Here is a 72,089-nt window from a genome sequence, read left to right on the forward strand (position 1 = left end):
ACTTTCAATTTCAAACATTCCTTTTTTAAATTGCGCAAATGTAAGTTTATATTCATATCCAATTTGCAGTAAAAAATAAGGAAGAATTTAAATCCTATCTGTATTTTATTGCAGGATGTCTTTAACAGACAATCTTGTAGAAATAGTTCAAACAGTTTCTGTAACACTTGTGGTCATTATGTCACTAAAAGTTCAAACAAAGTTCTCTCGAATCATTTCTGAGGCAAAGGTTAAAGAAGGTGTGTAAGATGGGCCTCAAATAATAAAGCTCCTAAAAGATAGGAAATTTGAGTAAACTCTTACACCAGCTGAATGCAATGCTTGGCAGTCATTTAAAGCCGTGGTTTTTTACTTCCTGGGAGATAACAGAGCAGATGATTTCAAGAATCTGGTATAAAGTCATGTGAAGCATTATTAAGAACATGGTTGTCGAATGGTGAAAGGTTTCATCAAGAGATTCGGACCATGGAGAAGAGGTATCAAGGCGAATGGAATGAAGCTATGATAGCCGATTCTTATCGGTTTTTAAAAAGAGACACTCAAGAGATTCATAAACGACACTCCAAGCTCACTCATCATTTCTAAACACTTGTAACCATATCTTATTCATGTCATGTTTTATATTTCTTTATACGAAAAGTAGCATTTACGCTAAAAGTATTTTTTGAATATTCCTAGAAATTGGGACATATAGGATAAAAACTAATGCAATTTCTGGATTCAGCATGTTTGAATTAACTAGAGAGACATAATTATATCAGCTGAAAAAAAAATTTAGTTGACCAGGTTTATTTATTTCAGTAAAACTGTAATTTTTGACTTTCCAATGAGGTTTTTCCTATATAAATATTTGAAATTTCTTTATTAATACCTTTTGTTTTTTTTGTTTTGTTATTGTTCCCACTCTTATTAAACGGCTGAGATATGACTAAAACACTTACTTGTTCATAAATATCTATTTGAGATAAAAAGGTTTTAGTAAAAAATACACAGTTATCAAAATGTGTTCTGTTTATTAATGCAAATAAATAGTTTATAAAGTAAACCCAAGAAGTAACGTCAAAAGCTGCATAACGTAAAAGTAATAAAACGTCTATGAGTATTATAATTAATAGATAATCAAGATTTAGATAATTTAAAAACAGCGAAAACAAATATTAGATAATATCAAATATAAGAATTTTGTTTTTCGGCAGTTTTTATTTGCAGATGAAAAAATTCGTTATGAGTTGTGCAATTATCGGTTGTGTTCGATTAGTTTAATTTTTAATTTGTTCTTTGTAATTTTAATTCTATTTAAAACTCTTATCTGTTTGTATTTAAATCTTAATTTTTCTCTCTTATTTAAAATAAAGTTAAAACAAAAGGTTTTTTTTAAGGCAAAACTTTTCTGTTAAAGAAAGTAAAAATTAGATAAAAATAATCGCTGTTTACTCAAAAGCTTTTATTTACCAAAACAATTTTTGTGAAAAAAAAAAAGGTTTGCAAAATCCACCGTTATTATTGAACAGGATTTTGAATGGTTGTCATCTGAACTATTGTTTTTTAACTACTAATAATGATTCAAATAATTGTATTTTTTATTAGTGTTTTATTCTCAAAAAAATATTTTGTGCTCATTTCTAGTTGCTCAAAATCAAACAAATGCAACAGAGCAATAGTAATGATCTTTGAAACAGAGGATGCTCATTGGTTTTCAAAATTTTTCGTGGAATTAGAAAGGCCTTGCAATAACTAATATCTATTGATCCATCCTAGTATAAGGTTTGTCAAAAATTGTTTGAAAATTATTTATTGCTATCCTCCTTGATTTATTCTACTGCCCAAGAAATAGTTTTACAATTAATGGTAGGAGATTTCAAGAGGTTAGAGGTTTCAACAAAGTCTTAATCATTTTACAAGTATGGTTATTTTAACAAAGTTAGACAAAATTTCAACTCAGTTTATTATAGATATTACATCTTTTTATCAAAATATTGTTCATAACGACGTCAATTATAGAAATTGTAACCTATTTTATCCCGAAAATCATTTCAACTGTACTATCATCCTCTTTCAAAGGACTACTTTGATATTGTTGCTGAACATTTTAAACTAAATGATCTCGTTTATATTAGAATAACCACCGACAATGAAAGTGATAAACATTTCGATTTCCAAAAAGCAATTAAAAAACACCCAGACTTATGCCTGGTTGAATATACCGTAAACAAAGCGAATACTACTCTTGTGGTGTCTGTAGCAAAAGAACTTGCCTTACGTGGAAAAATTAATAATGTTTTTATATTAATAAACGGAATACCTGAAGATAAGTATTCTACTTTCGACATGATTTTGCAATCTTTTGATATTGCAAATTTTAACTATGGAACCGTTTATATTGAGTTGATGAACCTTAGAAAGTTTTATCCTTGCAACACACATATATACTTTATCATGCCTAAAATAATAAATTATAAGTTTACAAATATGCTTCTGTACGTAAATAGCTTTAATTCAAATCAATTTGTAATGTTTTGTGTTAGCTATGTACTATGTATATTTTATGGAATCCACTATTATTGATTTACAAATATCATGCTTGATAAAAATCATATTAATCAAAATCGGTTTATATGCTCATTGTCTGATCACCTTTTGAATAATGGAATCTCAACTGGATTACATATATACTTAGAAGAAATCAAAATAAAAGAGAATGGAAAAAGCAATGATGGTAAATGCTTACTTATTAGTTGTCCTGTGGGTTTTGAACAAAAATTATCAAAAAGTTTTCTTTCTAAAATAAACAGTACATCAAAGAACTTGCACTCCGTGTAATGAAAATTACTATAAAAGAAACTTTGGCCAAGAAGAATGTACAAAATGCTAGGATAATTTTCTTTCCAATAAAAATAAACCAATATGTTATGATAATTTTACGAACTATCCTGTAGACATTAATTTTTATGATTATATTACTATTTTAATTGCAGCCGTTTCTTTCCTAAGTGGTGTTTTAGTTGCTTCAACTTTTACAATTAAAAGAAACACTGTTGCCATAAAAACATCTTACTTTACTCTCTCTTTAGCTCAGATTTTTTTTCATTTATCAGTTTCAATTTGTATTCCATTGATGTATTTATCTCATATGACATATTTATTATGTAATTATCGTCATATAGCTGTTGGTTTTTTGTTTACAATTTTGTCATTTATGTCAAATCATCAGTTATTTTTGTAAGAACCAGTAAATATGTAAAAATTTAAAAAATAACTTATTGTCTTTCACCTCGAGAGAAACTGGCTGCAGCACTAATAGATCTTAATACAATCATATTTTTGTTGCTAATTCAAGTTCTCTTGTGAACCATTTTCTTGATCAAATCACCGCCATCTATTTTAGTAAACCTGAATTATGAAAATATGACTCGCAATCTATATTGTTCTGTTGATTATCAACTTGGTGTTCAAGTTTTATATATTGCTTTTGTTTTTTTTTATGTTCAACTAAAAGTTTTCAAGCAAGAAATCTTCCATCTTACTTTAATGAAACGACCACAATTACTGTAGGGATATCTTGCATCTTAAAATGGGGATATCTTGCATCTTTTTACAGTGCTACTTTCCACTATACTATGGAAATGATAACAAAAAAACTCAAACCACAGCAGTTTCTATTTTACTTGTAATAATTAACTTTATAATATTGGAACTTATGTTTTTACCTAAAGTTTTTACCATATATTTTCGACCAGAAAAAAATACAACGCAGAACCTTCGAACTATAATAAACTTATACTCAAAATCAACTTTAGTTGTTTCCGAATTACAATAAAAACATTATTTAATACTAAAAGATTATCATAGTAACAATTCTCTCTTTTTATATGGTTTTTCAGTCATTTTTCCCCCACCACTTGTTTAAAACACTGCAAGAAACAAACTTGCTTGTTTAGTCGGCGCCTTTTTTAAAACAAACACTTTTTTAGATTTTGCATAGGAACGAAGTCACATTCATGTTCTATTTTCTAAAAAACAAGTAGTATACAAATTGTTTTGTTTACAATGCTTAAAAAATGTCTTTTGTTGATAAAAGCAAAGTCATATTACTTCACAACTATGCTAAATGCTTTGACTACAATGATAAATGTATTATTGTTGTCATAGCATTGAACCTTGATAATTTGACATGTGTAAACACATGTCAAACTTTCAAGGACCAGTAGCCCAACTAGATATAATAGGTTCTATTAACCATTGTAAGGTTTTTTCTTAACAGGAATCATCTTTAATTATAAATATAAATGAAAAATAAAACAACAACCATAGCAATTGTATTCGTTGTACTGGTAACTACTGGCTTGCATAGTTTAAAGTATAAACAAAAACGGGAGTTTGTAGTAATCAATATTTACAGTTACACCAGAAAAGGAAGAAAATTGTGACTAGATATAACAAACTTTCAGATTATACACATCTATTTCATAGTTAACTTCTAAACACATTGTATACAGTGTTTTTGGAAGTTAACTATCGAGGTCAAACATCAAACATTTGGAAAACATTTGAAACATCAAACTTTTGGAAGTTAACTATTGATTAACAAGTTAAACTAAATTATTTAAAAAAAAAACAAAAAACTTGTAATGAGCTAAATTGATTTCGAAATTTTGCAGCAAAACTTGCGAAAAATAAAGTGAATTTTTGAAAACTAGGATTTTATTTGATAAATAAAACTAAAAAGCAATAACTATGTATATATATATATATATATATATATATATATATATATATATATATATATATATATATATATATATATATATATACATATACATATACATATATATATATATATATATATATATATATATATATATATATATATATATATATATATATATATATATATATATATATATATATAAGTGGCTATATTTAGATTACGTTTTACCAGATTACTAAATTGTTTCAATTATTATTTCATCGTTAACTATTTTCTCTATTATTCCACCATTCTCTTTTTTCTCAATTACCTGAATAAAACTTTAAATTCATATTGTAGCTGTTCCTATGGTAAGTCAGTTATATCTTTCATGTAAAAGCATTATATAACAAAGTTTAGCATGAAACTAAATAAAATAAATAAATTCGTTTATCTTTTTTATCTCAACCAATTTTTGAGGCATAATTAGGGCAATTATTTATAAATGATTTAATATGCTGACGTGCATAGTTTATCTCACAACATTAAAACAGTGAAACTGTTTACTGCATTAGTCTCTTTATTATTATTATTCCTAAAAATAATTATAAAACTTTATCAGTTATATATATATATATATATATATATATATATATATATATATATATATATATATATATATATATATATATATATATATATACAATACACTTGGTTAAACGATAATAACATAAGATCAGTTTAAAGGAAAAAAATAAATAATAGAAAGAATATAGAATAAGATAACGAACGTCTTGAATATCATGGAGAGAGTATTTTTTTTAGTATGTTGTTGATATTCTAAAGATTCATTAAGTAAACTCAAAAAATTTTAGTTTACAAGAACTTTCAGTTTTCAGTTTACAGGAACAGTTTGAAATAAAAATAAAAATGCGAAACTCTTAATTTTGTCGACCGATCACGAATCGGAGCAAAGCAGATGACTTTTTTTTGTCCACAACTGATTTAAATTTTAGAAATTATCAACAACTTTAGCGAAAATATTTCTAATTCGAAATGCGTTGCAAAACGTGTAGTGTAATTCTTTTAGTTCCGTCTTTAGAGTTGGTACTAATATTTCTTAACGAAGTTTCTGTTACAAATTTCACGCATTATTCTACTGCTTAGATGTACTGCATGAAAAGTTATCAAAGATCAACTCAGCCACTAGTTAACTTGATTGGATTTTAGACTAAATATCATTATCGGGAACTCAATGCTAATTCGGTGGCAAAAGCGCAGTAAAGTTTTAGTCAATAACCTTCGCGTAGTCTACAGCAAGGAAACTAATTTAAGGTGCTTGAAATAAAATTTCTTTAAGAAATATGCTTCTTACTTTTTTAATTTTTCTAACACCTGATTTCATGATATGAACCCGTTTGTTATTAAAAGTCAAATTATTAAAAGTCTAACTCGCTTAGGGATGGAAGCTGAGGGAGGCCACGTGCCAAAACAGTGCGCGCCTTCGCGTGAGTCTGAACCCTATAAAAGTTGTAGTAATAAAAATTAAAGCAGCCGTGGCGCAGTGGTAGCGCACTTGCCTAGAAACAAAGGACTCGTGGTTCACACCCCGTCTCTGGGCAAGTTTTACGACATCGGTTAGGAAGGAGGCGTGAACTTCCAATTAAATGCTCATCCGCAGTGCTCTGTGATAAGGCCGTAAGGACGTCTAAATAAATAAATTAAAATAAAAAATTACTGTAAAAAGCAAGCTTCATATATTTGCAAAAAAAGAGTTTTTCTCAATTACTAGGTTTCTTATTTTTAACAAAGTAATTGCTAGGTCCCTTACTTTTAACAAAGTAATGGGCACGAATCTTAACAACTTTATCACTTTAAATACATATTTGTGAATATCTTCTTTTTTCTATCCATCTTTATTTAAAAATAAAATAAATTCCACTGACCATATTTTTAGCACACAAAAAAGGGGTAAAATATGACATGTGAACAAAACCAAGTTTTTGTAAAATTGAGTAACGATCCTTATTTAATGGTTTGTCGAAACCGTTTTGGTTTAAGTTTCTTAACCACTAGAATTTTTTCCTTTTTCCCATTCACATTTAAAAATTTTTGAATGAGCAGACGAGAAAATAAATTGAACTTACTTTATGTCTTGATGATATAACAATCAAGTTTAAGGATCAAAGAAAAAAGTTAAATGTCTTAATGTAAAATCCTTATTATATTTGAAAATATTACTTAAAATTGAAGTATTGATTTTAACATACTTGTGGATGAAAGAATTTCTTAAACTCCCCTTACACAATTTTCTGTCAAATCAAATATGCACACACAGATTGGTTTGTATATAAAATCTCTAAAAATGTTTAGATTGCACTTATATGAATAACTATGGAGTTAAGATTGCTCTGTTTTTAATTTTCTGCTTGGTCTATAATAAAAATAAGGAAAGAAATGTCCAAACCCTGCTGAAATTACCATACGCATTTGTTATAGAAATGATATTATAGTACTTTATTACAAGTTTGCTTTCTAAATTGATCAACCAATTATTAAGTTTGAATGAAATAAAGAACTTTGCCATTTACTAAAATTTGACTACATAACCTTGCTTCCTATTGGAGTTGAATTAACATGCGTTGATTGCAGACATTCTAAACAAAAGAAACTTTCCAAATTTAAAATAATGGTTAAAAAAAAAAAAAAAAAAAAAAGATTAAGAATTTTTCTTTTTTTTACAAAAGATGTGTGAAAAATTAAAAACAGTAAAAAGAATCTTACGTTTATACAAAATTTTGTGGATTAAAACTTTCGATTTTTTAAAATTCAATTAAGTTAAAAAATCAATGTTGAACAATCAAGTTTAAACAATCAAAGTTGAATAATCAAGGTTGAAATATCAAGATTGAAATATCAAGATTGAAATATCAAGTTTGAAATATCAAGGTTGAACAATCAAGGTTGAATTATCAAGGTTAAACAAATGTTTTCATTTAAAAAAAAGTATTTATAAAAGTTATTAAAAATATTTATTTTAATAAAAGTCATTAAAATGTTCATACGCCATTGGATTTTGAAACAAACTGATATCAACTAATGCACTAAAATTCTATACAATATCCATAAAATTATCTAACTTACAAAAGTTTATAAAAAGTTTATACTTTTTTGAATTAAATAACTTGAATTAAAGTCTACAAAATGAAAACTTTTTTAACACAAACATTAAATAAAATCAAGGTTAAGAATGTGTAAACAAATTCGAATGCCATAATAAAGTTTTATTTAGACACGTTTTCCGATAAAAATAAAACAAACTGCAAATGAAAATACAATTCTCAGTGTGCTATTTTTAGTGCTACCACGCATTATTTTTTATTTTCAAATATAATCAGAAAACACAGAGTCTTGGAAAATTTCACACGAACAAGAATGTCCCAAAGATATACTTACATCCTTTGAATTATAGACTACCGTTATCGACAACAAGTTAGTAGCACACCTTCCTTTACTTGAAAAACAAGCGTCGTAGTGGTCGGGATCTTGACAGGTGATGTGAAAAAGTTGTCGTGGAGTGCAACTAAAAGTTAATTTTTAACACAATTTTTAAATGATGTAAAATTTTGAAAGAGTAGTTCAAGTAAGTAATCAGACTTAAAAAAGCTTATTAAGAAATAAATTATTTAAATACAGTTATACATCGCTAAGAATAAAAAATAAAATGCTGCTTAAACATAATTATTTTTTTAATGTTTTACTTACGTACACCAATTTGAACAACTAATTAAAAAAAATTAGTTTAACTCAGGAACCAATGACTTGTACGACTGGTCAGAGTATGTTTGATTTAAATGATATGAGTTGTTGAAAAAATTTTATAATAAGAAAGGTTTATCTTTCTAATTCTCTCTAATTCTATAAGATCTGGTTTGTTTATCGAGGATTAATTCTTAAAGTTATTCTGTCTAATGTTATTTTGCCTAAACAGACAGTGTAGATGTTGTCAAGAAAAGGTCTTTAAATACATAACCATTTCAGTTCTGCTCCTCATATTTTTAGAGCTATGTTAGGATGTTTAAAAATTTCAAAATTATTTAGTTCTTTTTTAGAACTTGTTGCGAGAACTATACTAGATAAAATAGTGTTTCAGTTGTTTATTGTGACAATTATTTTTGAAGCTATTTTATTTTACATTTTTTTTCGTTATGTGAAATTTAAAGAAAGATTTATTTGTTAAAAGAGCTGTTAACAATTATACTGATTGGTCTAAATATAATTTTTGATGATAGTTTTAAGACTTTTGTGGCAATGGATTAAAGTCAAAGCTTTCTTAGTATTCATTGCTAAGACAATCGAGTTCTCCAGTTGATACCGATGTAACAAACAATCACTAAGTTTACCTGTAGAAGGTTCAAATTTTTTTTGAAAATTTAAATGTTTATAAAAATTTATATTTTTCATATTCAAGTAATCATTAGAACAGCTGTTACTTTATGATTGGTAATTAAATTAATAAGAATTTAATTACTAATTAAGTTTAACTGAGAATTTTTTATTCAAGTGGAGTTAAGTTGTTAAGAACTTAATTTTTTGAATTTTTTGAAATGCAGTTGTTAATATTTAATATTTAGTTTTTTTTTTCTGATTTTATCTATGGTATTTCGCAGTAGTTTTATTTTTTAATATAGATAACAAATAAGCAAAAAACGTTTTGTTTTAAGTTGAATATGAGTAAAGATTCCTTTAAAAGTTTAAAAAATTTCTTTGGAAGTTTAATGATTTCTTTTTACTATTTGGGATTTTACAACCTTTAATGCATTGTGATTGCTTTTTTTTTGAATGAGCTTTTAGTGGGGTATGTTTTTTTAAAATAGTTGTGAAGTTTTGTATGAGTAATTTTACTGATTGATTGGGATTATCATACATATAACATTAGCTAAATACAAACTCCATATAGACTCAATTTTAGATAATGTTTGTATGCTGTTGCAAGTACATAGTGCATCTATATTTTTGCTTAAAGAGCTGTAGCGACATTTTTTATCAAGGCAAACAATAAATGTAATACTTTCAACTGAAATGTATCGAATAGCTTTATTTGAGAAAGTAAACCAGAAGCTTTTTTGGCAAACTCATTTGGTCCTGCTTCAAATACTATCTCTTCTATTGTATCAAAGATTGCAGTGTAGTTCTCGTGGACAGATTTATTGACAAAGTATGCACTGCTCAACGTGAATGACATATGGACATTAGTTGCTGTATTGAATAATTTTCTACAACACTAGTTTATATTTTAAAATTATATCAAAAGAAACAATGTCGACGAAAGTAATACAAAGTTATATTTCGAGGAACTTAAAGGATTTCTAATAAACTTAAAAGATGTGGTAGGTGGTAATACTATGAAAATATAGATAAGCTTCATGAAAAAATAGTATAAAATATTGTTCAACAAATATAGCAACCTTTACCTCAATCACACACCAATCACAATTCAATCATCAAAATCAATCACAATTATCACTAAAATAATTGTTCCTTAAATAGTTTATTTCTAACAATTAATATTGAGTAGAAATACATTATGCATGCAAGATTTGTATATTTTTTAAAGTTTGCTACATTAAAAAGAAGTATATTAATTTATATTATTGCAGAAATTTTTCTTTTCGTTGTCATTTAAAAAATCTTATCTTGTAGTCATTTATTAATGTTAAAGTTTATATTTTGAGGCTTGTTGATTTGTAAAATTAAAATGACTACTTTCTTAAAAGTTATTTTTAACAAACTGTTACTTAAGGTTTGAGTAAAAGCAATTTAGTACTTGATTAAGCTAATTTTGAAGTCTACAATTTATTTCCACAATATCCGCCTTAAGTTAATTATTATTATCATCAGTTTTTTGTTTTTTTTGTATGCGCCTTCCAGACATGTTATAAAGTTAGACGCGATCTGTTAACAATGGTTTCTTAAATCGAATGGTTTCTTAAAAATCAAGAAATGCTCTGTAATTTTTTTAAATGGTGTAATTTTCTCATAATAAATTACCATCCATTAGGTTGAGCTTACTTGGTCTATATTAAAACTAAAAGAACGTTGGTAGCATTTTAATTTTAAAGTTTTACAGAGCTTGGTGACAGTGCAACCTGGTCCACATGTCCACACTTTTGCCATAAAAGCAATCTTCATATTTTAAAGAAGTTGCAAAAGTGCTTTCTAAAGCAAAGTATGTTAGGGAACTGAGGTTGCAACCCTAAAAAAAATTCAGTGGTATTACTCTTCGATTAAAATTTAACAAATGGTTTAAAAATTAGATTTTTTTATTTTTTGAAATAATTTTGAAGGATATTGAAATACTGTTGTTAATTAACTGTAGATGTATGAAATAAAATTTCAATCGGATTGGGATACTGGTTAAGGATTTATGGCAGTTTTAGTCTATATTTTGTTAGTTTTTTGCTAGTTAGATCTCAAAACGTTACCGATTACTGCGATATTCGATCACTATTTTCAAAATAAAGGTTACCTGAGCGTTCTACTAAGTAACATCAATAATTTTTATTAATATTTTTTTATTGCTACATATAGCCTTTTCTCTCTATAGAGAAAAATATTGATTTGCTATTTGAATCGTGGTTTGAATTGGCTTATGCATAGCGTACATATCTCCAGGGGCGCCCAAAGCATTTTTTGGTCTTTGAGATAGCTAACTTCCTGACATGGAGCAAACTCCAAACATTAATATGTTTATACTTATGTCAAATAAGGATGCTTTGCAATAAATTGCGATGATCGGAGCTTGAGAACAAAAAAGCCCCAAAATTTTGGCCCCCCTGCCCCAAGCGTGAGAGCAACAAGTTGATGAAAATTTTTTTGTACTATTTTCAACTAGACTTATATTTATCGATAAATTTTAAATTTCATAGTAAAATATTTTAGTTTTCAAAAATTTTGACAATATAAAACTTGCAACCCCATCAAAAACTTTATATTGTCATAATTTTTGAACACTAAAATATTTTACTATGAAATTTAAAATTTATTGATGAATATAAGTCTAGTTGAAAATAGTATAAAAAAATTTTCATCAACTTGTTGCTCTCACGTTTGGGGCAGGGGGGCCAAAGTTTTGGGGCTTTTATGTTCCCAAGCTCTAATCATCACAATTTTTTGCAAAGCATCCTTATTTGACATAGGTAAAACATATTAATGTTTGGAGTTTGCTCCATGTTTGGAAGTTTGCTATCTCAAAGACCAAACAATGCTCTGGGCGCCCCTGCATATCTCCACATTTCCTAAAGTATGCCAAAATGCAAAAGCCAAAATGCAAAAAAAAAAGGTGCTAAAATAGTGAAAAACCTGGAAAAAGGGCTAGTTGGTAAAACAAAACTAAAAACGTTTCTGTTAAAAAAACTATTGTTTGCCCTTGAAACCTTCTTAAATACATTGACTTTCAAAATGAAGTGAAAAAATAACTATATAAACACTATTTTTTACATTATATTACCTTCAAATAGCCTCTGATTAAATTGTAAGATATGATCTTTGCTTATAGGGCCCCAAGGGGAATCCTTTGCAACTGATGATATCTTTGATGTGGTAGAAGACGGTGTGAATTTTGGGTGTTATGATTGCCCCGTTATCATTAAATAACATCTTTTGAAATTTTTAATTATTTCTAAAAAATCCGGCTGAAGGATAAATCTAAAGCAAGCCTTTACAACTAACTTAAAACTTTTAAATGCGTTAATTATGCAAAGAATGTTGGGAACCGAGTTTATATCATCAAGTTGTTGGAGAACATCCACATTTTTATGAAGGTTCCTGCATTCATTTCCTTTGAACTGGCTCCCGTGATATGAGTTCAGTTGAGTGTGGAGGGCAGCTGGACACTTAACAACTTCTACCTGAGCAATTTTAAGCATTATGAAAAAATGATTGACAACTCCGATAAGGAGATGCAATTCAATTGATGGAATTATTTCCAAAATCAGAACGTTGTAGGCCCACTGATTATTGGTTTTGAATGACATTGCCAAACAACTTTGAACAAGCAACAACCCTGCCAAATTGCTTAAAAGATTCAAAGCTAGGTTTGATTGAAATTTTTTTTAAACAATTTTTAATAAGATATATTGGGGACCTCAAAAATATTTGAATTAAATTTAAAAAAAAAATATACTCAATATATATATATATATATATATATATATATATATATATATATATATATATATATATATATATATATATATATATATATATATATATATATATATATATATATATAAGAGTGTCCCAAAAATATTTTTTTCGGAAAATGTTAGGTCTAACCCTCCTGAAAGTTTTGTTATGGTCACATGATATCACCTGAAAAATTTTATAAAATTTGGATAATGTTTAGAGGTCTAGCAAGGTCCTTGAAATTATTAACTGTTGGCGCAAATAGAGTGCAATGCGTTAATTTTTTCAACTTATCTTGGTGTGTTTAGTATCATTAAAAAGATCTCAATGTGTAGATTCTACACATATAATGTTTTACTGCATCAGGTGGTAGGGTTCAACACAGTGATTTAGACAAAATCATAAAAAGATGTGTAATAACTAATACTCAGTTGCAGAACTTTTTCTGCATATTTACAATCTTACTTGCTTTTTGAATAATATAAATGCCTACATATCTACAAGATTATCACACTTGCAATGTTGTCATTTCTGTGTTTTTCAACCACTTGCAGCAGATACTGTTTTTGTTCCTCATTCTTGGTAACTGATTCAATGAATGTCTGGATAAGCGTTACTCCGCGCTCTGCATAATCATTGACACGCACTAACTTCTTTACAACTGGTTTTGCAATCTTGAATTATGCAATATTCGACCAGCTTTCTACATCCATTACAAGGAAACTGTCGTTAATACCAACAGTTTGTATGAAGCTGTGAGACATTGATAGTTCTGATCAGCTGCTTGGCAATGATGTGAGTAAACGCTTGCCACGTACTGTTTTCATTTTCAGAACATGATGTGCTTTCTCGAGTGGAGACAGACGCTTCGAAAAGACAACAAGTGTTACTTCCTCCTGACCTAGATACCAGAAATGACGCTTCATCATCTTCAGTCCAATTGTCTGCAAAGCCACATCATCATATTCATTCAGTCATTGTATAATAATTGATTGGCACATCAATAGCAATTCTGCTGGTGAACCATGATTGGAGATATACAAAGGCAATGAATCTATTAAATCGCTGGATACCCTGGAGTTCTTGTGCCGTTAGCTTGAGAATATCTTCATTGTTGTCAAACAGAAGTTCCATCTTAAGAGAGTAGTTGACCTTCAGGGTTTCAGATGGCCATCCAGCGTGCTCGGTGCACTTCCCCAGGCTTCCATATTGTGCTGTTGGTCTGCATACCAAGCATTGCACCAGCAAGGCAAAGAAGCTCAAAATAGTCATGTCTTGAATGACTTTCAAGATTTAACTATCTTTCAATAAAATTCTTTAGGTCATCATGATCATTAATCAAAGGAGCTTGGCAATCTATTGGAATGTGATGAATGACAGACCACTTATCAAGAAACCTCTTGAAGATGAGTATATCAGGCCCGGTTGATGGTATAAAACACATGTCAAATGAAACTGAGAGTAGAACTTCATGCATTTGGTGTCTACATGCTAATTATAGCAGATTATGTCCAACAGCAACCTCCAACGGTGTGCAAGCTCCTTTGTGTTTGCCTGTATTTGACACAGTCATATCACATACCAATAATAAGATTTTCATATTTCCATGACACCAACAGTTCATAAACTGCGTCTGCTGCAGTCTGACTAGAGCCAGAGACCAGTTTTGGCACTCCTAAGAGCTTGATACTGCTATCAACAAGGGACAAGATCAAAATAGGCAAGCGGTACACCTGATTAGTACCATCACCAGTTAAATCAGACATCAACTTCAATCAACATCGACATCAATGTACTACTGACTTGCAAGGAATGAAGTCATTCTTAAATTTTTGAGCAGCCTCACAGAGAAAATATTGACGCTTCCGATGAACTGTGCTGTTTGACAAAACTGCAGATGATGTTAAAAATCCTACTTCATTCACCATGGAAGCTAGAATCATGGTTGATGATTGAATGCTGAGGTTCGTCCTATCAAGAACTGCAGCCACCTTTGGTGAAAGAACATCTTGATGTTTTATTTTCTTAGCAGTACCGCTCCTGCTTGGCGTTGTAGCTACAAAGTTGTCACTGTCATCTTCCGACAAGCTGTTTTCAGTGTCTAACAATGCTGCACAATCCATCGTCTGACTTAATGTGGCTGCTGGTGCCGCTGATACAACTTGCTTGGCAAACTGTTCCTTTTGCAGAGCGCTTTTCTCGACTCAAGAACTTTTTTGTCAACTGGTCCAATACAACCAGTTCTAGATTCTTGTTGAAATTTCAAAAACATTCTATCTTCCTCATTACTGATTAGCTGAGTTGCATTCGCATGGCTGATATCATACAGGTTATCACGGTTTTCATTGTACTGTTTTTGATTCTGTTTATCTTTCTCATTACTTCTGACCCAAGAGCTCATCAAACGTTGTTGCTCACAATACAGATTTTTGATTTTCTGAATGATGTGTTGCTTCTGGCAAACGGGTAGCCGCAACTTATGTACTTGGCGTGCACTGTCTGCAACAGGCAACTTCTTTACACAGTGAAAAAAAATTAAATTCTGCATAACATCTCATCCATCTGTAAGATGTGGCCCTGTGTCTCAGAAGATGCTCTATTAACAAAATACTGTCTTTGCTTCGTGTCGCTCTAGTCTTTGGCATCTTTACATAAATTACATAAATTGATTTTTAACTGGTTCAATTTTAAAGACACTCCACATATATATTTAAATATATATTTTTTCTGAATGTTATAGATAACGTGACTAGTCAGGTGAGTGTCTGTAAAATGGTCTCTACGGTAAAGTCCTTTTGATAAAAAGCTCAAGAAAATATATCGGTAAAGAAAGTTTTTAGTCCAAAGAGTGTTTGGATAATCAAGCTGAAACCTGAACTGTAACAAAAGTTTTTAAAAAATTGAACAGACAAGATAACAAAAAGTCCTGCAGTATAACCAAGATTATTTAGGATCAAAACAAAACAATAAGAATAAAAAAGAACTCAAAAACATTTTCTAAAGTCCGCTAAAATTTGTGATAAACCTCCTGAAAAAACTGGAAACCTCAAAACTTAAAAAATCTGATGATTTTTCAAAATGCAATGGCACCTTCAATGACACTCGTTAAATGGGTATTTAAAGCATTCAAAGTATTAATGCCAAACACACAGAGTTACAATAGGACTTCTGATGCCAGACCAAATGATTTACTACAAATCTTAGAACAAACAAAGAACACATTTCATAAGCTTTTATTTAAGGAGCCGCATTTGAAACCATTACACACACATATCTTTAAACAAATTGGTTTAAAGAGTTTAAAGGGTCTATTGTTTCCAGCTTGGTTACCTTATTACGTTCTCGTATCGTACGCATCCACGATACTTAATTGAGTATGAGCTAAACTTTAATCCATATTTTGGAACAACGAATTTGTTTCTCGAGAATCTTGTAGTGAATTTATGACAGATTTCACTAAAAAAGGATTCAAATCTTTTTGGAGACAATACTAACTTAGTTCTATATATAAAGACTAAAATTTGATATAAATTGATCATATCTCATAAGTGAGACTCTTCTACAGCTTGTGGCCTGGATAACATACCTGTCTTTTTTTTTAATTATTATTATCAATTCATTTTGCCGTGTTTTAAAAATTCCAAAAAAAGATATTACATTAATGGGAAATCCTGGCCAGAGCAAGAAGAAGACAAGTTGTCTTATCATCAAGCCCCGTTTCATTAGTGCTCTAAAACGTGTTTAAAGTTTACACACGTAATAAATGATAAATAACACAGTATAAATACATACAATTTCAGCAATAAAATAATTTTTTGCTAACAATATTCAGCGAAATAATTTAAAAAATAAAAAAGTGCAAACAAGAAAAAATCATGAAAGTTATCAATCCACAAAAAATCATTTTGTATAAAAATGCATAACATATAAACAAGAGTTATGTTTTATTAAAAATAATGCAATAAAAATAAGAATTTGGGCTGATTAATAAATATCAATAAAAACGTTATATCGTTTTTTACTAATGGTTTGTAAACCATTAGTAACAAAAGAAAATGCAAAAGTTTAACTGATTATTTTAAGTGATTTAAATCAAACGTTTTTAAATTGTCAAAAAAGATATTAAGAAAAGATATTTGAAATCTAATATATCAAAGTCCATGTTTTGCAAATGCCATTTTAAATTCACCTTAAAATTTTTTAAAGTGCAATTTAAAACGAAGTTTTGTTTTTCATTAAAAATTGTATAAAAATTTTTCCAAACAAAAGGTCCCCGATATTGAATTTGGTGTGAACTTAATTTAAGATGTATTATTGGAACGACAAAGATATTCTTTGAAAATTTGGTTGGATGTTTATGAGAGATTTCATTAAAATAGGATTGAAATGTTACTGGAGATAACCCACGTTTTGCTTTAAACATAAATAGTAAAACTTGATGAGTATTAAGCTTATAAATATTTAAAGCTCCAAGCTGACGTAAGAGAGGTTGACATTGTGCATTTCTGGTTGCCCCAAATATTATCCTGCAAGCATGTTTTTCTTTGTTATATATATTCTTTATTGTAGTGTGATTAGTGCTACCCCAGATATCTGTGTGTAAATGAAAAATAAAGATTTTTTTAAGACTCATTATTAAGAAAAGGTTTTGTTCGATATAAAATGGAAAGATTTTTTGAGATTTTACCTTCAATATATTTAATATGAAATTTCCATGACAATTTTTCATCTAAAAGCACTTCCAGAAAGTTTGTAGTCAATAACCTTTTAATTATTATGTTATTGATTAATTTATGAGATAATTTATGAGGAATATTCACGGCTTTACTAGGCTTATGGAATAGGTTAAATTTTGTTTTCTCTGCATTTAATGAAAGACGGTTACTTATAAACCACTCATTGATCTCATCTAATTCTTCATTTACTATTCTAAAAAAACATCAATATCTTTGTGAGAATAAAATAAATTAGTGTCATCTGCAAATAAAATAGTATTGAATATTTTTGATGCTAAATATAAGTCATTCACATAAAGTAAAAATAATAAAGGTCCTAAAATAGAAGCTTGGGTTTAGATAAATCAATAAAAACCCTATTATATAGCAATTACTATTAAACCCATTTGATATATGCTTCACCACTTCAATTATTGCATAGTCAGTGGAATTGTTTTTTTTTAAACTGTATTGATTAAAGTATAAAATCTTATTTTCAGTTAAATATTTATAAATATTTAGTCTGTTATACATAATGCGTTCAATTAGTTCCAAAAAGCAGGGCAAGACTGAAATTTGTCTGTAGTTTGAAACATTAGTCTTATCACCAGATTTGAAAATTGGTGTTATTTTTGCAATTTTTAATTTATCTGGAATATGACCTGATTTAGGTGAGAGATTAAAAATATGAAATAACGAGGGTTCGATAATATCAAAAACAGATTTTATTACATTAATATTAATTTGATCTATGCCTGCACTTTTATTTTTTTTCAGACTATTAATAGCATTATGCAGTTCACGTTTGTTTAAAATCGGTTCGTCCATAATTATATCAGTCTTAGTAAGATATGAATCAAATTTTTTTTGTCTAAATGGAATTTTTGCTGCTAAGTTTGGACCAATATCAAGGAAAAAACTGTTTAATTTCTCTATAATAATTTCTTTATGATAAACTAGTTTTCCATCAATAATAAGTTTTTGGGGTAAGTTGTTTTTTGCATTTTTTTTCTTCCCATATAAATTTCTAATAACGCTTTTCGAGCGCTCCCTTTGTTGTTTTTTTCTTGTAATTTATGATAATTAACTTTTGATCGTTTTTTAGTTTTTTCAAATAAGTTTTTATAATTTTTGTAATTAATTTTGTTTTTATAAGTTTTATTTTTTAAATATTTATCATACAATTTCTGTTTTCTTTTTGATGATTTTAGAAGGCCTTTGGTCATCCACGGGGATATAAATGACTTTGAATCTATTACTTTTGCTTTTAAAGGAAATGCCTTTTCATACATTTTTCATAAGTGGTTTAGAAATAAATTATAAGCATTAATAACATTGTGGGATTGCTGTATAAGATTCCAATCGCCGAGGCGCAGTGGTTAGAGTGCTTGTTTCATAAGCAGGAGATTCGGGTTCAAAACGAGTTTTGGACATATTTTTGCGTCATGGTAAGGAAGGAGGCGTGAACTTCCTGGTTAAATGCACTTTAATGGTCTTAAATGCACACCTAACGCATTTGATGAACTGATGCATAGTTTGTTAACTCAAAATTAGAATTTTTTTCATCTCTTTTAAGCCAAGTTTCAGTGAAACAAATTATTTTACAATCATGATTAAGTTCCTCCAATAAACATTTAAAATTCTCAAAGTTTATATTCATTCTTCAAATATTAATATGCAAAACTGAAAATCTAATCTTATTCTCACAGAGATATTGAGTAGATTCAGATATTGAACAGTACTCACTTTTGAATATGTTTTTAATATAATTGTCAGAGTTATTATTACTAAAGATGATATTTTCAGCGTTAATATTATAAGAGAGATTGTTCTCCATATCTAAAGGTTAAAAAAATAAAGTATTATAAATAAGATAAAAAAAGATGAAAAAAAGTACCGTTATAAACTAAATGGAATATAAAATATTTACGTTGCTTTTGGTGACCATTCGCGAAGGATCAACTGGTCGTATGAAATGTAAGCAAACTTCCCAGCTTCTAGTGCTTTTTTTATGCCCACTCGTAATTCTTTTCTTATAAGTGTTGTCTCCGCGCAATATTCCTCAAATATATATATATTTTCCTCTTTTAATTTCCAAGAGTTTTTTAGAACTTTTCTTTATCTTTATAATTTTTATTTATTTATTATTATTTATTATTTTTTTCAGTTTCACAACAATAGATCTGACTATTTTATTGTCTCTTGTACCAGTTCTATGAGCCCTTTCTATTTTTATTTAAGTTAACCCAAGAGTTTCTTCAAATAATTTTAATACTTTTGATTCACTTTCACTCTAACTTTTATTCTTGCTTTCTTTCAACCCATCGATTCTCAGATTGTTTCTTCTAAACCTACCTTCAATTTCTCTGAGCTTACTTTTCACTTTTAATATCTCACTGTTGTCTTTTAGCTATGAACTTATCTCCTTTGTTTTAGATTTTACAAGTTCAAATTTTTTGGTAGCAATATCATCATGGGTTTGTATAAATTTCTTAATTTTTCAATAAATCATTCTCCAAAATGATAACTTTTTTATTTGTTTGTTCTAAATCGCTTTCAAATTTATTTATTTTAATTAGGTTATTTGTTTTTTCTTTTTCGTACTTGTCAAGTCTCTCAGAGAACATTTTCAAGTTTGCTGCTGTTAACGATGCAAAGCTTTTTTCTTGTTTTTTTTTAAAGTTTTCTGGTTTCATCTAAATTTACATTACTTTGTTTGTCGAGTATATCCGCAACAAATTTCTTAATGCTTTTAAAATCCATATTATTATAATAAAATCTTATTAAAATTAAAATATTTAAAATATTAAAATAATTTTTTGAAGTTCCAAAATAAACTCACGCTAGAAACACACACCCATTCGCTTTAGATGTTGAGCATGTTATGAATGCAGAAGTGTTCTCCGGAGTAGTCATCTTTACTTTCAAAAATTATGTCACAAGTGCTTATCAGAGTCTTGTTTTCAGCCTGCTGGAAAGGGGCATCTGTTATCCCTATTTTCAAAAATTCTGGAAAATGATCTAATTTGTTTAACTACTATTCCATTAATCTTATTCCTATCATATGCAAGGTTTTTGAATCTTTAACAATTAATTAACAAACACTTAATCTCTCATCTTGAATCTAATAACTTACTTTCTGATTACCAATATGGATTTTGATCTTCTCGTTCTACAGCTGATTTTCTAACAGTAATAACCGATACTTTTTATTGTGCATTAGATAAAGGTTAAGGCAATTGATAGAGGTTAAGGCAATTGACATTTCGACAGCTTTTGATAAAGTTTGGCATGCTTGTCTTCTCCATAAGCTTTCTTCTTACAGTGTGTCTGGTAACATCTTAAAGATTATTGAATCCTTCTTTTCCAATCGTAGTATAAAAGTTTTCCTCAATGAACAGCACTCTTTTTATTCTGTAACTTCAGGGGTTCCTCAAGGTTCAATCCTTGGCCCTATACTATTTTTAATTTACATTAACAATCTTCCAGATTTTCTAATATCTAAGTTGGCATTGTTCGCTGATGATACTACCATTTATTCTTATCATGATAAGAAGCCAACACTCTCTGATTGCTTGGAGGGGGTATTTAAGCTTAAAAAGGATCTCACATCTGCTACAGCATGGGGCTTACAGTGGCTGGTGAACTATAATTCAGATAAAACTCAAACTTTTTCAGCCAATTATTATTGCAATAACTTAGATCTTCCTATATTCATAAGCCCTAATGTACTCAAAGAGTCATCTACTTTTCATCTTCTAGGATTAACTCTTACTTCCGACCTTTCTTGGAAACCATATATCAAATCCGTTGCAAAATTAGCATTTGCTAAGGTTGCATCTCTTTATCAAGCTCGACACTTTCTTACTCCAGATTTTGTACTCTATCTCAATATATCTCAAATCCCGCCTTGTCTGGAATACTGTTGCCATATCTGGGGTGGATCTTCTAATGATGCTCTTTCTCTTTTAGACAAGGTGCAAAAATGAATTGTAAACATAGTTGAACCTGCTCTTGCAACCAACCTGAAACCATTATCACATCGTCATAATATTGCTACTCTTTCTCTTTTCTACAAATACTATAATGGGCACTGCTCTAAAGAGCTAGCATCTATTGTGCCAACTACTAAAATTCATTCTCGTGTTACTTGTCATTCAGTTAGGTGTAATCCTTTTTCTGTGACTGTTTTTAAGTGCTCCAAAAACTCTTATTTGTCTAGGTTTTTGTTCCTCGAACATCAGTTCTTTGGAATTCGCTTCCTTCATCTTGCTTTCCTGATTCATATAACTTTCAATCCTTTAAGTCGTCTGTCAATCGTTATCTTGCTCTACAATTTTCATCTTTTCTCTTCCAGTAACTTCCAACTCTACCTAGTGGTTGCTTGCAGCCTTGTTGGAAGCAAAGATGTTAAATATATATATATATATATATATATATATATATATATATATATATATATATATATATATATATATATATATATATAAATTGAATGCTTCAAGTAAACACATTAGAGGTTCGCAAGGTTCTTCTTTATTAGCACCAAATGCAATTTGACATGTATGTTTTTGTTTACTGTAAAGCTTTTTTGGTTTTATATGATTAGTACTTACTCAAGCAATGTTACAGTATATTAAGTAACTATGAATAAAAACAAAGTATAAACCTTTTAGTGATTTAAAATTAAGAACTGGTTTAGCTCTACATAACCTTCCAATAGTTATTAAAAATTTTTTGTCCAGACTGTTTATATAAAAATTTCATCTTAAATTTTTATTCAAATCCACGCCTAAAAAGTTTACTGAAGATTTCTTTTTGATAATAATTTAGTTTATAATAAGATTTAGAAATTTCAATGAGATTTTATTAATTTGATTTGATTTATGGAACATTATAAATTTAGATTTGTCAGTATTTAGAAAAAGTTTTTTTGTTAAAAAGTACTAACTTTTTCTAATTACTAAACCAACTTTTTTGAGCAACGTTAAAACAGTTAACTTCTTTGAAGTTGCTCAATAAATTGGTTTTGTCAGAAAAATTCAAAAAGAGCAAACAGGCGAATGTTGTGATGGATAGCTTATATTTAAGGATTTTAAAGCTTTTTACTGATCAATTCTTTTCCATTCATTTTGCTATATTTTATGCAAGTAAAATGCCTGATGTAAACAAAGTTTACCAAATGTCAGATATAAATATCAAGTGTTTACAAAAAAATGCAAAAATGGCTTAATTGTTATGCATCAACTGCATTTTTTGATAATGTTTTTTTTTATGACTTTGATTTAAAATTGCACTCTTGTAAGATCAACTATAATATCATAATAAACATAATAATAACTTATGCTTTCAATACTTAAACTTATAAACACTTATAAAACATGTAGGAAATTATTCAAAAAAAATCTAAAATAGTGAAACAATTTAAACATAATTTTAAAAAATTTTATAAAAAATTTGCCAATAGTTGTTACTTTCAGAGCCTAGGCCAAGAACTAACAATTATTGGGAATTATTGGGAATTATTGGGTTTTTAGAGATTTGTTTTAAAAATGGTGCCCAAAAACCTAATTCTATTTCTGATCATTTAGATAGTTTTTTAGTAGAGTTCAATGTTCTTGCAAATGATGGTTTAATTTATGAATATATTGAGTACGAAATCAATCTTGCTGTTATTATATGTGATGCCGCTAGAGCATTTGTAAAGTGTATTAAGGGGCATAATGATTAAAACAGATGTGAGTGTTGTGTTCAGAAAGGAGAGTGGTGTGGCAAGACTTCCACATATTTCATCAATTTTAAGTACTGATTCAGATTTTTGTCATCAAAAGCATTCTGAACATCTTAGTTGTGTGTGAAATTGAATTAAATGGTTGTTTATTAGTGTGTTTAATTGAACTCAATTTTGACATGGTGACGAAGTTCCCTTCAGACTTTATGCGTTTTGTATGCTTAGGTGTAATGCAAAGACTCATTAACTTATGGTTAAATGGTCCAAATATTATAAATTGTCTCAGATCACAGTCAACACTTTATAAGACCAATTGTTCCAGATACGTTTTTACATTTCAAGAGGATTTTCCAGAAAACCAAGGTCTTAATTAGATATTAAAAAATGGAAAGGAACTGAACTTAGACTTTTTCTAATATACAATGAACCAGTTGTTAAAAAGGGTTGATTGACCCAAGAATCTATTTAAACATTTTAGATCTTTCAGTCTCAGTTCTAATTTTATTATGTCTTCTTTTGTTGAAAAAACATGTTGAATATGACGGATAGGTTATGTTAGAAGAATTTGCAGCTTTTAAGTCGTTATATATATATATATATATATATATATATATATATATATATATATATATATATATATATATATATATATATATATATATATATATATATATATATATATATATATATATATATATATATATATATATATATATATATATATATATTAGGGTGGTGCTAAAAACAACTTATTTTAAAAATGTCAGCTGACAACCCCTAAATGTGTTTTATATAATAAAATAATACTGGATTTAAAAAATTTTTGAATAAAAAATATTTTTACGGGTGCCACAAGGCCCTTATACATCAAACAGGTTCCTAATATTATAAAAAAAAAAGTTTTTCAAAAGTATATCATGTTGGGGCTCAAATGAAGCAAAATTATGTAAAAATTTCAAAAATAATCATTGTTTTATAAAAAGCAGAGATAAAAAAATTATAAATCAAAAAATGTCATTTTCTATTTACTAAAATCTAAAATAAAAATATATTTATAAAATGATTCATATTTTTGAAATTTTTATATATTTTTGCATTATTTGAGACCCAACATGACATACTTTTGAAAAACTTTTTTTTTTATAATATTAGGAACCTGTTTGATGTATAAGGGCCTTGTGGCACCCGTAAAAATATTTTTTATTCAAAAATTTTTTGACGTAATAAAATCCAGTATTATTTTATTATATAAAACACATTTAGGGGTTGTCAGCTGACATTTTTAAAATAAGTTGTTTTAGCACCACCCTAATATACATATATATATATATATATATATATATATATATATATATATATATATATATATATATATATATATATATAATATATATATATATATATATATATAAATTTTAATGATACTTCTCTATTTATTTTTAATAAAAAATGAAGCAATTGTTAATACAAAGATTTAGACAAAAATCCAAAAACTTCCAAACCTTTGTATTAACAATTGCGAAATAAAAAGAGAAGTATCATTAAAATTTCTAAGAGTACTCCTTGACGAAAATGTAACCTGGAGAGATCATATAAAATATATTGAAGGTAAAATATCATGGAGCATTGGCCTACTTTATAGGGAAAAACCTTTTTTATATTCAAGTTGTTTAAAACTCTTATGTTTTTCTTTTATTCATTCCTATTTTAATTACGCTAATATTGTATGGTGTAGTACCAATAAAAATAAATCAAAAAATCTCTTTAATATGCAAAAACATGCAATCAGATTTATATAATTATTCAAAACTAATCAGAAATAAATACTTGACTAGATATTCAAGTAACACCTATATACAACCCAAAAGATATTTTGCGGCAACTCAGTTTTCAATTTCAATTAGAGGACCAAAGGCATGGAATAAAATACTTACAACTGAACTTAAAACTCTTTGATGTTAAATGAGTTTAAGGCCAAACTTAGACAGTTATTGCTAAAAAATGATCTACAAAAACTATTTCTAAAAATGCAAAATATCCTTATTATTGATCTATCAATTAAATTAAAAGTATATTAATTTTAGAAACGCTTAAGTTAAATGCACTGGATAACTTTTCAAATTTATTTATGTTTTTGTTGTTCAATAAAGAGTTTGGAGAGTTTGGAGGCCACAAGTTTGGAGTGATGTGATCATAAAAATGGTCCGCCAACCATTCATGAGTGTTTTAAGCCTTGTGTGCTGGGCCAGAGTCTTGTTGAAAAATGTGGGGCCTTCCATCTCTTACTCTATCAATCCAACACTTAACAACAGTACCCAAGACTTCATTGTAAGGAGCAGAAGTGACTCTTAGTCCTTACGGAAAGAGGTGGCATCTAATGTCCTTCGTTGCTAACAACCCTCAAAACCATAACAGTTGCAGGAAATTTTGTGTTTATGACTGTTGGAACTTTGCACAGCCATCCGTCATTTCTTCTGTTTACTTTTTGATCTTAATCAAAGTTTTTCTCATCTTAAAAAAACTAAAGCATGCCTTGCTCAGCAGGATGTTTCAATTTGTTTAACAGCCTCTTGGACCTTATCAAACGATTCACTTTGGTGGTTTCGGACATAAACTGACCTCTCCTCATCACATAAGACTTGTAGCGAAGATTTTCATGAATAATCCTTCGAGCTGTGGCTTCTGAAACACCCAGGTCTTTTGCGATGGACCTCATTGACTTTTGAGGGCTCTTGTCAACGATAATCTGAATTTGATGAATAAACTCAGGTGTTCTAGTCGTGTCTGACCTTTGCTGATGACATTATGAGATGTTCTCAAAGAGCTTTTTGACGCAAGCTTTCAAAAAGAACAGATGCTTTTGTGCGCAAAAATATTAAAAATTCTTCTAAAATAAATCAAAGTTTTCGAATAGAAAAAGTGAATAAATAAAGTCAAATTATTTTAAAGATAATATAGGAACATTTATAAAACCTACGAATCCACTAACTAAAAAGATCTTATCAATATTAAGTTTGGTGGTAACACTCCAAGAAATAAAAAAAATTATGAAAAAAATGCTGGATGATTTTAAAAAAGAAACTGAAGTTATATTAAAAAACCAAGAAAAAACTGTAACTGCTTATTGTTAGTGCAAACACAAAAATACTCAACAAAAGATTGGATATATTTGAGACAAATATCATTGCAAATGCAAATAAAATTAAAAAAATTGAAAAAGAGCTTGAAGAGATAAAAGAAAGTTCAAACTTCAACGAACACGTTTTTGTGAAGTTCCATCATTCTGTTTGAAATTCTATAACTCTCAAACGGGGATTTTGAGGGGTATATAACCTTAACATTTTTGAAACCGGAGTATTCACCGTTCATTTGGTACCAAAATAATTGATACTTTTTGATACTATAAAGAATGTGGGTGTTGTAAAGCCAAAAATATGGTAATAACTCCAAAATCCGTATCTCTAAATATTTCTTAAAATGTTTTATACGTGGAGAAATAAAGATCTGATCAGTTGCAATCAATTGTTAAGAATCACATTTGTAACTATTAAATATGTGTTGTGGGAAAAGCTTCTACTTTTTTGCGCAAATTTTTTGCAAGAAATATCAGAAATTTTCTTTTTTTTTTTAAATTAATAAATATCAATTTCGATAACCTACAATGTCAATACCGTGAGAAATATTTTCAAAGTTGGTTTAGCTACAAATTTCTATAATCCCAAGTTAATAAAAAATCATATCTAAACTGAAAATTAAAAAATAGTGATTTTTGATTTGACTACTTAATATTACTTTAATTTATTTGTGTAAGTAAGTATAAGTAGAAAATCACTTAACAAAAACTTTTTTTATTTTACACTGTTTCATCAATAAAAACTCATCAGAAATGTATATATATATTTATATATATATATATATATATATATATATATATATATATATATATATATATATATATATATATATATATATATATATATATATGTATGTATGTATATATGTATATATATGCATATATATAGCTTAAGCAGCATTGCAGTAAATACCTACTCAGGTAATATAAGATACCTTTAACACTGGTATATTGTTATTAATTGAAAAAATTTCTGAAAAAAATCTTACCTTTTTCTGATCACTTGCCAAGAGTTTAAGATAAACAAGTTCATTGCTTAGACAGTCATTTAACGCATCTTGTAATGAGTAATCGTATACCTTACAACACCCAAATTGGAATAGATACCCATTACAGCTTTAATAGGTCTGATCTAGATACTCCATTGGTATATCACCTGTTTTGAAATGCAATAGTACTACATATATAGACTATTAACATGGACTTAAAAAAACAACCATAAAACAATATTTTAAAGAGAATTTATTATTAGTTATACACAATTATATATTTATATTTATTTGGTGTGCTCTTAAATGCTAATTAGTTGATTGGTGTGCCATTAAATTCTACGTACCTTTAAAATCTTCAATCAGGCAACTTTTTTTTGTATCTGTTACCACTATAAATATACATGAAGCATATTTACATACTTGATTTTAGCTCTTTAAAATAAAAAAGAAGAAAAATATTGTAATCTTATTGAGAGGCATTAATGTGACTAGATGACTAGAGAGAGGTAGGGTTGAAGTAGAGGTTTCTTTTAATCTTCAATTTGCTGCATGCCACAAACCCATTGATACATCCTGCTGGCCCCTGATTGTGACAAGTCTTTTTTATCACATTCTATCACAGAATAATATATACCTTCACTGTTTTCAATACTACTGTAATTTTCTGTAACAACATTCTCTAAAACATTATCTAGAAATTAAATTAATAACTTTATTTTACATTTTCTAAGATAAACTAATATGTTAAAAAATCATCAGTGTTTCCTACACTGCATAAATCAATATATATTAGACAATTATCAATATATATTATATTAAAATTATCAATAATCACGGAAAAAAAACACATACTGAAACTTTTTAGTCCCTGTGTAATAAGTATTTGTGTGAATAAGTCTCTGTGTAATAAGATATACAAATAATTCTCGAACCAGGAGGTAATCCACTGTAAAGAGTGGTAGCTCTCCTACATCAAACAATGGACTGCCAATTTTTGGCAGAAGAAAATTGGCCAGCCTTTGGACAAGGAAACCATTCAGCAACCTCCAAAAGAGTGGTGTGGCAAAATTTCACAGTTTCTGTTATCACTTTCTGATAGAATAAATAATATAGAGAAGAACGAAAAACAAAAATATGAGCGCTTGCAACTTTTAGAGTCAGAATAAGTAGTTAATGTAGAATTAATAAATCAATTGAAATTTGACATTGCGCAAACTAGTTCTTTAGTCAAACAATCAAGCACAAATGATTGGATTCAAGTTCAAAAATCAGGATAACAAGTTAAGAAACCAAACGACCAACTTATAATAGCAAATTCTACTACAAATGAATTAAATGAACGTAAAAAGAGAGCTAAAAATATTATTATTTATGGAGTGCCAGAATCTGATAAAGTTTCTTTAGACGATAAAGAAGTTGAAATTAAAGCGAAAGTGTTGGAAATATTTACAGAAATTGAAGTTCAAGACATAAATTTTGAAAATGTGAGGCGATTAAGAAGTAAAATTTCCAACAAGCCAGGTCCGTTGTTGGTTAACTTGGCTGATTCCAATCTACGAAACAAAATACTAATTTCATCCAAAAAATTTAACAAAAGTTTATTTCGTTCTGTTCTGAGTATGAAATCCTGTTGACGTTCAGCATCTGTTTAATCTCCAGATTTAACAGATGCTGAACGTCAACAGGATTTCATACTCAGAACAGAACGAAATAAACTTAATAATGCCCTTAAGGAGACGGACCCCTTTCGGTATGGTATCCGTGGAAATCAGATCCAAAAATTTAAAAGAAACCAATTAAATTTAGGCAGTAAGGCTAATCGTCTGTTATCTATGAGTAATATTGAAAAAATAAATTGCATGTACCTAAATGCCACATCTCTTGACAACAAATTTGATGAGTCTAAACTAGTAGTTGCAACTTACAATCCTACAATTATTAGCATTACTTCTCTCTGCAATTTGGATGGTTATTGTTTATATAAAAAAGACAGATGTGATGGTCATCGAGGTGGAGGTGTATGTATTTATATTGATTCCAAAATAATTTCATATCAACTTAATGACAATGCATTTACATTGAGTCAAATAGAGCATGTCTGGGCTGTTGTCCAGTTTGGCCATGATAAATATCTCTTTGGATGTATTTATAGGCCTTATGATTTCATGGATATGACCGATATTGAAAATGTATTTAAAACTGCAAGAGAATATGTTGACCTAAAAGGTTTTAAAGATCTAATTATAGTTGGAGATTTTAATTTTCCTGAGATAAGTTGGTCCAATGGATCTATAAACTCTATTAAAAGACCATCAGGAATTGAGCATGATTTTTATCGAATAATAAATGACAATTACTTATATCAGCATGTAAATTTACCAACATTTCAAACAACAAATAAATCTGCCGTAAACATTTTAGATTTAATATTCACCACTCAGTCAGCAAATATAAGTTCCATCGATAGAAAATTTGTTTTAGGAAACATAACCAGAGGTCATTTGATACTATGTTTTGATTTTATTTTTAATAATAAAACAAAGACTGTAAATACAGAGGAAAATAAATTTGTATATAGAAAAGCTGATTATAATAGTATTGCAGATTTCCTTACAAATGTTGATTGGCTTCAGTGTTTTCATACCAAAAGTGTTCAAGAAATGTATGATGAGTTAATTTATTATACTGAAGAAGCATGTAACTTATGTGTACCTATAAATACCTCATTTGTAAATTCATCATCTAGGAATATGTGGCTACACAAAAACCTAATCTCACTCATTAGAAAAAAGCAGAATTTAAGATACATAAATTGTTTAAGTAAATGGAAAAACTCAAATCTTTGTAGTAATTATAAACAATTGTCAAAATGAGTTTCAATTGAAATTTCCATAGCAAGACAAAAGTATGAGTTAATGATTGTTGATAAAGCTAAAAAGAACCCAAAATTATTATATAGATATATGAATTCTCAACAATATGTAAAAGACTCTATAAAAGCTCTGAGGCAACCAAGTGGTGAAATAACTCACGATCCTAAAAAAATCGCTGATCTACTGAATATAAACTTCCAAAACATTTTTGTAAAAGAAAGTAAAAATTGCATTCTATTTTTTAAAACAAGAATAAATGATACCACCTTTAACTTAATTCCTGAAGATATTTATTATGATGATGTTCTTGAAAGGCTTAAAAATCTTGATCAAAACAAAGCATATGGAGTTGACAAATTACATCCATATATCTTTAAAAACTGTGCTACTGCTTTTGCTCTTCCTCTCACACTCATTTTTATGGAGTCAATAGAAAAAAGTCAACTACCAAATCAATTTAGTTCAGCAAATATAACTGCACTATATAAAAAAGGTGACAAAACTGATTCTGGAAATTATAGACCTATATCACTTCCTTGTATTAGTTTTAAAATACTTCAAAGAATAATAAAAAACAAGTTAGAAAAATATCTTCACGAAAATAATATTATAGCTAATGAACAGCACGGGTTTGTTAAAAACAGGTCATGCACGACCAATTTACTTGAAACTCTAGATTATATTAAAAGAAACGTTGATCAAGGAATTCCTGTTGATGTAGTTTTACTTGATTTTGCAAAAGCATTTGATACTGTTCCACATCAATGGCTTATCTCAAAACTTAAAGCATATGGTATTAGTAGCCTGGCACTTGATTGGTTTCAAGCTTTCCTGTCTAATAAAAGGCAGAGAGTCGTTATGGGAGATTATGTTTCAACTTGGGCCGAGGTGTACAGTGGAGTTCCTCAAGGCTCAGTATTGGGTCCACTACTGTTTATACTCTTTATAAATGATCTTCCTGAGTCTCTAAAAAATACTTCAAAATTGTATGCTGATGACACCAAAATCATGTCAATTAGTTCTTCTGATGAGTTACATAATAAACTACAATGCGATTTGAACTCTCCATATATTCTTGGACACAAAACTGGTTACTTAATTTTAATATTGAAAAGTGTTTAGTTATGCACTATGGCTTTAAAAATAAACGATATCCATTTTATATAAATAGTTGTAAACAAAATACATCGGATTCTGAAAGAGACCTAGGAGTGATTTTTTCAGATAACTTGAAATGCAAAGCAAAGCGCATGCTGGGCATAATAAAGAAATCGTTTGTTCAATTTGATGCAGAACTGCTGAAATTTCTATATCTTTCGTTCATCCGACCACTTCTTAAGTTTGCTGTACCCGTATGGGCTCCTTATCAAAAACAAGATATTGTCATTTTAGAAAAAGTACAACGTTTTGCCACTAAATTAATACCTTAAATCAGTAAATTATGCTATGAAGATCGACTAGCTTGTCTTAGAATGCTCTCACTTGTTAAAAGAAGACAACGAGGGGACATAATATAACTGTATAAAATTTTCAATGGTTACGATAAAATTGAATTTACAGAAAATCATTTCTTTAAATCAAATTGTACTCGTGGCCATATCCTAAAATATTCAAAAGACTTTTCGAAACATAAATACTTAATCGAGCTGCAAATTACTGGAATGCACTGCCAGAAACTGTTGTCAAAGCTACTTCAATAAATTCATTTAAAGCAAGACTTGATCGATGGGAGTCAAACCATCACAAAACTCAGCTGTCAAAGTGTGTATAAAATCACACTCACTGGTAGCAATACCAGTCACAGCAGAAACTAATACTAATACTAATATATATTACATCAAAATTAACTACATCAAAATTAACTAATGTTGTATTGTTCACGCTACGTAATTTATTGTCTTCACTTTTTTTCAAAAATTAAACTAAGTTTTTGAAAAAAAGTGAAGACTTTAATGCTGCAACTTTTAAATACTAAATTATATGATAGCATTTCACATTTCTGGAAAGTTTTAAGTCATTTCCATTTTCGGTTCATGTAATTTTTAATTTATCTTTAGTTTGATTATACATAAATCAAATTTAATAGATATATTCTTTTACTTAATAGACTCAATAAGTGGTATTTCTTATCAAGAAAAAGTTGTTATAGTTGAAAGAGGTATCCTTGTCACACTATATTTGTATTATCTATTATGTATGTATGTAAATATAAATATGTGTGTGTCTGTTCGTGTGTCTATGTATAATAATATATGTGTATATTATTTTAGCTTTTCAAAAGTTCACAAAGCAATCAATTTGTGAAATTTCATCATCAGCATTGCTAAAGTCAATTTTTGTGGGTCAAGTATGTGTAATTTATGTCACTGTTACTGTTAAAAATTGCTTATTTCTTTCAGATTTAATTAAGAAAATTGAATAATGAAAATAACTTCAAACTGTACAAGTATTAAAACATAATGTCAAATTCTCAAATAATCTCAAGGTAAGTGTTATACCTTATAAGCAAATAAGAAACTGATTATCTATGTTTAAAGTTGTTTAAGTTGTTTAACATTATTTTAAAACAAAGAAAAGTTTAAAATTTTGTTTTTTTATTAAGGATAGTGATTTTACATTTAAAGTCTAGGTCCCTGAAGCACTATTGTATCTGTCTGCTGAATTGGAAGGAATCTCAAGAAATAAAGTATTGTTCATTAAATTGCAACATTCTGCATAATAATCAAACCTTGTAATATGCTATGATAAAATCTTGTAATTAAGCATTATGATTGGTTGATTTCTAAATGAAATTAACCAATCATCATTTTATCCATATTTTTAACATTATTAGTTTATTATAGACATGGATAGGCAAAAGTCATGTAGGTAAAAAAACTTTTCTTAAAGGTTTTACTGAAAATAAAAATGAGGTCAGTAAAAAATCGCCAACCTCCAACACTTTAGGGTCGGCATTTGGCAATACCGACCCTATCACAGAGGGCTGCATATATATATATATATATATATATATATATATATATATATATATATATATATATATATATATATATATATATATATATATATATATATACATATACATATATTCATATTTTGTAACCTTTAAGAAAAAATTTTTTACTGACATGGCTTTTTGTCTAACCATGTCTATAATAAACTAATAATGTTAAAAATATGGATAATAATGATACACAAACAGACACACACATATTTATATTTATATAAATATGCGTGTGTCTGTTTGTGTATCATTATTATCCATATTTTTCTATCAAACTAAAGATAAATTAAAAATTGTGTATATTATTATCCATATTTCATATCAAACGAAAGATAAATTAAAAATTACATAAAAAATTGTATACCTGCACATGTATTGCAAATTTTGAGCAGATCATTTTCCCATAACTTCTAACATCCAAAATGATATTTATCATTATCAGTAGATTTTTTACACAACACACAATTTACCAATATTTCCTCCATTGTATATATGTAAACTTAATTAAAAATTAATATTATTTCATATACTCGACTGTATTAATTAAAAAAAAATAAAAATATAAATATATATATACTTAAAAAATAAATATATATATATATATATATATATATATATATATATATATATATATGCATATATATATATATATGCATATATATATATATATATATATATATATATATATATATATATATATATATATATATATGTATATACTACTAGGTACGTGCCATGAAAATTTTAAATTAATTAAACTCTTGGTTGTTATATATCATTAGAAAGAGCTTCGATTCAATATTGTAAAAGTGAAAAAATTATCAAAATTGAACAACTCCATAAAAAGTTATGTCGTTTTTAGTACCGTTTTTTCGATACATGGATTTGTTGAAGAAACTGTGGTCAAAAAAATGTTTTTATAAACTAAAAGTTTAATAACTTTGTCAATTCTTATCTAAATGCTTATAACTTGGTATCAAAAGATAGATGTAATAGTAGCCTGCAAATTTATATAGGTACTTAGTAACTGGGCAGGTCCAAGGGGCTAGAGGGGGCAACCAACCGCCATTTTTTTTACCATCAAAAAATGAAACTTTTATTCATAAAAGATCAATTTTTCAATAAATTTATTAATTTTCATATGCAATAAATTGCTATAATTTCCTTGTAGACTGCCACCAAATAGGAGAGGTTCATTTTTTGAGTTAAGGTGTATGTGGGGTAATGATTTAACACACCCTATTAATAAAAACGATTCATTATAAACATTTTGATTCCTATTAAAAAGGTTTTTTTAAAAATCATCAAAATAAAATTTATTATTTACAACATTACAACAAACAAAGCTGCACACTCATTGATTCGGGGGAAAGGGGCATGTCCCCCTCCAACCTAAAAAAACAAAATAATTTATATAAAAGTTTGTTTAAAAAAGCAAAAGAAAAAAAGCAATGACTTTAAATAATATATTGAAATACAAAACACATTACACATTACCACCTTACAAGTTAGACTTTTTTTACGGAGAGCCGGGTGTCCCCCGCAGACCATATTTTTTTGTCTGTTTTGAAATAATATTTGAATTAATTTGAGTCTTGCCTTTTAGTTAATGATTAATATATTAAATTCCAATAATGAAACTAAATATAAATCATTGTTAACAATAGACACGACATGAATGTAAGCCAGAACCGTCTAACAAAAAATTGCGAGTTCCACTACTCGCTGTACATTTATTTTGCAAGTTCCACTACTTGCTGTACATTTATTTTGCAAATTCCACTACTTCCTTTACATTTACTTTGCAAGTTCCACTACTTGCTGTACATTTATTTTGCAAGTTCCACTACTTCCTTTACATTTACTTTGCAAGTTCCACTACTTCCTTTACATTTGTTTTGCAAGTTCCACTACTCGCTGTACATTTATTTTGCAAATTCCACTAATCGCTATACATTGATTTTACAAAATCCACTATTTCCTGTACACTGCTGTTGCAAGTTCCACTAATTGATGTACATTTATAATGCAGGTTCCAGTACTTGCTGTACATTTATTTTGGATGTTCCGCTTGTTGAAAATTCTGAATGCTCAAAATATGAAATTGATATGACCCAGATTAGCAATATTTAACCAATTTATGCCTTGCGTTGCATACTTTGCTATCGTACAATTAATATGCTCACATACAGCAATTAATTTGAATTACAAAAATATTAACTCACCTGATACAATATCAGCAACCAACTGTATTTTTTTCATGCAATAATCAACAGCTTCAGAATCAGTTTCATCTTTAGACCAGTATGATATAGAGTAAATGATATCTTTCTGCGTTTTTTCAACTTTTTCAAATCTGCCATCATACATGTTTGCCATTCATGATTCAGTATCATACCATTGATGGCAGAGACTTCTGCCAACAATTCTGTCTAACATAACATCATTTAAATCAGCAACTTGTTTTGTTGACAAGTTTTTATGTAAATTCAAAATTTCACTTGTAGTAAATATAGATAAATGTCGCTCTAAATTTCGTTTTTCTTTATCATCCATTTTTTTTGCGTTTTTCAGTTTGTCTTTAAGAAATCTCAACCCTAATTTCAGCATGTTGCAGACGACTTTTTAGTCTTTTTTTCTTGCCTCCTGCATAGCCCACCTAATAACATTTTCTCTTGAATAGTTGCCAAGATTTTCAAGATAATCCACTGTCCTATTCTTTTTTGTTCTTAATTTGCAAAATATATAATCAATTGATGCATTAGGGGATCTTCCTTTTGCAGCACTGAACATTCCCATTAACTCTTCACTATCTATGTTATGAAGTCTTGCACTTGCTGTCTCTTCTTTAAGTGTCATTGTAATAGTAATGGCAAAATAGTGCATGTACTGACAATTTAAAACCTCTTCTATTGCAACAAGACTAGCCTTAGTCAAGGCGATAAGCTGGTCTCAATTGAGAATGTCTTTGATATCAATTGTAAAGTATTTGGTTTGAGAAAATTTCTAAAGAAATCTGTTTTTCTGGTAAATAGAGCAGTAGGATTACTTTTTGAACTTTTAACTGTTTGCACAATTTTTTTAACTATAGTGATACCACCAACATGATCAAAAGTTGCATTTTTGGATGATACATAAAACATAGTCATCCAGGGTCCTGTAAGAAGTTTTCCAAATAATGCAAGCATGCACATTTGTTTTATTTTTTTTTGCGTATAGTATTTTATAAAAATGAAACAAGTATGGAACAGAATGTGAAGCCGGTTACAACGATACCTTGGAATGATACCTTGTGGAAGTTTTTTATTTTCTAAAAAATTTACAAATCCTTTTGGATCCCCTTTCACATCTTTAAACCTCATCTATTTCATAGCTAAAACAATTTTGATTGCCATACTATCATATCCAAATAACTGACAAGTTTCAGTTTCCAGAGACTTTAATGCTGAACGACATGAAATAGCAATTGTATCAAGAGGGTGCAAATGGCAGTTTAACTCATTTAGATTTTTAGCCCAGATTGCACCGAGTTTTCTTATTGTAAGATGGTTAATGGAAACTCTATCGGACATTGTGTTTGATATATTTGAGATAATCAAATTATGACACTCTTCAAAGGGTTGCAATTGAAAGTTAGAATAAACTAAAGCAATATGATCTACTTCATTACATATATGGTTTGCATAATCAACTGCTGTCCCACCTGGTAATTGGTCAATAGCAATAACCTGGCATTTATTTTTCGATGTTAGGTGAATGCTATTGATATGAACGTCTTTTTGCGTTTTTGTATCAAACCCTAATGTAAGGTGATTATTAGTAATAGCCCATTCTGTTACTTGCAGGTCAGCAATACTGCCTAGCTCACGGGCCATTTGCTCAACAGTAATACCGTGAGGAATGTTAGAAAAAACAACACCTAAATATTGCCCCATTTTCTCAACAAGAAATGGTATGTTACTTGTTGGGACAGTAGACAATAACATGCTCTAAATTATCATTCGCATTTGCAATGGATAAGTTTTATCATCTGACGTATTTGTATTAAGTATATTACCCTCCTCCATCTAGGTCATATCATTTTCTAAGCTGGTAATGATCTTTTCATTTGTACTAATAGCAGCATTATGTTTGAGAGTTAGTTTTCTTAACTTTTCTCTTTCTTTAATTTTCATTGCTTTTTTAGTAGCAATAAGATTTCAAATTTGTCTACTGTAGTAATATGTTTGTAGTTTATTCTTTAAGTCTCTAACCTCTGCTCTTAAACCGTTGATAATGTCTCCTTTTCTTTTAACACTTTGCCTTAAAACTTTTAATTTGTATGGCATAGTGTTTAATTTTACTTACACTTCAGCTATCTTGATTCGGTGTTTGGTGCAAATACTAGCTAAATTTGAAGAAAGATAAGACATTCTACTTCTTAGTTTTTTTCTCCTAGGTGTCACATTCTCTCGTGAAGTATATCTATTTGACGCATTTTCACTAAAAGCTGAGCTTATTTGTTCACTTTGAGTTGGAGATGAAACACTGCCTTGGCCAAAAAAATTTCATAATAACTAATCCTGAAAAAATGTTTTGCCTAGATTTTCGATTTATTTACTAAATTTTCAATTTGACTTTTTGATGTTATGATTCTAAAATATTGAGTGACTTGATTATAAGTTTTAGTTGCTGATTCCCTGCAACTAACATAGACAAAATAAAGGTGTCCATTCATATACTCACTGGTTTGAACAGGCAAGGAGAAGTTATCAATCAAAATATTTTTGGCTGCACCATAAAATACAATACTTTTTTTGGGACCCATGATAGCTAGGGGGAAAATATTTATTAAGTATTGAAATCATAGTAAATATAAAATAATGTTCACAAAGTTTAAATACTTTAACTTTAACTAAATATTTTCATTTCTTAACTAAAGGCAGACATAAAAAAGTCGGCCTATAATTAAAAAACTTGTTATAACTAAACATAATAGTAAAAATAAAATTCAAATATGCTACTTAGACTACTACAAGCCATTGCAGAATTGTAACACTAGACAAACAATACATACCTGTTGCAAACAAATGTGAGTCAACAACAAAGTTTTCAATTTTTTTTTTTAGTTTACTATGAATTAATTTAATTAATTAGAAACAAATCAAATCAAATCAAATCAAATCAATATATTTTCACTTTAATAATAACTGTATATATATACAATCGTGCGGGACATTTACAAACAGTTATAAACTGATGACGCGTAAAGTCCTATGATGGTATAAATATAGCATAATAATAATGATAATAATAATAAGTAATAAAAAATAAATAAAAATAAATAGTAATAATAATAGTGATAAATAGTAATAATAATATTAAATAGAGTAATATAATAAGTACTATCTATATATTTTACTATAAATAGGTATATATTTTACTATATATTTATCTATATATATTATAGTGATTATCATAAGGATAATGCAAAAAAAAAAATAAACAAATAAAAAATATAAAAATCATAACAATATCAATAACAAAAAATATAACAATAAAAAGAAGGAAATAAAGGAAGTAGAGTCAAAGAAGTAGAAGTCATAGGAGTTTTGTTGTGATCCAGCATCTTTCAAGCATAGAAAAATTGAATATGAATTAAAGTAAAAGAAAAAAAAAAAAAAAAAAAAAAAAAAAATTTTTATAGAGAATTAAGCGGGGCGATTGCATAGAAAATAGTTTATTGTTTATTTATTACATGTTATATGGTTTAGTAGTGCCACAAATTTTAGAGCCATATAACTTTACAGGATGATGAAAATGAGGGTACTTGATTGTGACTAAATGAACATTTATATATTTTTATGTTTTATTTTTAGTTTTATGTTTTTATTTCTATTTTATTTTTAATTTATGAGTTTTATATTTTTATTTCTATTTTATGGGTTTTATATTTTTATTTCTATTTTATGGGTTTTATATTTTTATTTTTATTTTTGGTTTTATATTTTTATTCTTATTTTTATTTTTATTTATGAGTTATTTTCATTTATTTTTATGTTACTTTTATTATATTAAAAATTTAGTTATAGAGAATAACTAGGGGGTGATTGCATAACTGATAGTTCATTGATAATTTTTACTGAAGATAAAGTTTTTTACATGGGTTATAAAGGCATTTCTATTTGATATTTTGGAGAATATTTTTTTAGTTTCAACAGGAAGAGAGTTCCAACATAGAATTGATTGATACTTGATTGACTTTATGCCATACTTGTGTGTTTGTTTTAAAGGCATAGAAAGACTACAATAAGATACAGACCTAAGTTTATAACTATGAACATCATTTGTGAATTTAAAATAGCTAGTGAAGCAGCTAGGCGTATTATGGTGGACAATGTCCCATACAAGAACACAGTTTGATAAGTAGATAAGTTCGTCAAGCTTTAAAATTTTAGAAAGATTATACAGTATGTCAGAACTAAAACTGTTAGGTTGAAAGTGAATTATTCTTAAAGATTTATTCTGGAGATTTATAAGGTTTTTTTTATAAATGGATGGACTTTGCCCCCATATCTGACAACCATAGCGTAGGTGGGAGTTAAAAATAGCATGCCAAATATTCACAAGGGTTTCGTAATTCACAAAATGCCTTATTTTGGTAAGCATTCCATTTGCTCGACTTAATTTGTTTGATATGGACTTAATTTGTTGAATGAACAAAAGATTTTCATCTAATAATATGACCAGATATTTTATTTTATCTACAATATTTAGTTTTTGACCACTAATTCTAAAATTAAGTTTTTTGGTAATTTTTTTGCCTTGAGGTTTAAATAGAACTAATTCAGTTTTTTTGACATTCAAAGATATTTTGTTTGATCGCAGCCATTAAACCAGTGATGCCAGGTCATAATTTAGGTACTTATTTAGCTTTTTTAAAGACTTATCTACAATCAGAAGGTTAGTGTCATCAGCAAAATGATACACCTTTGAGTATTTAATACAAGTGTTGAAATCATTAATGTAGATAAGGAAAAGAAGCAGACCCAAAGTTGAACCCTGAGGAACACCTATAGATGTAAACTTAGTAGTGGATGAGATATTACCAATAGTAACACTTTGTGGACGATGGTTTAGATATGACTTAAACCAGTTCAGTGCAATTCCCCTTACACCATAATGATACAGTTTTGATAATAAAATTTCATGGTTGACAGTATCAAAAGCTTTTTGCAGGTCAACAAATACTCCACCAGCAAATTGCTTTTGATCCAAAGCCTCACGTATGGTTTCAGTTATATCTATGAGTGCTTGGTTAGTAGAGTGTTTCTTTCGGAATCCAAATTGCAGACTATATAAGCTATCTGATAGATTTAAAAAATTGAGCAGCCTGTTATACATAAATTTTTCAATTAGTTTACCTATATTTGAGAGTAAGGATATAGGCCGATAGTTACATGGATGTTGTTTACAGCCGCTTTTAAAAATTGGAACAACTTCTGCAACTTTAAATAAGTCAGGGAATATCCCTGATTGAAAAGATTGATTTATTATAATACTCAAGGGGAAGCTCAATTCTTGAGATGCTAAGGTCATTATTTTTGAAGGAATGCTATTGGGACCGGTGCTTTTTTTTGGATTCAAGAGGGAAATATAGTCATTTACTTCTTGAGGAGTAACTGGAGATATAAAAAAAGTATCAGGATTTTGATTTTTCAAATAGTGGCTGAAGTGAAATCTAGGAGGTATAATTTCTTTAGAAAGTTTATCTGCAATTGAAGAGAAGTAATCATTAAAAGTGTTTGCAATTATTTTCTTGTTAGTTATAGTTTTATACAACACAGCAACAGCACAGAAACAGCAACACATATATAAAAATATATATATAATTTACAATACAATTACATAATATACAATACACACACACACACACACACACACACACACACACACACACACACACACACACACACACACACACACACACACACACACACACACACACATACACATACATACAATATATGTGTGTGTGTATACAATACAAATATATTTATATTTATACATATATACAAAATATAACAAATACATTTTATGTATATAAGAAATAACTATAAAAAATCTTTTTAAAAAACATTATCTTGTTATAATAACCTAATAATTTCATTAAACTAGGCATTTTAATTACTTTAGACATTATAATAATATTAATTCTAAATATTATTTCATTGTTGCATTAAACAAACTGTTGCGTCAAACAAAAAATGTAATCTAATGTACATTAAAACTTTATCTAATGAGTACTTAAGTATTAAATACTTAGTATTTATTGTAAAGTTATATTTTGACAATCTAACTTAACTAAATTTTTGTAAACATTATTAAAGTACACTACAAGTATGTTGTAATTAGATTAAAATTACACTTTAGAGCCTTTAGTATAAATTAGGCTTTTTAATCAAAAATTTTTAAATTTAATTTAAAATTTAAATCAAATTTGAAAGTAAAATGATTAAAGTCCATACTTTAATCATTTTACTTTCAAATTTGATTTAAATGACTTTCAAATTTGATTTAAATGACTTTATATAAAGTTTCCGATAGACCCCCTCTACCATATGAGGCGTAAAATTGCCGAAATTATGTACCTTTTTTGTGCATTGTAGTAATCTATGTGTGTATCCGAATAATGCGATAAAATTTGGCAAGAGCTTAGAAAATAGATATAAAGACAAACGCAAATATTTTTAATAGTACGCACTACCTTCTTTCGATAGAAATTTAACGAACAATCGACACCAAAAATTTTGATAGCCATTAACTTTATATAAATGTAAGTAACTTCAAAAATAGAAAACACTAATAGAAAGTATAATTATTTCAATTTTTAAAACATATCTAAAGTGATATCAAATTCTAAAAAAAAAGACTAAAAACACGTTGTTACCACGCTTACTTTGGACGGACTTTAAAAAACGTGGAACAGAATTTTGGCACAAAAATCGGTGCCGTAAAACACGGAATTCTACGTACCTAATACTACATATGTATATATATATATATATATATATATATATATATGTATATACTACATATGTATATATATATATATATATATATATATATATATATATATATATATATATATATATATATATATATATATATATATATATATGATATATATGATACATATATATATGGGTGTGTGTATATATATATATATATATATATATATATATATATATATATATATATATATATGATATATATGATACATATATATATGGGTGTGTGTATATATATATATATATATATATATATATATATATATATATATATATATATATATATATATATATATAAAGAGAGAGAGAGAGAGAGAGAGAGAGAGAGAGAGAGAGAGAGAGAGAGAAACAAAGAGAATAAGAAAGAGAAAGAGAGAGAGTAGCATTTTCATTTTCAAAATAAGTTTGAGAATTAAAATGCTAATATGTATTGTATAAATTTTATTACATAAACTAATACATTATACTATAAAGTATTACTATAAAAATAGTAGCAGTAAAAAACTATTTAATATATCTATTTTATCTTTATCTATAAATATTTGTTTCATATTGATACATATAATACTACTTGCAACATACGCGGTCTTATAACCTTGTATGTCAAATAAATTTGTTGCTTAGAATATCATATCCCCCATGGTAAGTTTTATTTGAACATCATTTACCATTGTCATATGGTCAATCATGTCATATGATATGATATATGATATGATATTTACTATTTCAACATTATTTTACTCTTTCTAATTTAACTAGGAAATGTATTAGAATTCACATGTCAATAATTATATTTTTAAAAAAAATCATTTGTTTGTCATTGTTGGCTTAGGTGCACTTCTAAACACTATAATTTAAAATCGCATCTGCGTTTTCAATTTTCTTAAGGGGGATAGGATATTCTAGGCGGATACGATATTCTATTACAGTTATCATTGCAGTGATAATGATTTTTATCTCTTACAATATTTTAAACGACAAAAATGTAAGATGATTTTTTAATACCTAATAAATAAACATTATTCAATATCCATATAATGAATAATGTATACACAAAATATTTAGAAAACCTATTGCGAAAGGGGTTGAAAACTACCTAAATAAGCTTTGAATAGCGCCTTTTTTTTAGTTATCTAAACCGAAGAATATTGGTGGTGTGGATATGTCAGATTGTACCAGAAATAAATTAGGAAAGTATATTTTATTTTTATATTTTACTTTTAATTAAGAAAGCATAATTGTAAGAAAAATATACAAAATACGATAAATATGTATATATATATACTTTCTTTTTTTCAATGATCATAAAAATGAATAAGGATTTTATTTAAACTCAGTGTAATAAGATAAATTCCAAAAAAAAAAAAAAATTGTTTTTGTTTTCCAAAAAATCACAACTTTTTGTGTGCTCTGATTGGTTTATTTTAAAACATTGTTGCAGCTTGTTATTATTTTATTATCGGTAGTTTTTTATAGTTCTGCAAGTTTCATTTTTTAGCTCATTACTAGGGAACACCTGCTGCTAGGGAACACCTGTTATTTTAGGTAAAACAATTTTTTTTTGTTAATTTATTCAAACAACTACAAAGAAATTTTTGATATAAATTGTCTGAAGTGAAATTAATAAATTAAAAAAAAAAGCATTGCTATAATGCTATATATGTGATGAAAAGCGAATGTGAGATATAATAAGTAATATATAAATCTTAAATTCTACTTTTTAAAAATATATATCAATTATAGCTTATATATTTTTTTCAATTTTAGATTATTTTCCGTAAATCTGGCCAATATAAACATTAAAGGGAGTAAGTGTAAAGGTAAACAAACAAAGAAAAAAATCTTATGAAGACCTAAAGTTAAAGGAAGTTTGGGGAGATACCTAAATTCAATTGTTTTTATGGATTTATCATAAATAAAATAATATTCAATTATATATATATATATATATATATATATATATATATATATATATATATATATATATATATATATATATATATATATATATATATATATATATATATATATATATATATATATATATATATATATATATATATATATAGTACATTGTCATTTTTGCAAAAATTTTAAATACGACACTATTCCAAGCTGTCGATATATTAATTGTTTCTTAACCATATTTTTAATTTTAACTATTTTTGCTTAACTTATTTTAGAAGCGATACAAGACAGCTATAAAGTTAGTGAAAAAGAATTATTACGAATTGTCCGAAATAAACTTAAAAATGCCCCAGGAAGATTGGATTATTCCATTGATATTTTAGAGAAATATTTATATTATAATAGTATATGTGTTTTATTATAAAAGACATACTTGAAATATAAATATATTCATGTTTTTTTTTTAAATATATTTATATTTATCACAGATTTGCATATATTACTGAATTTTTACATATCTTATACGTGTTTTAAATAGGTTTGTTGTGCGTCTATTGCCAACGCATCTTATTTATCTAGTTAATACGTACTATAGATTTGCATTGAATACTCAAATTATAGATATTTTAGACGTATTTCAAATAAGTCTGTTATACGTCTATTTTCAGCGCATTTAAATCATCTAATTAATACGTATTATAGATTTGCATTTAAGAAATAGAATATACGTATCGAAGAGTAGGTCAAAGAAGTATTTTATATGTATAATACACGTTTTTTTCCTTGCTGGGTTTGAGTTCTTTGAAAAGAAACAAAGCAACAGGAGCAGATGAAATTAATGGGAATGTAATTAAAGACTGTTTCGGTATATTAAAACATGTTCTTTTTAAAGTTTTTAAAGCTTCTATTAATCAAGAAATATTCCCAGACCAATTAAAAGACTAAAAAAAAAATCTTAAGTTACCTCCTATCTATAAAACGGGTGACAGATCAAATATTAGCAACTATCGTCCCATCTCTGTTTATTCAGTATTTTCAAAAATTTTATAAAGAATAATATCTAATAGAATTTACAAACATTTCAACAAAAATAACTTACTATATAACAAACAATTCGGCTTTAAAAAAGGTAACTCAACAGAACATGCAATAATCCAGTTTGTGCATGAAATCTAGAAATCTTTTGAAAAATCACAGTACTTGTTAGGTATCTTCATTGACCTATCAAAAGCTTTTGACACAATAGACCATTATATATAACCACGAAAACGTAAATATTAACAAAATGAAAACAATTTGTAATTAGTAACGACGGTTATTAAAATAATTATCTTGATATCGTATGTGGTGTTCCTTAAGGTTCAATCCTTAGACCACTACTTTTTTTTAATATATATGTATATATAAATGATTTGAATAAAGCTTCTAACCTTATAAGTATTATGTACGCAGATGATACCAATCTATTCCTCTCAAGCAGTAATATTTATGAACTCTTTACCACTGTGAATAAAGAATTAAAACATATATCAAATTGGTTTAAATATAATGAGCTAACATTAAATATTAATAAAACCAAATGGACTCTATTCCATTCGTATGCAAAAAAGCAGTTTTCACCAACAAACTTGCCGCAACTTTATATAGACGAAATTGAAAAAAAAAATGATTCCGTTACAAAATTGTTAGGCGTATATCTCGATGAAAACATCTCCTGGAATCAGCACATTAATTATGTATCTACTAAAATTTTAAAAAACATTGAAATTCTATATAAAGCTCGTAAGTACCTTAAAAAAAATTGCTTAAGCCAACTTTATTACTCTTTATCCACAGTTAAATAAATTACGCTAACACTGCTAACTCAAACCTAACATTAAATACGATATGAGAAACATAAATTTTTTAAATGAGCCGTTTTGTCACACAAAATTTAATCAATTTTGTACCCCACCTATGGAATAATATTGTCCTGCAGAATTTCGATCAACTAACTTCCTTTTATTTTTTCAAGCTCAATCTAAAAAAATGTATTTTTCACTTGATAATATTCTCAAATACTTCTAATATTTAGAAAATTGTTATTTAACTTGAACTTTATTACTTTTTTATTTTAATTTTTACTTTATTTTATTGTATATTTTACTTGTCTTTATTTTTCTTGCTTATATTTTATAAGGTTCTGACGACAAGATCTTGTGATCTTAGCATATGTTTAATTGTTAGCAGTTTATATATGTGGGCATCTATACAAGTGTATATATGCTTATATTTATGAAGAAAAAAAAAGAGATAGAAACACATATATAAATATAGAAATAAATATCAAACAAATATTAAAGCAATTCTCTTTCTTACAATAAATAAGAAGACGAAACAACAACAACAACAAAAAATATAAATATATAAAAAATTATAACAATCTTAACAACAGTAAGAACAATAATATTTATAATGATAAAATATAGTAATAACAAAAATAACTATAATAGTGATGAAGAGAATACTAATGAAAATACTTCAGTTATTTTTATTTTTAAATGAAATCAGTATCTGTGTATATATATATATATATATATATATATATATATATATATATATATATATATATATATATATATATATATATATATATATATATACATACATTCATCTAGCTGTGAGCATGAAAATTAATAGTATTTTCAGTATTACTCTTTCTCTGTATAATATAGAAAGACTATTTCTTTATTTGTGTATATACTAGAATGAGATAAGTAAATTGAGTATATGAGAACTCAATACATCCAAGAATACACTTCATTTTAATAAAGTTATTGTAATTAAGGAAATGCATTAAAATGGATTGCGGGTCAAACAGCACACCATTTCATTCCGCACAATGATCGAAGTTATTAAATAAAAACTCAATGGATATGGCTATGAAAAAAATAAAAATAGATTCAAATACAGAACTATCTCCTCTATTCGAATTGATGAAATTATATGCCAATTCAACTCTATTTTTTTCTTTTTTTATACAACTTTAACTGGGAGTCAAAGTTTTTTATATATTTTGTATAATTGCGAACAAAATAGCCCTTTAAATTAATATAAAAATAACTTTAGCACTATTTTGTTGGAAATTTAATTTTAATTCTGATAGTAAAATTTTAATGCAGCTAGAACAAAAAGTTAAATCAAAAATCAAAAAAGTAAAAAAAAACTAATTAGCTTCGGTTTAATTAAAAATGAACTATAATGTTACTTACTGATATAATCATTCTATAATGATTATATTAGTAAATAACATTAGAATGAATAACATTATAATCTATAATGTTATTCATTAATATAATCTCTTGCTCATTAAAAACCAATTATTATATTATTTCTCATTATAACTATCACTCACTCAATTCAATTTAACTCACTCACTTTAACGTCAACTAAAAAAACAAAAGCATACAAGAAAGACGATATACTATTCGCATTAACTGATATGAAAAAAAAACAAAAAACATCACTTATAAAAGCTGCATTCAAACATATCGTTCCAGTCTCAACGCTCAAAAATAACTGCAACAAAGGCTTCCATGGCTCATGTACAACGTACTCTCAAATGAAACAGAAAGATTTATGGTGCATGCGTTCCAATTACTTGGTGACTGGGGTTATGGTTTACCCTAAATGAAATCCTAGAATTTGTATGTGGCTACCTTAAATGCGAAGATCAATTGCACTTAAATAAAAATGGCAAGCCTGGTAAAGACTGGTTTTATACCTTTATGAAGAGATGGTCAAAAAAAATTTCAACAAGAAAAGCGAACAACTTGGTATCTAAAAAAGCCGCCTCCTGTACGCTAGAATCGCTATTTTGAATGCATCGCCAAGCAATATCAACAGACTGGTATAACTTCTGGGTTGCATATTTGGAATTGTGATGAAACAGGTTTTTTGGGTGATCAAGGCAAAACAACCGTAGTGCGTCGAAAAGAGGCAGGACGTGCATTTAACTTACTGGTAACAATGAAAAAATTCATTATACTGTAAACAATTGCTGCAACACTGATGGGCATTTTGCACCACCATTTGTGATATATAAAACCTAAAGAAACTTTCATCCTGACTGGGCAAGAGGTGATCCAGTTGGCACCAAATATTCAATTTCAAAATTTGGTTGGATGGAGCACAATACATTTGTTAAATGGCTGAAAAAAGTATTTATACCCAAAACTAAGCAAATTGGTGGTATTCATATTTTAGTATTAAATAGGCATACAAATCACATAAATTTGGAAATGGAATCGCTGTGCAAAAAACACAATATAATCTTGTTTGTCTAACAGAGCATTCTTCACATATTCTACAACCATTGGATAGAGGTGTCTATTTTCATATCAAACAAGGATGGAAAGAAATTCTTACAAAGTATTACAAACACTCGAAATGTTTAGGTAAACAAAAATTTCCACCATTGCTCAAAGAGTGGTAAGTGTTTTACACGCTTACATGCAAACGCTGGTTTCCAGTACAGTGGCTTATTTCCACTTAATAACAATATTATAAATCATAAGGCATTAGCAATCACACAAACATTTAATCTACCTTCATCAACTTTAGCAGCCTCCGAAGCACCTACACCATCTTGCTCAGACACAGCTTCATCATCTTCAACAGCCGCCGCAGCACCTACTCCAACTACACACCGATTACCATCTTTCTCAACTACACCAGCTTCAAGTTTTGATAGGTATCAAGCATGTGTTGAGCGTTGCAAAGACAGTATTAAGATAGAGTTGAAGCAGTTTTTTTATGCCAGGAATCAATAGCATGTTAAGAATTCAAAGCAGTGCAACATGTCAAAACTTGGCGGAAAATGTTTTACCGAAAAAAATGTTATTGAGTTTCTCAAACAAAAAGATGAAGAAAAAGCAATAAAAGAAGCCATGAAAGTTGCTAAACTTAACGCAAAGCGTAGACTTTCTATATCAAGTACTTAAATGCCTGAGCAACCTCAGCAAAACAAAAATGAAGAACAAGTACCAGCAGCCAAACGATTAAAAGTTGCAAAATGTAAAAAGTGTAGAGCACAGTTACACACAGAAATGTTGCAATGCGAGAATTCTATGTGTCGGGTTGTGCAAAGAAACATGTTTACCAAAGAAATATGTAGTTGGAACTAATTTTTTTTGTTGCAAAAAATGTAAAAACTTTAATATAGTTTCTTAAATATAAGTTGTGTTAAAAAAAATAATAAAAAAAAAATTAAAATTTAAAAAATTCAATGTTTTCTCAAATGTCCGGTTTTATCAAAATGTCGCGGTTTGACCAGGTTTTACTTTACTCTATTTATAATATACTATTACTATTAGTTATATATATTTACTAATGCTATTAGTAAATACTATTAACGTTATTCTATTTATAATAAATAAATTATTTATTTGTGTATTCTCAATGGTAAAAGTCTTCTCTAAACCTTTCAAAGTGGGCCGAATACGTCATTGTATACCAACAGAACGCAACATTATTTTTAAGCATCATTGAGAGGGTAAATCTTACTCATATATACAAAATGTTCTCGGATGTACAGCAAATATGATTTCAAATGCCATAAATTATAAAGCAAAAGTTGAACAAAAAAGACATGTTTTTTGGTTCAACAAGTATATTATAATATAACTTCTATCATATAAATATATTAAATAATATTTTAATTCTAAATCAACAAGTAACAATAAGTATTTTTATGAAAGGAAATACTAATTGTGGTGAAGTCGTGAAGAAATACTAAATGTGATGAAGTCGTGAAGAAATAACACTAATTGAAAAGCATTAATAAGTTCAATCAAATTAATCAAAAAACTTAAAAACTTATAAAATAAATATTTTTAGTACTTTAAAAACAGTTTTTCTGCTTGTAAATATTCTCGTATCTGCGATTTTTATTCAGAATACATAATCGATTGATTGATTTGTCAAACGTTTAATTTTAGCTTCTCTTCTAATATTTGAAACTCAGATGTTTTAAATTATTTAACAACTTTAATAGCAAGCGTATTTATTGTTAAACCCAATAAAAAATTAAATCAGGTACTTACCAGTTCTTGTTTCCCTGTAATTTTTGAAGCTTCAGCAGCACTTTAAAAAAGATTTTCGGGAGCACCAACATCTTTTATATTTACTGATATCCCATTATGCACTTTTTTTTTGTGTTTTTTTTTTAAATTGTTATTAAATATACTGCCGCATTTTAAACATTAAACTTTAAATCTATTTCTCTTGCGTTTTGCACCTATATTACTCATTTTAGAAGTCAGTTAATAGAAACCAAAATATTTCAAAACTCAAACTATATATGAGCAACAAAACTTCAAGTGCAACTAAAATATCAACCATCGGAGCTTCGTTGTGATTTTAAAAATCGTTATTCTTTACGGGATTGGTATGATTTTTTGACGTCAAACTCAAATACAAAATGCACAATGGCGTTTTTAAGAGTTATTAATGCCAACTTAGTATTATCAATTTCTATTATTCGAGTTAGCATTTTTTACCATTTGATTTGGCACGAATAAATTATTATTACCAATTTGGCATTAATAAAATGCCAACTCAAAATACTAAATGTACAAATGTGTTAACTGATATTCACAAATAACAGCTTTGGGGGGTAGGGGGTTGGAGGGTGTGTGTGACACACCCGATACCCTCACTTCCTTCCGGACAGCCCTGGTTATAATAAAAGTCGATTAATGTTGAAAAGCCATTGGATTTGGAAATAAATTGATATCAACTAATACACTAAAATTTTATACTATATGCACAAAATTATCTAAGTTATAAAAGTTTATAAAAAGCTTATACATTTTTGTATTAAATAGTTTGAGTTAAAGTCTACAAAATGAAAACATTTTTAACACAAACATTAAATAAAAACAAAGTTAAAAAATGTATAAAACATATTCGTATGCCATTATAAAGTTTTATTTAAACACGTTTTGCCAAAAAAATAAAACATTATTACATCACGTAAAACAAAACTGCAAAAATGTAAGTACAATTTTTAGTGTGCTATTTTTAGTGCTATCAAGTTTCATTTTTTATTTTCAAATATAATCAGAAAATATAGAGTCTCGGAGAATTTCACACGAACAAGAATGTCCCAAGGATATACTAATATCCTTTGAATTACAGACTACCGTTCTAGACATCATGTTAGTAGCACACCCTCCTTCGCCTGAAAAACAAGTTTCGTAGTAGTCGGGATCTTGACAGGTGACGTGAAAATGTTGTCGTAGAGTGCAACTAAAAGTTAATTTTTTACAAAATTTTTTAATAATATAAAAACTTGAAAAATTAGTTCATGTCAGGAATCAGACTTTTAAAAATTTATTAAGTTGGGACATAAACTCTTTATATATATTTATATATAGATAAGAAATAAAAAATAAAATGTTGTTTAAACATCGTTATTTTTTTAATGTTTTACTTACGTACATCAACTGTATGAGACTTTAGTCGGACATGTCTGTTTAAAATATTTTTGAAGTTTTGTATGAGTAATTTTACTGAATAATTGGGATTGTTATACATAAAACATTAGCTAAACATCTACTCAATATAGACTTAATTTTAGTCAATTTTTGTATGCTGATGCAAGCACATTACGCATTTATTTCCATTTGCTTAAAGAGCTGCAGTGGCATTTTCTACCAAGGTAAAAAGATGTAATACTTTCAACTTGAAAAATGTGTCAAACAGCTTCATTTGAGAAAGTAAACCATGGCAACCTCATTTGGTCCTGCTTCAAATACTATCTCTTCTATTGTATCAAAGATTGCAGTGTTGTTCTCGCGGATAGCTTTTATTGACTAAGTACGCGCTGTCCGTTGTTGCTGTATTAAGCCAATGTTTTGCGCAAGAAAAGCAGATCGAATATTTTCAGAAATGTCTAATTGTTTTGGAGATGCATGAATTAATTTTTAGATGTCGTGTATTAAATTTAAGTCATTTTTAATTATAAAAGAGTTGCTACTTTCTGAAATATAATAATAAAACGGTGGTTTAAGCAGTGAGTAGATAAGGTTTATGAGATTTCTTTTAGTATTTTAATAGCTTTAACCAGATATTTTACCTTTTAGAGCAGAATTATAAATTTGTCTCATGAAATAACTCAATTGAAATTACATTTAATGAAAATATCTTTAAAACGTTAGTTATAAAAACTATTGTCATCAACCTTTTCACATTCACTCATCCTCAGTGAAAAGTATATATATATATATATATATATATATATATATATATATATATATATATATATATATATATATATATATATATATATATATATATATATATATATATATATATATATATATATATATATATATTTGGAAAACTTTTTTTATTAACAAGGTTTTAAACCTTGTTAAAAACTTTTATAAACTATATATGCAAAAAACGCAAAAGATCAAATTTGTAAGTTACCTAGCTGGAAGTGTAACAAGATGAATGCATTCTCTGCATAAGCTGTAATGGGTGTCAGCGCTATTCAAAGATTTTTTTGATTTGCAGCATTTATTTAAATCAGAACAGTAAGTGACTTGTGATCCGTCCGGAAGATTTTGCGGAGCTTTCCATGATTGTGCAGCTTTTCGATTTCGTGACTTGGTTAATTGTCTGAACAGAACGTACTTTGATGATGCTAATATAAATGGAAAGTAAAATACGTACAAAGGTTTAAAAACTAAAAATAAATTTGTAATTTGGTTTATAGACGGATAAAATACGAATTCTAAACACATGAGGTGTTGAGAGACAACTAAATCTTTACATATGATGTGTTAAGAAACTGTAAATCTTAAAACCTATATTTTAAAATTTGGTATATTTGCAAGCGTTTAAATTAAAGTTAGGGTAAGTTAAAATACATATTTTTTAAATTGAAAATATAACAAAATATAAAAAACTGAAATGATTCGATTTAATTTATTATTTTAATCAATTAAGTTGGTTTGTAAACAAAAAAAATTTTAAGTTTGAAAAGTGTAAAGAACGTTTTAAGTAGCACTGGGTTCATATCTACAACAAAAGTATTTATTTTTCTTTTGTGAAGGGTTTATGCTTTTTGCTTCCACCCATACTTAAGTTCAAAACACGTTTAAAATTGGTCAATGATTATTTTCATTTACTTTATATAGAGATTAATTTTTGAAAAGCTAATCGGTTAACTGACCAGTTTGGATACTCAAATCTTAGCTTTTATGATATTTTATAATAATCTTTTTAAATATTTGTTTTGACTCGTATGCTTTGATATAACACTTTTAAAATTTTTTACACGTTATATTCTTGGTAAAAATTGGAAAAATCCTTAGAGTAGTAGCTTGAGAGCTTTGATCTCCTTTATCAAAAAGTACATTATTAAATTATGGTAATATTTTTTTATTATTATTTTAATATTAAGTTATTAAGGTGCTCCAAGTAGACCTATTGGTCTTACCACACTCCATGGCGAAAGCATTTAACCAGGAAGTTCACGTCTTTTTTTTTCTTTTTTTCTTTTCTTACAAATGTTGCTTATTGGAATAGAGCATTTATAGAATGGTACTCACCACTTCAAGAATGATTTACACCATTTATAGAATGGTTTACACCATTTATAGAATGCTGTACACCATTTATAGAATGGTGTACACCATTTATAAAATGGTGTACACCATTTATAGAATGGTGTACACCATTTATAGAATGGTGTACACCATTTATAGAATGGTGTAGACCATTTATATAGTTACGTACACCATTTATAGAATGAAGTAGATCATTTATAGAAAGATGTAGACCATTTATAGAACGGTGTACACCATTTATTGAATGGTGTTCACCATTATTAAACATTTTGTTCCATCTCCACAAATCAAAAATATTGAGTTGATCAATTTTTTTTCTTTGTATTGATAAAATAATTATTTTATACAGATAAATCAGTAAAAAAAAAAAAAAATTAACTTACTATACCTGACATTGTATTTTCTATCTCCTTAATCCTGTTTATAATTAAAATTATGTGCAATCTCCGTTTTATCCAATCAAAAGTTATTCACGTCAAAATTGTAGCTGCGGCAGTTTTTATTACAGAAAAACAACGAAACTTGAAATGTAAATAATGCTGTTCACATACACACACAGACACAGACACACACACACACACACACACACACAGACACACACACAGACACACACAGACACACACACACACACACACACACACAGAGACACACACACACATTAGAGCAATTCCTGCTCTTCAAAAAATGATTTTTTATTCTGTCTACCAAATGGAAAAATAGGATTTCAAACATTTTTCATCTTTTCAGAACATCATTTCATCAGCAGGCTGTTTTTATTTTAAGCTTGTTCCCTAAATTCAGATAAAATATGTAGCATTCAGATCATATATACTACAGAAAGTCATTTTTTGATGTTTATTTAAAAGCATGAATTAAGTCTCTAACAATCTCCTTCAAAGTATGTTCAATTATATGCCTGCTTTAAATATTGCTATTTATAAGAGTATTTCAAAATTTATTTTATTGTATTTTATTGTCAAAATATTTATGTTTTATATGTTATGTTGATAAATGGGCTTCTCACTGAAATGCTATGTTTTTAATGGGTTAATCATTAAAAACATAACATTTCAGGTGTTCGTTAACTAATTATTTTTTAAGATATCTTTTTATTGTGCAATGTAATTTAGATGTTATGCTATTAGAATTTACAACTAAAGTTCTATTTCATTGTGAAGATCTTGGTTCATACTTTAGAAAATATAATACTTTTCTTCTCTGTTAAATTTAGTTTTATACAAAATAATGTGTTTATGTAATTTTTTCTCTAGTGTTAAATAAGATTTTTATCCCTATTAAAAAGGGTATATACCTTACAGTACTTTTATTGCCAAAACATACATTCATCTTGCCTCAATATATATAAACAATACTAGTTTGTATTATATTTCTGAAACACAAAATGGAGATAGAACAAAACAATATTGTATCTCCAAATCAGGTTGTAGTAATTCACACAACTGCACTTTATGTATTTTAAAACAATTTCTTTTAAACTGTGGAACCCTGTTTAGGAAATTAATGCAAATCGGTTTTGTATGCAATTTTTATGTTATTTGGTTTGCAGGTCCATTTAAAACTTTGAACTTTCTCAGTTTGGAAAAAAATGGAGATAGAACAAAATAATTCTAACCTCGCGATTTATAGAATAGTGTGCACCATTTATATATATTGATGTACACTATTTACGTTTTTTGATGATAAAATTTAATGCTATAAACCAATTTCCCAGTTAATGGTGTCTTTCTTTAAACGTGTGGCACACGTAATTTTGGTAACTTTTGGTAACTAAATGAAAAAACTTATTGTTTTCAACAATAATTTTTTTCATTTCGTAGTTTTCCTTTTGAATTTCAAGAAATATTATTTTAAACAGTTTAAACAGTTGCTAATGATAAACGAATAAAAAATCATTTATAATAAACTTTTAATTGAGTAAAGGATTTTCATTAAATATTTTTGATATTGGACATATTTGATAAAATTTAATTTGATAAACATATTAGCGATTAATTTCCGCTGACCTAATTAAAACTATTTGCCATGTCATGTTAAACAGTTTTATTACAATAATTCATAAAACAATATATGTATTTAAAAATAGGATAGTTTTAAAGTGCATGAGAGATAAGCCTATACAAAAATAGAATAGTTTTAAAGTGTATGAGAGATCAGCCTATATAAAAATATATATGACTTAGTTAAATCAATAACACTTAAACTGTTGTTCTTCTACTCCATCAAACTGAAACAATAATAATAATAAAAAACAACATAATGAAAAATTTTAAATATTAAAAATAAAAATAACTAAAGTATAAACAATTTCTGCTAAAATTAATGACAAACAACTAAAGCCTAAAACAGAAATTTAACTATTTATCAATTATTCAAAAAACCTCTACGGCAAACAAATTGCAAAAAACTTTAAAATATGATTAGATATTTTGGTAATGTTCCCATAAAAACCTAGACAATAAAAAAAAATTAAAAAAATTATTTTATTAATAAAACATGAATTTAAAAATCTTTCTGCAAAAATATGACATGGAGTTTTAATTAAATTTTTGCTTTTTTATTTTATTTTCACAGTACTGTATTTTTCCTTGAAAAAGAAATTCGTTTAACCTATAATATAATCTAAAAAAATTTCAATATGTTCTAAAAAGAATGACTGAAGAAATCATTTCTTGAAGTAAAGAAATTACAGCCCGCAAATTTGGAGTACTTTTTAAAAAAAACAGCAAATATTTCAAAAATGTTGATATTCGCCCACTTTATGCACTATCCAAAGCTAAAGATTTTAGAGGTAATTAATCAGTCTAATATTTTTGACGTACTTAATTCAAACTTAATTCGTACAAAAAAATCAATAAAAAAACTCGACGTTCTTTAATAGTGTTGCAAAGGTAAAATTTACCGAAAAATTTTGAAAATTTACCGCCAGGTAAATTTTGAAATTATTTAGCTAAAATTTTGAAATATTGTAGCTAAAGTGTTTTAATAATAGTAAATTAATTATTAATTATTAAATATTAAACAAACACAAACACTGTTTTACACACAAACACTGTTTTACAATACTTTTTCAAAGGTGTACCATTTTACAAATAAAAAAAAACATTTTCCTTAATTTTTCTTTGAAATGTATTAATTATTTAATCATTTAATTTGCGTTTCGTATTATATATCATGTCAATATCATGTCAAGTGTAAGTTCTTATGAAATCTTTCATAACAAGTTGTTTAACAAAACGTATATTATATTAAAGAAATGTCTGTTAATGTCTACGAAATACTTCACCAGGTTTTTAAACAATCAACAGTAAACATTTTAGACTTTTCAAATTACTTTTGCGTTCAAATAAAGTACATTACCTATGCAAACTAAAGGGTTCTTTAATAAACGATCTTTTAGAGCAAGTGATAATGCCAAATCTTCTGCGGTGTGTTTTCGGGTACAGATGTTCTCTGAGTAGAGTTTTTCTACAAACTGTAGCTTTGGAATCAACTGAGTGCATAAAATAGAGAGTACAACAAAAGGAAAAACTGATGCTTGTTTGAATATTCGTTGCATAATTTTTTTCTTATTTTGTCTAATATATAAATATATATATATATATATATATATATATATATATATATATATATATATATATATATATATATATATATATATATATATATATATATGTATATATATATATATATATATATATATATATATATATATATATATATATATATATATATTTATATATATATATTATGTATTTATATTGTTAGATACAAAATAGGTTCGTAATACGTGTATAACGTAGGTTAAACGCTTCTTCTATTTCAGCAATGTTAAATAGAGCTCTTTTTTTTTATATTTTTCTTCGTGCAATAATAATTATTAACGGATCAGTTTGGATTATAGAAACAATTATGTCAAGAGAGTAACTAATATAAAGTTAATAATGATGTTATGCGTGTTCAATCAATTTACCCACACTAACATTTTATGCACGGCAAAAATACATACATTGATTTATAAAAGAAATAGACATTATAAGGGTGTTGTGGTTTTAGTTTAGGCATAATTTAGGTATGGCCTAATAGCCTTTCATACTTTAATTTTTTTGTTTGTTTATTTCTTTTATTTGTTTTAAAAATACAATGTATTAAAAAGCTGTTTTAGCTGGTCTTAAAATCAATTTAGGCGTAGGAATGCAAAGTATGGACTCATAAAAAATTATATAAAAAACATATTTTGTTTGGCATTCAAAAATTTTAATAAAAATTTTGAAATTTTTATTTTATAAAATTATTTTATAAATTTTTATTTTATTTTATTTGATAAAAAAATATTTAAACTGATACATTTTACTTTACAATTCTAATTTTCAATTTACAATTCAAGTTTTTTTTATTTCTTTTTTAATTTATTTTCGATGTATTCAATGGCTCGAGAGCTGGTACATTTTTATGTATTCGATGGCTCGAGAGCTGGTATATTTCGATGTATTCGATGGCTCGAGAGCTGGTATATTTCGATGTATTCGATGGTTCGAGATGGCTTTTTAGATGTATTATGACTCGAGAGCTGGTATATTTCGATGTATTCGATGGCTCGAGAGCTGGTATAACAAAAAAACATCAATAAAGCAATATTTTGGCTCTTTACCTTTAATTGGGTGCCATGGGTGTTATTTTTCGGTGCAATGAAACTTAAATCTTGACAAGTCTTGAAGTCTAACTTGGAGCCTTGACAAGTCTACGTTTTTCATTTTTTGTGTCAACGTGTTAAATGCAAAACATTCGTTGCAAAGCTGAGGCACGTGAAGTAAGCGATTGGGTCAATTGCAATTGATTTTTAACTTCTTTTTGAATTTTATTTTGAATGAGCCGGAGTTGCTACAATGTCATAGGTTGGCTACAGACAAGTAGAATTTAGAGCTAAGTTTAAAGCTGATATTATACAACGTATGTTGATGCTAGATGTTGCTGTTGCAGATTCAGAGGATACTGCTTGATGATGTAGTTATCGGTGTTGGTGGTGTTGATACTGGCATAAACTAGTTGTTCGAGATGGAGAAAACTAAAGTTGAGATAATGGTGTTTTAAACCTATTAACAGTTTGAAATTTTAGCTTATCTACCAGAGTTGATTGAAATTATTGCACCCACTTAGCATTTAAACCACTGTTTATTGTTTAACAATGTATTGAACATACCTGTATGCTTCAGGAGGTTTGTTGAGCCAAAAATTGCTTCATGAGCGTTACTTAGTGTATTTCAGTCAACCCCATAAGAAGTTAATAAAGAATACGTTTTAAGTTCACTGATAGCAAAATCCACTTCCTAGAACTTTGTTTTCGTTTTGTAAAGAAAGAAAATGCGCCGAAAAGTTAAAAAAAGTTATTGTTCATTAAAACTTTATGGTATTTTATTCAGAAAATTATTTTCTAAAATATGATCAAAAAAGATTCTTAACTACATGATCAAAAAAGATGCTCCGCAACATGGTTGGAAAATACTAGTTCACTTATAATTTTATAACATTTAGTTAAATGTAAAACAACAATTCTCTATTTTATTCTACTCGCATTTACTCGATTTACGGTTGCATTTTAGCATAACCAAAAGAAGACGAATATTAGATAATGACAATTGCTTGCCGATGACACGAATTTTTTGTTATTTTATAATAATATAATGACACAGTTCATTACTAATTTTTTGTGGTTGACCTTCTAATTATATTTTTAACCCTTTAAAAATATTAAAAAAACTTGAAAACTAGAAATCTTTGCAGCACATTCTTTACGTGTACAAGGCACACAGTGAAGTATTTGTATGACAAAACCGCTCAAAAATATTTTATTGATACTTTTTCAATTTTTTAGTTTGAAACACAGTGTTTTATCAAAGTTAAACGTTTAATTAAAAAAAAATTTTTTTAGAGAGTAATTTATTATTAAGAAAAAGACTTATTCGCTTTAAATTATTCGTGTGTCAAATCTTTATTCTGAGATAATCATATTGCCTCAAGAAAAAAGACTGCCTCTTTTGAAAAAGGCAACGTATTTTTGTACCGTTTCGAAATATAGAACTACTTATGTATGGGTCTGAAATCAATAACAGTCTATTTAATACGTCTGTATTGCAGTCAAACAAGAAAACTTATGACTAAAATTTGTCTGTACTGTCCAAAGTGTTTGTTTCTGGGTTCAGCTGCCTCCTCAGATAACTGGCCAATAGGAAGGATTGCGTGAGTTATTCTTCTGCGCCATGCATCAAAACTTTATGCATAGTTGGAGACAAAGGATACCAACCATACATATTTATATACATTTTAGCAGTTTCATGAGCAAAAGCGTCGAATTTAACAATTCAATTTTATATCTACTTGAAATGACTTAAAGTTAAACGTGTAAACGTTTTATTAAATTCAAGTTAACACCAGTTATTTGTAAAGATAATTCCGGGTTTGAAAAAGATCTTCTTGACGTATTGCCGTCATTGGTATTTCCAAATCTTGCTTTAGGTATATCTACTTGAAGCCCTAATTTTTCATTGAAAGATGTTTGAATTTTCTTCTTCACTTCTTTGACAATTTTTTTTCCTCGTCTGATCGAGCTTGCTACTTTTGTTAATGGTATTTTATAATCTAAATGAAGAAGCGATTCAAAGAAGCGGATCCTTGCATAAAGAATTGAGAGTCCAAGAGAGAGGGCTTCTACGTTGATTTGTTCTTTTTTAAGAAATTTATTAAAACCTTTTGATGTTTGTCCACAAATGTAGGACCTCATTGTAGATGTAGTATCAGTTGCAGCATTGCACACTTTACCATCAACTATTGTAAAGCAAGGTATGCTTTACTTTTCCAATTTGATTAGGGATCCTTGTTTCCCTTAGATTCATTATTTGGTTTTTTATGTGTTCTACCTCGTCCATTGTTATGTCTTTCGATTCACTAATGAAGCGTATTCAAATGCAGCTGCAGAACCTCAGAGAAGAGGTGACTGGGTTTTGCCATATAATTTTTTCCTGTTCACCATCAATTTTAACAAAAATTCTCAGAGGTACTAAAGAGCATTGAAAAATATTTGCAACCTTGTCGGGATTGTGTTGAAATTTTTGCTTAAATTTTGCTTGTTGTAATCCATCACAGCCCCATTTTGATAATATAACCATATTTTTCTGTTCTTCTTCTGAACACATTACTACAACCTCTGTGGCATACTTATTTAAGCGCAGTGTGGTGTGGTCATGTAATGCTTGTAGTTGAATTTCCGCCGAAGTTTCGGTTACTTGTATCGATTCCTTATAAGGGTAACATTCTTTTTTGACTTGTTGAGTTATTGAGCAACAGAGGTAGACATTTTTGTTTCTACTTCGAATTAGTTCCCACCATTTTCTGGTAAAATTGCCTTCTACAAACAGCTCCATTTAACATAGTTAAATACTTTTTGGCATTTCTTTGCTCTGGTAGACGACAGTAATTTCTTTAATAAATTTTGCTACATTAGTATTACCTAAAATGCGCTGGCTCACTCTGGTTGCATACGTCAACTCATAAACAGATACCTGCTCGCGCAGATCCATAGTTTTTCGACGCTTACTGTAAAGGTCGTCCAGGTCTCTGTCGAACGTTCATTGACCAATAAGGTAATTCGATGTTTGATTTGAGCCATTGTTTCTTTTTTTTTACAAAACTTTTGTGTTTATAACTTTGAGCTATCCATCTTTTCTTGAAATCACTCTTAAGGAATTTTAAAATTCTTGCTATGGCAGTTTTTTGATTTCTTGGATATTTCATAACTGTTAAAAGTTGTTCTTCTAACAACGAAAACTTTTCTTCATATTTTTTAGCTTCATAATCTTTAACTATTTTATATAAATCTCTTCAAGTGAACATTTTTTTACTTCAGACGAATCTTCAAGATGAATAATAAAACAATAAATACAAAGCTGGGTACCGGTGTTTGTAACGATCTACAAATGAAACATATATTTGGCTGAGATTTTATAGTTTAACAGTTAATTATATTATCTATTCAAGATTTGTTTACGTAGTTTAGCTAAGTTTGTATAAAAAATTTTAAAAATCTCAAGAATTTGTTTTATAGCTGTTTTAGTACTTTTTACGAGATAAGTTATGGTTTAAACACTATTTTCAAAGCGTTAAAACAAAAGGCGGCGGACGTTGGCGAATAATTTTACAAAAGTATCTGATTGTTAACAGCCAATATTACAAGACTATACTTGTCAACAAAAACATTATTGTCTTATAATTTTATGTCAAAATTAAAACTCAAATTGGCCATCGCAAAAGCGCTCTATATTATGCACAATAACAACAGAAATTGAAATAATTTTAATCAAGAATATAGTACATAACTTCCTCTTCCATAATTAGAAGTTTAATTTTTCAAAACTGAACAATATGATAACAGTAGCTGGAATAACAAATATCACAAATTTTCGAATTTAAAAAAAAAAAAATTCAAGCAACAAGGCTACGTTCTGAATGCAAATGTGACAAAAGGAAAAAGCGAAGGGAAATTTTTATAACATAATCTAATGAAGCAATTATCTAACTTGAAAATTAATTAGGTTAATTAGGATTTTTCATGCTAACTTTTTTTTGACTTTTAAGCGATTTTGTTTTACAAATACTCCATAACATAACATCAAACTGATGTTTGCTGAAAAAATATTACAAAAGTTGCTCCAATTGTAATTATACTCCTTAATAAAAATAAATTATTAAAAAACTAAAAATCTATATGTAAAATGAGTTTTTAAACATAAAATTTTGTAAAACACTAAAATTAAACTCCAAAATCTCCAAAAGTAATTTAAAGAAATTATGAAATATATGTAATCTAATTAGTGAATAGAATAAAGGGAAATTTCTTTTTAGAAAATATTGCTAAGAAAATTATTTTAAATTGGCCTGTAGTTGAAGGTTCTTTTAATTTTGTTGCAGGAAGAAAAGTCGTCAAGTACTGCCAATACCTAAAAAATAAAAATAAAAAATTACTACTGTCCTATTAATTTATAATACATGTTCTATTTTATTCGATTTTTGAATTCTGTTTCATAAATCTACACACACTGTAATTTGCATAGGTTTTTGAACAGCCTAGCTTTAGATATGTTGTGTATTAAATAGCAAACCTTAACTTTATCTTAAACCAATTTCATCTTAAACCAATATAATAACTTAACCTTAAACCAATAAAACTACTATATACATCTACACCTTTGTTTAATCAAAAAATAATAAAAACCATAACATTAAGAAAGGTGTCATATTATTGATATTTTTATAACAGGTAATATTTATAAAAACTAATAAAAATAAATTATTTTCATATTTTTAATATGCTATCTTTTTTATGAAGGTTATATGAAAATATCTTAAAATGATATTAATAAAATCCAAGCCTTAAAAATGTATTGATTAATTTAAATAAATATAATTTCTGAAATCGAGATATAATCAAAATGCGAAAGGATTTTTAGAAATAAAATCAAACCAAAAAAATTGTTGAATGTACATTCTTTTTGATATTTGCCAGCACAAATTGTTGAACCAGCACAAACCTTAACACAAGCATCAAGGTTTTTAATAATCTCATACCTTCAGATTAGTTTTCCTACTATCAGATTACTATAACTTTATGCAAAGTATATCTGATACCTTGTATCAGATGTTTATCAACTTTGAAAAACAAACTACAAATTGTTTTTGTTTTTGAACATGCAACATACAAATGAATATTAATGAATATAAATGAGAAAAACACATTTTTTAAAGATATACACCAAAATTGAAATCTGTAAAATTAGAAAATTTGCGAACACTTTAGTTCATTACTTGTATAATGTAACATTATATTCAAATAGTCGTTTGAATATACTAATTATAATTTTTAATATACTTTTTTTGTAGCTGTTCATACTTTATATTTACAGTAGCGCCAGTCTTTACATTCCTGAAAGTCTTTTAATAATAAAACTGTTGTAATCATTAATAAACTTCAATAATAAAAATATCAATTTAATAATAACTTAATAATAGTTAATAACATGAAAACAAGTAAAAAATTTATCTTTAATAAAAATCATCGAAAAATATTCAAGTTACAATACAAGTAAACAAAAAAAAAATTCATAATAGAATGAAAGCAATTTAAAAATTTAATGACCATAACTTAAAAATTCATTAACACGAAATAAAACATAGAAAAAAATACAAAACAAAAATATAGAAGTAAAAATAATAATTAATATCAATAATTATGAAGATCTTATAATAAAAAAGATAAAACTTGGAACTTCAAACACTTTCAAGCATTTTTTTTTCTCACAAAGCCTGCTTACCTCAGCAAAATAAAATAAAAAATAATATTTAGTGTTTAAATATCCTAATAACACAAAAATATAGAACATAAACTTACTTCATAAAATGATCTGATTCCAATTTTCGGTTAAACATGGATAACACTGATGTGTAGCTCGTTGCACATTTCAAGTTTAGATATTTGTAAACATTTTTTCATACTGTTTTATATATATATATACTATTTATACCTACTGATAAGTATTACTTTTACGAAATATATTTTATCTACTATAAAATTAAAATTTTTTTTTTTTAAATGTCAAGTGAAAAACAAATGAAAATTTTAATAAATATCACTTTTGAACATACAAGATTAAGTCTTAAAAATAGTTTTTTTTTTTTAATCAAATAATATAAAAATATTTAGAAAAAATGGCTGCTAACTTTCTGAAAATTAGTCAAAAAGTCAAGTGGAAACATCAAAGATAAACTCATAATTATCTTTTACTTCATTTATAAAAAAATTCCGCAAATGGTCCTTAGTGTGTTAGGTCCATATTTGTTAGAGATTTTAAAGTTAATTCATTATTTAGGTTTTAAGAATTTTTGAAAATCAAAAATGTCAATTTTTACATGAAAAAATAAAATATCTCAAGATATATCTTGTAGTATCTAATAAATATACAGTTATGTATTATGTATACATTTCGCCATAAAAATTTTTTAACAAAATTAGACTTTTACAAAATGTATATACACGACTGGGGCAAGAAGAAGACAAATTCAGTCTTAACGCCAAGCCCCTTCAAAATAAGAATACAAATAACAAAAAAAAGTATTACCGTTATTACAACGTAACATATGCGTAAAATACATAAATAAATGCAAATATAAAAAATACTTTTTATTTATGTATAATTTTATTTTTTTCAAACTTTTATTTATTAAGATTTCGAATTTAAAAATAAATAAAAATGAGATAAAACATGAACATCAAAGAAAGGTAAAGATTCAGATTAAAATCAAAAACAAATATGATCAAAAATAAAGTAAATAACAAGTAAATAAAACGATTAATTTCTATTTAAAAGTTTTAGAAGAAGTCTAGTTCATTGTCAATTATCAAAAGTTTATTTTTTATTTTATTTTTAAATTGATCAAGGGAAGGAATTTTTTTTAACTCATTATCCAATAACGTTCCATAATTTAATGTGTTCCATAATTTAGGTCCTCTAATTTCAATTGAGAACTTAGTAGCAGAATGATATGCTTTTGGTTTAATATAATTGTTATTTGAAAATCTTGTTGGGTATAAATGATTTATTTTTTCAAAAAATGATTTCAATAAAATGGGTGCCATTTTATTATCTACTTTGAACATAAATATAAGAATATGATATAAATTAAGTTGAAATACGTTGAGTATTTTGAATTTATTAAAAAGAAATTTAGTGTGCGAGAAGCGATCCACATTTCCAATAATTCTTACAGAGTGTTTTTGTTTAATTAAAAGCTTTTTATTTTTAGATTAGTGCTGCACCAAGCAACGTTAGCGTATTTTAGATTGCAATGAATAAAAGAAAAATAAGTAAATTCCAATCAGGTTTGGTTTAACAACTGTTTGGCTTTATGTAAGAGGCCTATATTTTTTGAGATTTTATTATGGATTATACGTATGTGCTCTTTCCACGTCACATTTTCATCTAAAACTACACCTAGAAACAACAAAAAACCCTCTCTTTTGACTTTTTGAGTTATTAATAAAAAGCTTAGGAAGTTTTAAGGGAACGTTGTCTTTATCATGAAGACGATGAAAGAAAGTATATTTTGTTTTTTTAATACTTATGGACAATTTATTCGATATAAACCATTCGCTTGGTTTCGCAAGCTCTTTGTTCATTGTTGCAAATAAAATATTAATATCTTTATTAACATAAATTACATTAGTATCGTCGACAAATAAAATTGAGTTTAAGATATTGGAAAATTTACTCAATTCATATATATATATATATAAATGAGAAATAAAAGCAGTCGTATAATTGATCCCTGGGGGACTCCGCAGTTAATTGTCATTGAATCTGTTTTTTTGCCATCATATAAAATGCATTGATCTCTATTCTTCAAATAACTCTTAAACCAATCTAAGTTAGAATTTATGATATCATAATTTTTAAGTTTATATAGAAGAATATTATGATCTCGGTATCAAACGCTTTGCTTAGATCAATAAAGATACCTAAAGTAAATTTTCGTTCATCAAAAGCTTTAAGTATTTCTTGTACAAGAATAATTATTGCACGATCGGTCGACTGACCGGATCTAAAACCAAATTGTTTATTGTAAAAAATGTTATTTACATTTAAGAAGGAATAAAGTCCACTATACATTGCACGATCCGAAATCTTGGAAAAACAATTAAGAACTGAGATCGGTCTGTAGTTGGAAACATCAGAAGATCACCTGTTTTAAAAATTGGTGTAACCTTTGCACTTTTTAGTTTTTTAGGAAAAACTCCATGTTTTAAAGATAAATTAAAAATATGTAAAAGTGGTATTGTTATATATTTTAGTGAATTTAGTGAACAACATTACTGCTGACATCATTTAAACCTGAACTTTTGTTAGGTTTAAAATGGATACTGAATTTAATCATAGTCTATAGAATTAAACCCTGGTCTGGCAATGTCTTTGTTTGAACTTACAATTCCGTAAATTTGCATCACGTGATCAATGTAGATGCAAAACAAACAAAACTTTTTACATTTTAGAATAAAATCTTGAAACCTTCGACCTTGTTGTGTTTACTACTATTTATTTATGGTATCAAAAGAAAGTTTTTTAAAAACTCTATTATTATGCCAGGAAAGAACTGCGCTTTCCCTGGATGCGGAGTTTCTTGTTCTCGTAAATATAAAGGAATTAGCATATTTCAAATTCCGATGAGAAATGATGAATTTCATTCAAACTGGAGAAAAGAAATAGTTAATGTTTTGTTTAAATATCGTGTTGCAGATAAAGAGTTGAAAGATCGAGTAGCTGTAGGAAAATTTTACATTTGCGAAAGACATTTTTCTTCAGATGATATTGAATTAACAAGTAAGCATTTAAATAAATAAAAAATTGTCACAATTAATACAAGTCTAAAAATTAATACAAATATCTTCATTACCTATCATACAGAAAAAAATCCACAATTAACAAAACCTTTGGTTTTTTATATTTTAGAGAACAAAAGAAAAACTTTAAAGCTACTTGCAATACTAACTAAAAACTTACCGAAAAAATCTCACGAGAAATCACAACATCCAGGACGTAAACATCAACACATTGTACAAGACAGGGCAAGTGATAAAATTTTAAACTCAAAATGCTACAAAAGTTTCTTGGAATTTAAAAATAGAGCAAATAAACTCAAATTAACAGATAATTGGATGGTAACTCATCATGAGAAAACAACATCATTCAAAAAATTTACAAAGCCTTTCTTGGTTCCTACTTATGAAATCATTGTTGATGAATCTTTAGTTTATAGTTGCGTTGTCCTTGGTTGGGTCCTTCAGAGTGACCATTATTTTATAAAACAATATTTAGGAAGTGTAAAAAATGTGTTTATCTCTGACTTAATAACTGAAATAGAGAATTTTAAAGTATGCCTTGGATTAACAAATATTACCTCAAGTGAACTTATATGTCATTATGTTTCAACTGAAATTAGTTCAACTGGCTTGCAAGCAGGACTCTCAGTCCACAAGCATTATTTAAGACCTAAAAATTGTGACATCCTTTGTTCTTTATTGTCAGAAAATAATATTTGTAGCAAATGTTCTAACTTTGAAAAAAAGTTTTACAAACAGTTAGCACAAAAAAACAAAACCTCAACTGTTCCTGCAAAAAAGAATGCTCCTTTAAAAAGCACTCATCCAAACAAAATTATATTAGCCTTAAAAGAAAAAAGACTCGAATGCAAGGAATTAACAAAAACAATAGAAAAAATAAAAAATGAAATTGTATCAAAATCAATAGCTGTGCCATCTAACATTAGTGATGAAGTATTTGAAATTATGAGATTAGATAATAATGAAGTATCCCCATTTATGAAAATGTTATGGAAGCAACAACAAAATTTTTTTTCTAATTCAACTTCAAAGATGAGATATCATCCAATGATAATTAGGTTTTGTTTATCATTAGCAATGAAGTCTGCATCTGCTTACGATGAATTGCGATCTGCCAAAATATTAAAATTTCCAAGTCTCAGAACACTTAGAGATTACAAAAATGCCATAAAACCTTGTGTGGGTTTTAATACTTCAGTCATAGATGAACTTCTGCATAAAACTTCTAATCTAATTGGTTACCAGAGATTTGTTTGTCTTTCTTTTGATGAAATCAAGATTCAAGAGGACTTAGTTTTTGACAAATTTACAAATGAACTTATTGGATATGTAGACCTTGGCGATCCAAATATCAACTACAGTACTTTTCCAAATTCAAGTGCACTTGCAACTCATGCTCTTATTTATTACCTAAGAGGCATAACATCTGATTTAAAATTTAGTCTAGCATATTTTGCTACAAAAGGTGTTACATCAAATCAGCTTATGATGACCTTTTGGAAAGCTGTTTCAATTCTTGAGTTAACATGTGATCTTTATGTCATTGCAGCAGTTTCAGATGGGGCATCTACCAACCGAAAGTTTTATCGAATACATAAAATGATGGATGGGTTGGTTGATAATGAAGTAACATATCGTACAGTAAATCTATTTGCAAATGATAGATTTATTTGGTTTTTTGCTGATGCACCTCACCTTATAAAAACTTTGAGAAATTGCCTTTACCATTCAGGTAAAATTTTCCCTATTTTTTAAATGTTTGTGTAAATATGTCCTTGTGTTAATATTTTTTTTGTAAGTATGTTTATGTTAGTATATTTTAAAACTTTTTTTTATAAATGCATACATGAATTAATCGCATATTAGAATGTAAAAATTTTTAAAAAAATTTATTAAAATATTTATACTGAATCATCAATATCATTTGCAAGACTTACAATGATTTTATTTTTTTCTTTATTAGGCTTAAGTGGAACTTTTACACGCCATATGTGGAATGGAAATGATATTATTTGGTATCATTTTAAAAAACTATATAACGATGAACTTGAGCGTAGTTTAAAACTTATTCCAAAACTTACGTCTGATCATTTTAACTTGACATCATTTTCTGTAATGAATGTTCGATTGGCTACCCAAGTATTAAGTGAAACAGTGTCTAATGTCATTGAAAGTTATTACCCTGCTTATATGCATAAAACTGCAGAGTTGTGCAAGTTTGCTGATAAATTTTTTGATTGTATGAATGTACGAAACCATTCAGAATGTTTAACAAAGCGTAAGCCATTTTTAGAACCATATAAAAATGTTAACGATGAGCGATTTACATGGTTAAAAGAAAATTTTCTAAATTATTTAAACATTTGGAAAGAAAATGTTTCTAAACGTGTTGGCGACTTCTCAAATGATGAACGAGAGAGAATGTTTTTGTCTTCCCAAACATATGAAGGCCTTAGAATTACTTCATATTCTCTTATTGAGGTAACAAAATACTTATTAAATACTGGAATGCCTTATGTTCTTAGTGAGCGTTTCAATCAAGTTGTTTTAGAGGAACATTTTGGAAGACATCGTAGTTTAGGAAGAAGAAATGATAATCCTACAATACATCAGTTTGGTTATCAGTCAAATACATTGAGAATGCAGCGCTCAGTTGTGCCTGTTACTGGTAACACAAAAGGTGCTCATAAAACAAAACGCGTACCATCTAGGACAATTGTTGATGAAACTCCACTTAAGAAACGTTAAGATAAATAAATTGTTTTGCATGTATGAAAAATTCTGAAGAACATTAAATTGACACAAACTTTTTATTATAAGACTTCTTAGGTAGTGTTTGGACATTAAATAAATTTATTTATAATAAATAAAGAGATTTTCTTAATAAAAATACATAAAACTTTTTTTTTTGTTATAAAACTTGCTTTACTTTGCGTGTTAAATACTCTTTATTCTTGTAAACAAAGTTTCTGAGATGCTTTTTTGATTGTTTTGCGCAAAGATTTTACTTTTTTCTTCTCTTTGTGCAACTGAACAATATCTTTAGTTAATGAAAATGAGCGTATGCGAAGATAAAGCTTAAGCATATTTTCTTAAATGTTATTAGCCAGATCACTATAAGAAACAGAGTTTTCATTTTCAAATGTTTCAACAATGTTACTATACAAACTTATAATTTTTCTGTCTTCCATCAATGAGCTAACCATTTTAGCAACATCAATTCTTTTAAGGTTGCTTTGGCTAGTTTCTCTCCGAAACAAACCTTCAGTTAAAATAAAAATATTTTGACATTCTTTTGTTACAACAGTTAAACCCCCTCTATTCTGGGTACAAATTAATTTTTGATCAATGAATGCATCTGTTGTAAATTTTTTAAGTATTTCCATTGTGTCCTGATTAATTTTTGAATTATAGTATTTATTGTTTCTTGTTTTTTTTATAAATTTGTGTGCAACATAACCAGCTAAATACTGCAATCCATCTCGCTCTTGTGCACTTATTGGTTTTGTTATGTTTTCTACATGAGCAGTGTTTTGCTGTTTTTTACAAAAACTCAAAATATGGTTTCCAATATGAAGGACTAGTAAAGCACCTAAACGTTTATCTAAATTTAAAATATAATTATGGGCAGATAGAACAATGCTTGAATAAAACTTTGATAAAAAAATCTCAGCATTTCCCGATGATCTGAATTCAGCTGTTAACTTGGTTACTTCATTGTACAGGTTATCATTGAATTCAAAATTATAATCTTTAATTGCCTGTCTCATCTTTTCTGGATAGCAAGTGTCATAAGATAAAGTATTTTGCACCTCCTTAACAATACCAGAAAACATAATAGTTGTTAAATGATCTAATTTTTCCTCCTTTGGTGCATTAATAAGCAATGGGTGTGCTGAATTTATGTGTCTTTTTAAACCTCCTTTAGCAAATTTGTCCACATGTAATACATGAAATTTCCTCAGAAGAAATCACCTGGAAAGTAAAAGTAATTCTATCAGTAAATATATATATATATATATATATATATATATATATATATATATATATATATATATATATATATATATATATATATATATATATATATATATATATATATATATTAACACCAATTATATTGGATGTTTGTTTTCTTTGAAAAACTTTGCGATTAAATTTATATAACAAGAAAGAATTGTACACCTTTTCAAATGCTTTATTGATATCCACTTCAAATATTTTATCTAAGAGATCTTCATCTAAATTATCAAGACTAACTAAATTAAGATTCTCTTGAGTCGCTTCAGAATTCGCCATTTAAAAAATTTTCTTGCATCTACATTAACCACGTGACTAATGTTTTTATTTTTTTAAGTGGAGAAAAATAACAATAGCGGAAAACAATAGATTGCCAGACCAGGGTTTATTTCTATAGACTATGATTTAATATTTCTTCCTACGTAAGTTTATGATTAGGCATAATAGCATTATTTGATTTCAAGTATGATTTAAAGCTTATTTTAGATGGTTCAATTTTAGCGGCTAAACTTTTACCAACATTAACAAAAAAGTTATTAAGAGTTTTTGCACCAACAGACTTATCAACAACTAATTTATTATTGAATTTGAGATTTTTTGGCAGAGCATTTCTGTCTAAATTTTTCTTGTCAATTACTTCCTTAATAATGCGCCATGTGTTTTGTCACAATAATATTTCTTAAGGTTTTGCTGACGATTTTCACGCATAA

At 27.6% G+C, this 72,089-nt stretch overlaps 2 protein-coding genes across 4 annotated transcripts; one reads left to right on the top strand and one right to left on the bottom strand.

Moving 5' to 3' along the window:
- Positions 1 to 7,137: 7,137 nt before the first annotated feature.
- On the bottom strand, positions 7,138 to 57,506 carry LOC101235103 (uncharacterized). 3 transcript variants are annotated; one of them, XM_065803351.1, is made up of 4 exons: positions 57,279 to 57,506; positions 52,756 to 52,972; positions 8,144 to 8,270; positions 7,138 to 7,344 (listed from the first exon to the last, which is right to left on the bottom strand). In XM_065803351.1, exons 1-4 carry the CDS (start codon positions 57,475 to 57,477, stop codon positions 7,306 to 7,308), a joined length of 582 nt encoding a protein of 193 aa, XP_065659423.1. In that variant the 5' UTR covers positions 57,478 to 57,506; the 3' UTR covers positions 7,138 to 7,305. The 3 variants fall into 3 exon arrangements, with proteins under 3 accessions (XP_065659423.1, XP_065659422.1, XP_065659421.1); XM_065803350.1 differs by lacking the exon at positions 7,138 to 7,344 and having other exon boundaries at positions 8,057 to 8,270; XM_065803349.1 differs by lacking the exons at positions 7,138 to 7,344; positions 8,144 to 8,270 and adding an exon at positions 51,019 to 51,570.
- Positions 57,507 to 67,098: 9,592 nt separating this feature from the next.
- Positions 67,099 to 70,107, top strand: LOC136083195 (uncharacterized). The gene is made up of 3 exons (XM_065802601.1): positions 67,099 to 67,339; positions 67,469 to 69,091; positions 69,323 to 70,107. Exons 1-3 carry the CDS (start codon positions 67,099 to 67,101, stop codon positions 70,105 to 70,107), a joined length of 2,649 nt encoding a protein of 882 aa, XP_065658673.1.
- Positions 70,108 to 72,089: the final 1,982 nt, after the last annotated feature.

The sequence above is a fragment of the Hydra vulgaris genome, chromosome 08, assembly GCF_038396675.1.
Source record: "Hydra vulgaris chromosome 08, alternate assembly HydraT2T_AEP".
In the NCBI taxonomy this organism is placed as follows: domain Eukaryota; kingdom Metazoa; phylum Cnidaria; class Hydrozoa; order Anthoathecata; family Hydridae; genus Hydra; species Hydra vulgaris.

Bases quoted from the DNA above. Each gene is read 5' to 3' on its own strand.
- LOC101235103 (XM_065803350.1), bottom strand. From the start codon at position 57,477: ATGCAACGAATATTCAAACAAGCATCAGTTTTTCCTTTTGTTGTACTC. The intron at 52,973-57,278 runs GTAATGTACTTT...CATTTATATTAG, and splicing joins GAACCCTTTAGTTTGCATAG to CATCATCAAAGTACGTTCTG. The intron at 8,271-52,755 runs GTAACTTACAAA...ATTAACTTTTAG, and splicing joins CTTGTTACACTTCCAGCTAG to TTGCACTCCACGACAACTTT.
- LOC136083195 (XM_065802601.1), top strand. From the start codon at position 67,099: ATGCCAGGAAAGAACTGCGCTTTCCCTGGATGCGGAGTTTCTTGTTCT. The intron at 67,340-67,468 runs GTAAGCATTTAA...TTTATATTTTAG, and splicing joins AGATGATATTGAATTAACAA to AGAACAAAAGAAAAACTTTA. The intron at 69,092-69,322 runs GTAAAATTTTCC...TTTCTTTATTAG, and splicing joins AAATTGCCTTTACCATTCAG to GCTTAAGTGGAACTTTTACA.